The following is a 65,085-nucleotide window of genomic DNA, read 5'->3' on the forward strand; positions in this document are numbered from 1 at the left end:
TTGTTGGACGGTGATGGGTTGGATGAGATTCACCATGTAATCGAGTTAGTTTTGTTAGGGTTTGATCCCTAGTATCCACTATGTTCTGAGATTGATGTTGTTATGACTGTGCTATGCTTAATGCTTGTCACTAGGGCCCGAGTGCCATGATTTCAGATCTGAACCTATTATGTTTTCATCAATATATGAGAGTTCTAGATCCTGTCTTGCAAGTCTATAGTCACCTATTATGTGTTATGATCCGTTAACCCCGAAGTGACAATAATCGGGATACTTACCGGTGATGACCGTAGTTTGAGGAGTTCATGTATTCACTATGTGCTAATGCTTTGTTCCGGTTCTCTATTAAAAGGAGGCCTTAATATCCCTTAGTTTCCATTAGGACCCCGCTGCCACGGGAGGGTAGGACAAAAGATGTCATGCAAGTTCTTTTCCATAAGCACGTATGACTATATTCGGATTACATGCCTACATTACATTGACGAATTGGAGCTAGTTTTGTGTCACCCTATGTTATGACTGTTACATGATGAACCGCATCCGGCATAATTATCCATCATTGATCCAATGCCTACGAGCTTTCCATATACTGGTTTACGCTTATTTACTTTCCCGTTGCTATTGTTACAATCACTACAAAATACCAAAAACATTACTTTGCTTTCATTACTCTTTTGTTACCGTTACCATCACTATCATATTACTTTGCTACTAAACACTTTGTTGCAGATACTAAGTTTCCAAGTGTGGTTGAATTGACAACTCAGCTGCTAATACTTGAGAATATTCTTTGGCTCCCCTTGTGTCGAATCAATAAATTTGGGTTGAATACTCTACCCTCGAAAGCTGTTGCGATCCCCTATACTTGTGGGTTATCAAGACTAATTTCTGGCGCCGTTGCCGGGGAGCATAGCTCTATTCTTTGAGTCACTTGGGATTTATATCTGCTGGACACTATGAAGAACTTGAGAGATCCATAAACTAAGATCTATCCCTCAACTACGAGGGGAGGTAAGGAACTGCCATCTAGCTCTGCACTTGATTCACCTTCTGTTATGAGTAAGCTTGCGACACCTACACCTGCTTCTGCTATTCGTTCTGATATGTCGCATGTTATTGATGATACTACTTCTGATATGCATGACACTTATGATGAAACTACCTCTATGCCTGATACTACTATGCCACTTAGTGATTTTCTAGAGGAATGACTTGCTAGGGCTAGAGAGATTGAAAATATTGAATCTTATTATGAAGATGAAAGTGATGATGAAGAATCACTTGTTATTCCTGAGGGTTATTTATTTGATCAAGATGCTTCTTTAGCTATTTTAGCCTGCAAAGGTAGATATGAACTCAAAAGGTTATTAGCTAAATGGAATAAGCAATCTCCAAATGCTAGGATGAGACCTGACCCTGCTTTTGCTACTTCACCTATATGTGTTGCTGATAAGGATTATGAATTCTCTATTGATCCTCATATAATTACTTTGGTTGAATCTGATCCTTTTCATGGTTATGAATTTGAAACTGTTGTAGCACATCTTACTAAATTAAATGATATAGCCACCCTGTTCACTAATGAAGAGAGATCTCGCTACTTTTATATCCTTAAAATATTTCCGTTCTCATTAAAGGGTGATGCTAAGATATGGTTTAATTCTCTTGATCCTGGTTGTGTGCGTAGTCCCCATGATATGATTTATTACTTCTCTGCTAAATATTTCCCCGTGCATAAGAAACAAGCTGCTTTAAAGGAAATATGCAACTTTGTGCAAATTAAAGAAGAGAGTCTCCCACAAGCTTGGGGGAGGCTTCTCAAGTTACTTAATGCTTTGCCTGATCATCCTCTTAAGAAAAATGAAATACTTGATATCTTTTATAATGGACTAACCGATGCTTCCAGAGATTACCTGGATAGTTGTGCTGGTTCTCTTTTCAGGGAAAGAACACCGGATGAAGCTGAAATCTTATTGAATAATATGTTGACAAATGAAAATAATTGGGCACCTCTTGAGCCAGCTCCTGCTCCAATTAATGATCCTATTCCTAAACCAACTCCGAAGAAGAGAGGTGTTCTATTTCTCAGTCCTGAAGATATGCAAGAGGCAAAGAAATCTATGAAATAAAAAGGTATTAAAGCTGAAGATGTTAAGAATTTACCTCCTATTGAAGAAATACATAGTCTCAATTTACTACGTGATGAAGAAATATATGATCTTAATCCTTTATTTATTGAAGAACCTCCAGACCTCGATAACCCGACACAGGTAGTAAAGGTAAATTCTCTCTATAGATATGATAAAGTTGAAATCCCTCCTACTAAAATTGCTAGTCAATGCTTGGATGAGTTTGATAATTTTATGTTTAAGCAAGAAGACTTCAATGCTTATTTTGGTAGACAATTAAAACAAGATGTTGATATGATTAAATACTTGAGTGATTATATGGCTAATATTAGAGGTGAACTTAAACTTGTTAGCAAACATGCTTCTATGGTTACTACTCAAGTAGAACAAGTACTTAAAGCTCAAAAATAATTGGTTAATGAGATGAATAGTAAGAAAAATGATTATGCTGTTAAAGTGGCTACTAGAACTGGTAGAATGACTCAGGAACCTTTGTATCCTGAAGGCCACCCTAAGAGAATTGAGCAAGATTCTTAGAGAAATAAAATTGATGCACCTAGTTCTTCTAAAAAGAAGAAAAAGGAAAATGATAGAACTGTGCAAACTTCTAGTGAACCTATTGTTGAACCACCTAATAATCCAAATGATATCTCTATGTCTAATGCTGAAACACAATCTGGTAATGAACATGAACCTAATGAAAATGTTAATGATGATGTTCATATTAATGCTCAACCTAGTAATGATAATGATGTAGAAATTGAACCTGCTGTTGATCTTGATAACCCACAATCAAAGAATCAACATTATGATAAGAAAGACTTTGTTGCTAGGAAACATGGTAAAGAAAGAGAACCTTGGGTTCATAAACCCATGCCTTTTCCTCCCAAACCATCCAAGAAAAAGGATGATGAGGATTTTGAGCGCTTTGCTGAAATGATTAGACCTATATTTTTGCGTATGCGATTGACTGATATACTCAAAACAAATCCTTATGCTAAGTACATGAAAGATATTATTACAAATAAAAGAAAGATACCGGAAGCTGAAATTTCCACCATGCTTGCTAATTATACTTTTAAGGGTGGAATACCAAAGAAACTTGGAGATCCAGGAGTACCTACTATACCATGATCCATTAAAAGAAACTATGTTAAAACTGCTTTATGTGATCTTGGAGCCGGTGTTAGTGTTATGCCTCTCTTTATATCGTAGACTTGATTTGAATAAGTTGACACCTACTGAAATATCTTTGCAAATGGCTGATAAATCAACTGCTATACCTGTCGATATTTGTGAGGATGTGCCTGTTGTGGTTGCAAACGTTACTATTTTAACGGACTTTGTTATTCTTGATATTCCCGAGGACGATAGTATGTCTATTATTCTTGGAAGACCTTTTCTTAATACTGCAGGGGCTGTTATTGATTGCAACAAAGGCAATGTCACTTTTCATGTTAATGGTAATGAGCATACGGTACACTTTCCGAGGAAACAACCTCAAGTTCATAGTATCAATTCTATCGGAAAAATTCCATCGATTATATTTGGAGGTTTTGAATTTCCTCTTCATACTGTCAAGAAGAAATATGATATACTTATTATTGGGGATGTGCATATCCCTGTTGAGGTAACTTAGTGTTATTCGAAATTTCTCTGGTTTCATGTTAATCGGAATGGGTTTGTTAACAAGACTTGATCAGCCTTGTTAGTGGATTCCTTTTGATGAGCATGAGATGGATGAAACTAGAAGCACAACCTTCTGTACCCTCTCTATACTTTCTGTTATTTAGTTGAAATAAAGTAAAAATAAATAATTTTCTGTTTGTTATCTGATTATCCGTGCAATATAAAAATACCTCGAAAATAAAAGTTCTCCAAATGCCCTGAAAATTAAATATGATTTTTTATAGAATATTTGAGGATTTATGGAACAAAGAACACACCAGGGGGGCCAACCACCTTACCACGAGGGTGGAGGGCGCGCCCACCCCCCTAGGGCGTGCCCCCCTGCCTCGTGGGCCCACGGTGGCCCTCCTCCACTTATTCTTCCAGCCACACACTTCATCTTCCTCCCCCAAACACAAAAAACCAACTCAAACCCGAGTCCCAGCCCGTTTTGCTGCCATTTTCGATCTCCTTGCTCAAAGCACCTCTCACAAAACTGCTTGGGGAGATTGTTCCTTGGTATGTGACTCCTCCATTTGTCCAATTAGTTTTTGTTCTAGTGCTTTATTCATTGCAAATTTGTGTTGTTTAGGTGACCCTGTTCTTGAGCTTGCATGTCAAATTTATATGGTCAAAAGTAGTTTTGGTGCATGATATAGGCCCTAGGCACTTGTAGGAGTAGTTGCTATCAATATTATTGAGTTTGGTTTACTTTTATTTTGAAGTTACTAAAAATTTCAGAATTTTTCAGAAAATGATGAGGAGATTATTGAGGGGCTCATCGAGCCAAAGCTCGAAGGAAAAGGCACCGAAGCCTAAGTATAATTTGCCGTGCACCGCGGAGGTTCGGGCGTGTGAATGGCCTTCTGAGGATTTCTTGAGAGCAGCCGGGATTTATGAAGATTTTCATGAGTTGGCTCATAATGCAGGCCTCACCGCTTTCCTCCACGACCAATGCGATCAGTATCTCTTGCTCACAAATACCTTTTTGCAAAACTTTCATTTTCATTCTAGGAACTCACCACCTACGGTGGAGTTTCATTTATATGATGAGCATAAGGAGATGTCACTTTATGATTTTTGTCGGATCTGTTTAGACCCTTTCGGGGGCAATACATAAGAACCACATCATGATGATGTGGAGGGATTTATTAATACTATCACTGTAGAGGAAACTAGGAAGGTTTTCGATGCACGAATCACTAGCATACATTTTCCTGTCTTATGTTACTTTGCATTATTTGCTAGTCGTTGCTTAATTGGTCGCGGAAACTCTGGAAACCTTAGTATCCCTAATATTATTATTTTGCTCCAAGGTTTATACAGTGATAACACTTTTAGTATGGGCGGCATTATTGCTAGACGGTTAAGTATGAACCGTGCTAAGGGTCCCATCTTTGGAGGCGTCTATGCCACACGCCTAGCTGCACATTTTAACATACCTATTAGGCATGCCGAGAAGGAGGAAAAAGTGCTGCCTCATGTTTATTTAGATTATAGAAGTATGGTGGCACATGATTTTATTGTTAAGAATAGGGCAGGAGAGCTTAAATATCAATTGTTCTTTAATAAACATCATCCTGAGACTATTACCTTGCCTGCTCCTGCTTTGTTTGATTTGACTGTAGGCAAGTACCTTGTTCCGTTGACGGCTATCCATGCCTACTGGAACCCTGCACCAGCCGAGGAGCTAGAACCGGAACCACAATTTGATCCTTCACGACAGTCTAACTATCAGTGGGATCCGAAGATGATTGCCAACCAGTGGCAATCGGAGCCTTCTTCTTCCTCATCACAGTACGACCCCAACAATTATTATTATGGATATCATCTAGGCCAGCCGTGGCCATAGACCAACTTAGGCCAAAAGCCTAAGCTTGGGGGAGTACGTATTTCTCACCGACATTACATTTATGTTCACACACACTCATTGCCAGATGTCGGTGCTCATACTTTTTCATTGTATCATCCATGCTAGTTTATTTTCTGCTTTCTTCTTGTGTGTTTGATAAACCTTAAGAAAAAACCAAAAAAAATTAGTTGTAGCTTTTAATTAATTTACTTTCCATGCTGTAGTAGTAATTAAAAAGAAAACCCAAAAATATTTCATGTTCTTCTTTTGCTTGTTGGGAGCTTTCCCGTGTAAATAGTTTTATTTCTTTTCTTTTCTTTGGGGGTCAGTAAGAGAAGACCTTGATTAAATTGTTGAAGTGGCTCTTGTATGCATTATTGTTTATCTGACAAAAGAGCCCATATTGCCTAGTCTTCTCCTGTTTATTGAATGCTCGCAGATTCCAGCTTAGTCCAATGCACGTGCACTCTTATTATTATTCACATCGTTTGGTCATGCAAGTGAAAGGCAATTATGATGATATATGATGGACTGACTGAGATGAGAAAAGCTGGTATGAACTCGACCTCTTTTGTTTTTGTAAATATGATGAGTTCATTGTTCTTGATTCAGCTTGTTATGAATAAACATGTTTGCAATGACAATTAGAGATCATAGTTGCTGATGCCATGCTTGATTAGCTATGAGTTATGATGGTTTACCTTGCGTGCCAACATGCTATTAAAATGGTTATGATGTGGTATGATAGGGTGGTATCCTCCTCTGAATGATTTAAGTGACTTGACTTGGCACATGTTCACGCATGTAGTTGAAACAAATCAACATAGCCTTCACGATATTTATGTTCATGGTGGATTATATCCTACTCATGATTGCATCCAATGTTTATTAATTTTAATGCATGTACATGGCTGTTGTCGCTCTCTAGTTGGTCGCTTCCCAGTCTTTTGCTAGCCTTCACCTGTACTAAGTGGGAATACTGCTTGTGCATCCAAACTCCTTAAACCCCAAAGTTATTCCACATGAGTCCACTATACCTTCCTATATGCGGTATCTACCTACCGTTCCAAGTAAATTTGTATGTGCCAAACTCTAAACCTTCAAATAATCATCCTATTTTGTATGCTCGAATAGCTCATGTATCAACTAGGGCTGTCTATATCTTCCATGTTAGGCGGGTTATTCTCAAGAGGAGTGGACTCCGCTCCTCATTCACGAGATAAAGGGCTGGTCACGGGATGCCCAGTCCCATGCTTTATGCAAACTAAATCAAAATAATTGCAAACAAAACTCCCCCCTGGGACCTGATGTATGTTGGAGGCACTCGTTGTTTCGAGCAAGCCATGGATTGATGTTTGTTGGTGGAGGGGGAGTATAAACTTTACCATTCTGTTTGGGAACCGCCTATAATGTGTGTAGCATGGAAGATATCGCCATCTCTCGGTTGTTATGTTGACAATGAAAGTATACCGCTCAAAATGTTATTCACCTCTATTTCAAAACCGAGCTCTGGCACCTCTACAAATCCCTGCTTCCCTCTGTGAAGGGCCTATCTATTTACTTTTATGTTGAGTCATCACCCTCTTATTAAAAAGCACTAGCTGGAGAGCGCAGCAGTCATTTGCATTCATTACTGTTAATTTATATTGGGTGTGACTATGATTGGATCTCTTTTACCATGAATTACAATATCTAGTCAGTCCTTGATCTTTAAAGGTGCTCTGCATTTATGTTTTGCGGTCTCAGAAAGGGCTAGCGAGATATCATCTTGTTATATCATATTATGATTGTTTTGAGAAAGTGTTGTCATTCGAGATTTATTATTATGGCTTGCTAGTTGATTATGCTATTGATATGGGTAATCATGAGACCTGAGAATTATTGCAAATGTGGTTAGTTATAATCTTTGCTGAAAACTTGAATGCTAGCTTGACATATTTACAACAACAAGAGCAAACAGAGTTTGTAAAAGTTTTTCTTTATTTCTTTCAGTTTGTCAACTGAATTGCTTGAGGACAAGCAAGGGTTTAAGCTTGGGGGAGTTGATACGTCTCCAACGTATCTACTTTTCCAAACACTTTTGCCCTTGTTTTGGACTCTAACTTGTATGATTTGAATGGAACTAACCCGGACTGACGCTGTTTTCAGCAGAATTGCCATGATGTTGTTTTATGTGCAGAAAACAAAAGTTCTCGGAATGACCTGAAACTCCACGGGATATCTTACAATAAATAATAAAAAATCCTCGCCAAAGATGGAGACCAGGGGGCCCACACCCTTCTCACGAGGGTGGGGGCGCGGGCCCCTACCTCGTGGGCCCCCTGGAGACCCCCCGACTCCAATTCCAACTCTATATAACTGCTTTCAGGGAGAAAAAAAATAGGAGAGAAGAAATCATTGCGTTTTACGATACGGAGCCGCCGCCAAGCCCTAAAACCTCTCGGGAGGGCTAATCTGGAGTCCGTTCGGGGCTTCGGAGAGGGGGATTCATCGCCATCGTCATCATCAACCATCCTCCATCACCAATTTCATGATGCTCACCGCCGTGCGTGAGTAATTCCATCGTAGGCTTGCTGGACGGTGATGGGTTGGATGAGATTCACCATGTAATCGAGTTAGTTTTGTTAGGGTTTGATCCCTAGTGTCCACTATGTTATGAGATTGATGTTGCTATGACTTTGCTATGCTTAATGCTTGTCACTAGGGCCCGAGTGCCATGATTTCAGATCTGAACCTATTATGTTTTCATCAATATATGAGAGTTCTAGATCCTATCTTGCAAGTCTATAGTCACCTATTATGTGTTATGATCCGTTAACCCCGAAGTGACAATAATCGGGATACTTACCGGTGATGACCGTAGTTTGAGGAGTTCATGTATTCACTATGTGCTAATGCTTTGTTCCGGTTCTCTATTAAAAGGAGGCCTTAATATCCCTTAGTTTCCATTAGGACCCCGCTGCCACGGGAGGGTAGGACAAAAGATGTCATGCAAGTTCTTTTCCATAAGCACGTATGACTATATTCGGAATACATGCCTACATTACATTGACAAATTGGAGCTAGTTATGTGTCACCCTATGTTATGACTGTTACATGATGAACTGCATCCGGCATAATTATCCATCATTGATCCAATGCCTATGAGCTTTCCATATACTGGTTTACGCTTATTTACTTTCCCGTTGCTATTGTTACAATCACTACAAAATACCAAAAACATTACTTTGCTTTCATTACTCTTTTGTTACCGTTACCATCACTATCATATTACTTTGCTACTAAACACTTTGTTGTAGATACTAAGTGTCCAGGTGTGGTTGAATTGACAACTCAGCTGCTAATACTTGAGAATATTCTTTGGCTCCCCTTGTGTCGAATCAATAAATTTGGGTTGAATACTCTACCCTCGAAAGCTGTTGCGATCCCCTATACTTGTGGGTTATCACTAAACAGCTACACCTGGAAGCTATGACCGACATGCTAGGCCGGTCTCACAGCCTTGCTCAGCAGCTTGCGCAGCAGTTCCCCCGCAAGGCTAACCTTTCTTGAACTATCTTGGAAGTGGTCTCGGTTCAGTATTATTTTGTTACGCTGCAATGGTGCCCAGTTTTTGTAATCCGCTTCTTCGTTGCACTTTATGATCACTGGTGGCGAACTTCAATGCCCAGTGGATGTAATATACCTTAAATCCTTTATTGTATAGTGTAGTGTCGGTGTCAAAACCGGCGGATCTCGGGTAGGGGGTCCCGAACTATGCGTCTAAGGTGGATGGTAACAGGAGGCAGGGGACACGATGTTTTACCCAGGTTCGGGCCCTCTTGATGGAGGTAAAACCCTACGTCCTGCTTGATTAATATTGATGATATGGGTAGTACAAGAGTAGATCTACCACGAGATCGGAGAGGCTAAACCCTAGAAGCTAGCCTATGGTATGATTGTATGTATATGATCTATCGACTAGCCTGGCCTCGGTTTATATAATGCACCAGAGGCCTAGGATAACAAGAGTCCTAGCCGAATACGCTGCTGGGGAGGAGTCCTTGTCTTGATCCCCAAGTCTTGTGGAATCTTCCTTGTATGCGGCAGCTGTCCGAACTGGCCCATGAGTATACGGCCATGGGGGTCCTCGGCCCAATCTAATAGATCGGGAGATGATGTGGTGAGTACCCCCTAGTCCAGGACACTGTCAGTAGCCCCCTGAACCGGTCTTCAAGTTAGGGACACTCCTCGATTCTTTCAAACCGTTCTTCATCTTCGGTCGTCGGTCTTGAAAACTGGTTCAACAAATCTTCTCACCTTCGATCTTGAGGATCGCCGAAATGCATTCGACGAGTTTACACGTCGGGTATCCGAGGAGCCCCTTTAAGTTTCCGGCCTTTATCAATGCCTTGTTATTTTTATGCCACACCTCGGGTTTGAAGTTGTTCCCGGGCGGCAGCGTCCTCTTGCGTCCGAGCTCCAACGCCGGACTACATTCGAGGTATCTTTTGCAGCCGAGCACCGACGCCGGACCGCTTCCCAGCTCTAACGCCGGAATGTGTCCGAGCTCCAACGCCGGACTATGTATCCGAGCTCCAACGCCGGACTGTATCCGAGCTCCAACGTCGGACTATGTATCTGAGCTCCAACGCCGGACTGTATCCGAGCTCCAACGCCGGACTGTATCCGAGGTGTCGTAAATCACCTTGGTTCAAAGAAGTTTGAAGGAGTTTAGCCGAGCTTAATGCCAGAAATGCCCTCTATGGAGCCAGCCACTAGTGCCCGAGCTTTATGCCGGACTGCTTCCGAGGTGGTGCACCACCCCGAATGTGGGCCGATTTTTGTCAATATTTTTGATTGGTGCAATTTATTCTCTGCCGAGATATATAGCCAGTAGCCCTCAAGGTGGGTATCGGTCTAAAACCCGAGATGCACATGAAGGATGACATAAGACCGCTGATCCCAGTAGCCGCTGAGACTCAGGTTGATTTGCAAAATCGGTTTGAGGATCAAGTCCTAGCTCGGCAGAATACTTCGGGACACAAAAAGCGGCGTGCTCAATCCTCGAGACTCAGGTTGGGTGCGGCCGACCAACCTGAGGATCAAAATCTCCTCGGAAACTTTATTACACTTAAAATTTTCTGCATTGGACAGGCAATGCGGTAGCCCCCGAGACACTGGTCGGATGGCAACACTAGATCAGGGGATCAATGTGCCCCTTTAATATTTGTAAATAATAAGCCCGGTAGCCCCCGAGCCTTAATGCGGGCACGGGTGGCCGAATTAAGGATCGATATCCATAGTAAAATCACAAATTATGTGTAATGACTCTATGTATCCAAGTACTTTACGTCATTAATGCTCGGATCCGCATTGTACAAAACTTTGTTGACCGACCATCGGCTTCCACCTCCTCGGCCAGTAGCCAAGGAGTGTTTGTCCTACTTTATAAAGCCTTTATGAGGGCAAAGATTTACGACAAACAAGGCAAACTGGCGATACGGTTTTATAAACAAAGGTACGCAGAGAGATATGTTATATTACTATTTAATAGAAGAAGTGTCTTCCAAAGAAAATAATCCCGCTATGGGTTCCTTTCTTTGGGTTGTCATGATAAGCATGATCATGAAACCTCAGCTCGAATGTAAGAGCAAAATATCGAGGATTTAGTTTGGGAGGCCAGTTAATAGCCCCCGGTAGTGTTCGGCGACAGTCGAGGTCAAGCCGTAAACACTTCGGCCATTGTTATGAATGGCCCGTCATTTAACACCGTCATCGGATCGCTGACCAGTTTACGCTTATTGTGACAGTCAGTTTTCGGCTTTCTCCACTGAGGTGCTTAACCATGTGAGCTGGAAGCACAATCGCAGTGGTTCTCCCTTTGCACACCTAGCCGAACAAAGCGGAGCGTAGGAGGCAAGCGCAGGAGCCGGGCAACCCAACTATCGACCGAAGACACAATTCGAAACCGATGCATATATAGCAATATCCGAGAATGTTTTTGCCGAATCTCTAAAGGTGTCCGGCGTTGCACTGCGAGACTTGTGCTGAAAACACACAAATAGTTTTAAAGTGCCACAAGCTTGGAAAACCAAAAAACATCAGTAAAAGCTTGACGTCCGAACAAGATCAAGTGTTTGGTGCCAATCCGAAAATTGGCCTTAGAAAAAAAAAGTGCTTCTGTCATGCTTTAACATGACACATCCTATCTCAAGACTTCAAGCGGGTCAGCCTACGGCTTCAACCTCCTATCCCGAAGGCGGAGTACTTCTCGTTAGGCCAGCTTAGCAAACTAAACTCTAGCGGCTTTGAGAGAGAAATTAGGCTCCCCGACTAGTGACCACACACTCGTGTCGAAAAAAGGAGTGATAAATAATAATAATAAAACTTTGCAACGACTAAGAAGAAGAACACTTATTATAAAACGGCTCAAATAAACTTAAGAGCCCCCAAGTGACTTGAGTAAAAGAATGATTGCATATACTGAAGTACTTATATCATATCTATGTTCAACCGAACTTTAAACGCGTCTTAACCGACCGTCGGCTTCTCCCTCTTCGGTCAAGGACCGAAAAGTGTTATGTACTCCATCTATCGAGAATATCGACGGTGTTTCCAATAACCAGGCAATCAGGCCATAAGGCTGTAACAGACAAAGCACGCTCAGGGAACTTATGCTATATTACTGCAAAGTGTATGAAGCATCTTCGAAGAAAATAGTACCCCCACCGATACCTTTCTTCGGTGCTCATTGTTATTATGAGACTTGTGCAATAGATTTTTTGTACTCATGAGTTCCGTTGTGTGCCGACCATCATTGAAAACAATAAGAGCGCTAGCTTTCAGCTTCACCCAGTCTGAGGTCCGGCTCGGGTGACCCGATCGTGACAATCGCAGAGGTGCTCCCTTTACTCCCTAGCCGAACAATCGGGAACGTAGGGGTAAACACAGGAGCGAGGCAACCCAGCTTGCAAATCGCTTAAGTCAATATGGTGCATATTGTGGAGTAATACACGAACAAGGAACGAAGCCGTACAAGTATAATCATATGCAAGAGGAAAAGCTTCATAAAGGAAGCCCCCAAGTAAACAGGGTATTTGAATTTATGCGTCACAAACAAAGTTTGGACAAGGAAAATTTTTACAAGCAACTTTTTTCCAAAAAAGTATAATTCTTGGTCGAACCGAACACAAGTTAGAAATTAAAGCTTTGAGCATGAAAGCGACTTAGCTGGTTAATGTGTTCGGTATTGATGACGCGGTCCGAGCTTGATGCGGGGCAAGGTTCCATCCCCCAAGCCGGTCCCGAGGTGGCGGAGCGGAGAGCTCGACACGCCTAAGTGGTGACATAGCACGGTCAATGCAGACCGGCAGAGTGACGTCGAAGTCCCCGGATCATTTTCCTGTGCACAAAAAATAGTGCAAACCGGAGATAATAGTAATAATGATAATTAAAAAAATCGTTGCATAATAAATAATTTATGCAAATTGAGTAATAAAAGAAATATGGCCTGGCGCCGAAGTCAATGTCGATGCAGGGCGTCGGCATGATGCGGTAAAGGCGTGGCAAAGCCTGAATTCACAGGTCGGTCCAAGTTTCAGAAGCGGCATTCGCCGGACTATGTATGGAGACTGACTGAGCCACCATGCGACCGTCGTTAATGCGGCCACCATTTGATAGACCTGTGTACGTATGATGGACAAGCCAGAGTAATAACTCCTTGGGAAAAATGAACCCAAACAAGCAAAAAATACTGGGATTAATAGCACCTGGTTTATTTGTTGTAGCAATCCGAAGGAAGGTGATTCCCAAAATTGGGACTCTATCCGCACACCCATTGCCTGATGGGCGATAAAATGACGGCATGGCAATGCTGGCAAAGGTTGCCTCGCCGAGGCAAAGCCCTCGGTCCAGCTAACGTGACGGAGCTGGTCGGCTAGTGACGCCGAAGTGTCCGGAGTAGGTTGATGAAGAGATGGCAAAGTCCCCGGTCCAGCCGAGATGTCGAAGCCTCGATGTCAGCCGATGAGTCGAAGTAGGTCGGCGTGATGGACACCAGCTTGAAGAAACAATAGTGCGGCCCTGCCGATGTAGGTCGTGAAGTGGTCGATGCCGACTTGATGAAGCGACCGTGCGGCGATGCCGGTATTCCCGCTCCGTGTAATCCGTGGGGTGGCGATGTTGATGATGATTTATCCTTCGTGATGCCAGACTCTTGTTCGGCTTGCCGAGATGATGATCCGAAGAAGTTGAGCTCGGCTCAACAAAGTGACGACGTGTCTAGCGCAGGTCAGCAGCTGTGGAACAATATTGCCGGACTGGTTTGACACCAGCATGATGTAGAAGATCATGTTCAAAAGATCTTAAAGTTAGTGGGATGTGTTTGGGAACAAAAAACAATACCCCATACAAAACTTCCTTCAAAAGGGATATCCGAAATCCCGTTCATAAAAAAGACGAACTCGGGTCGGATTCATTTTCGCGCAGAAAATAGATCCGAAAAGTGATGCACTAGTTGGAAGGTTCCCAGAGTTTGGACGGTCGGATCGAGCTGAAATTTTGAGAGGTGGTAGATATAGGAATTCCACAACCGATCAATGGTTGGATCTTCCAAAGGACGTCCGAGCTAGAAGCTGGACACCACGCCCTAAACTCATCCAGATTCCCGTCCAGATTTAACAGGGCTCCGGTATATCGTGGATTGCCAGAGATTTCTCCATCGGAACTCGACAAAATTTTCCAGGGTTGTTTTAGACTCAATTCCGCACAATTCCACCAAAGCGATCGTTAAAAAAGACACTTGAGGAGGTGGTGGCGGCGGACACAAGTTTGCTGTCCAGAAAAACAGCACGGTCGCCTGAGGGTAATGTTGACGTTGAGCCCCCGGGCTCCCTGGATGATTCCTCCATAATTTTGATAGAGATCAGAGTTGATGTTTATAAAGGCCCTCATATGAACATGACGATCAGAGGTAGGGCGCAGTCCTTGGTCAAACCAAGGTGACCAGTCGAACTGGTGACGAAGATGCCGAAGTCGTAGTTGATCTGCAGGCGAGCCATCAACCTTTTGCCGAACACACAGTGGAACTCTCAATGAAAGCACCAATGTCGGTGTCAAAATCGGTGGATCTCGGGTAGGGGGTCCCGAACTGTGCGTCTAAGGTGGATGGTAACAGGAGGCAGGGGACACGATGTTTTACCCAGGTTCGGGCCCTCTTGATGGAGGTAAAACCCTACGTCCTGCTTGATTAATATTGATGATATGGGTAGTACAAGAGTAGATCTACCACGAGATCGGAGAGGCTAAACCCTAGAAGCTAGCCAATGGTATGATTGTATGTATATGATCTATCGACTAGCCTGGCCTCGGTTTATATAATGCACCAGAGGCCTAGGATAACAAGAGTCCTAGCCGAATACGCCGGTGGGGAGGAGTCCTTGTCTTGATCCCCAAGTCTTGTGGAATCTTCCTTGTATGCGGCAGCTGTCCGAACTGGCCCATGAGTATACGGCCATGGGGGTCCTCGGCCCAATCTAACAGATCGGGAGATGATGTGGTGAGTACCCCCTAGTCCAAGACGCCGTCATGTAGGTTTATTCTAAGTTACTATGTTGTAATTTCTTTATTGTATAGAGTAGGTTTGTTCTTAATTCCTACTAGTTACTGCCATCATTCGCTATCTGAAAAAAAAATCAGATGTAGTCGACCGGACCAAAACATTCGACTCTAACGGGCCAGGTTTTAGCGGACCACAGTTGGGCCGGCCTGTGTCTTTCTTGGGCCCGAATGATTGGGGCCTTCATACATTGCGCCAGACCCAAACGTACACCGGCCTATATTTTAGTTGGGTCTTTTGTCGACCCAACGCTTAGTTTGGCCCAGGTAGCGTTGGGCCATTAACAGGCTGAATATTGTACAGGCCTGTTACAGCCAAGATGAAACCACGTGCCTTTAGCAGGCCAAAATGCATGTTGGGCCTTAATTTTCACTAGTCGTCGACGGGCCTTCAGCAGGCCAAAATGTATACCGGGCCATTTTGGGCCCAGTTAGGTCACGGGCCGTTACCAGGCCGAAACATATCTCGGGCCTTAGTTGGCCCACTGATATCATGGGCCATTAAGAGGCCGAAAGCTTAGCACATGCATCAACGGGCCGAATTACGCGACGGGCCTTTAACAGGCCCAAAGTCACGTTGGGCTTAACTGTTGCCACCTTTAGCACGGGTCGTTAGTGGGCCCGATGTCCCGTCGGACCATATATGGCCCATGGGCAGCACGGGCCATTCCCAGGCCGAAAGTCACACCGGGCTGAAATGGGCCCATGTCTACATCAGGCCTCTAACAGGCCGAAAGTCACTGGGCTGTAGTTGGGCCCAAATATTCGGCGAACAATTAACGGGCCAGATCTGGCTTCGGGCCGCAAATGGGCCCAAATATTGGGCGAACAATTAACGGGCCAGATCTGGCTTCGGGCCGTAAATGGGCCCAAATATTGGGCGAACAATTAACGGGCCAGATCTGGCTTCGGGCCATAAATGGGCCTTTATTAAGCAGGCCGTTTTTGAGCTGGCCCACTAGTACCTGATTAAGTTCAACGGGCCTTTGACTGGGCCGGCCTTTTTAACCTATATGGGCCTCTGTTGGACCCAGCCACGTGTCGACGTATCATAGGCATGTCTCCTCCAATGGACGGGCGACATCTGGCCCACTGACGAGCTGACAGGTGTTCCCTTCGGCCAATCAGAATTTTACACGTGGAAATTTCCCATTGGTCAGGGTTGTTAACGGGTTATCGGATCCAAAATCCGACCTGATAGCTTAACGGTGTTCCGTTACGGTGGATGCCATGTGTCGGTCACCCTTGACGAAAGCACTTCTGTGACGCACGATTTATCGTCATGGAAGTGGACACTTCTGTGATGATAATTTTGTAATGTCATGGAACACTTCTACGACAGCACAGGTATGACTATCTTGATTCTGTCATAAAATCGTCATGGATGTACATGCATGACAAAAAACGCGACCTACTGTGACAAACACGTATCATCACGGAAGTGTATTTTTTTGTAGTGGAAGTTCAAAATGGATCAAGCAAAGAAAGGGTTCTTGCCTGTGTTACAAGGTGTGAAGTTGAGTAAGACTCAATGCCCGATCACTGCAGAAGATAGAGAGAAAATGAAAGATGTTCCCTATGCTTTAGCCACAGGCTCTATCATGTATGCAATGATGTGTACCAGACCTGATGTGTGCCTTGCTATAAGTCTAGCAGGGAGGCACCAAAGTAATCCAGGAGTGGATCACTGGACAGCGGTCAAGAACATCCTGAAATACCTAAAAAGGACTAAAGATACGTTTCTCGTTTATGGAGGTGACAAAGAGCTCATCGTAAATGGTTACGTTGATGCAAGCTTTGACACTGATCCGGACGATTCTAAATTGCAAACTGGATACGTGTTTACATTGAATGGTGGAGCTATCTGATGACCCACAAGTATAGGGGATCTATCATAGTCCTTTCGATAAGTAAGAGTGTCAAACCCAACGAGGAGTAGAAGGAAATGATAAGCGGTTTTCAGCAAGGTATTCTCTGTAAGTACTGAAATAAGTGGTAACAGATAGTTTTGTGACGGGATAAATTGTAACGAGCAACAAGTAACAAAAGTAAATAAAGTGCAGCAAGGTGGCCCAATCCTTTTGTAGCAAAGGACAAGCCGGAACAAACTCTTATAATAGGAAAAGCGCTCCCGAGGACACATGGGAATATCGTCAAGCTAGTTTTCATCATGTTCATATGATTCGCGTTCAATACTTTGATAATTTGATATGTGGGTGGACCGGTGCTTGGGCGCTGCTCTTACTTGAACAAGCATCCCACTTATGATTAACCTATATTGCAAGCATCCGCAACTACAACAAAAGTATTAAGGTAAACCTAACCATAGCATGAAACATATGGATCCAAATCAGCCCCTTACGAAGCAACGCATAAACTAGGGTTTAAGCTTCTGTCACTCTAGCAACCCATCATCTACTTATTACTTCCCAATGCTTTCCTCTAGGCCCAAATAATGGTGAAGTGTTATGTAGTCCACGTTCACATAACACCACCAGAGGCTAGACAACATACATCTTATCAAAATATCAAACGAATACCAAATTCACATGACTACTCATAGCAAGACTTCTCCCTTGTCCTCAGGAACGAACGTAATTACTCACAAAGCATATTCATGTTCATAATCAGAGGGGTAATAATATGCATATAGGATCTGAACATATGATCTTCCACCAAATAAACCAACTAGCATCAACTACAAGGAGTAATCAACACTACTAGCAACCTACTAGCACCAATCCCGGACTTGGAGACAAGAATTGGATACAAGAGATGAACTAGGGTTTGGAGATGAGATGGTTCTGGTGAAGATGTTGATGAAGATTGCCCTCTCCCGATGAGAGGAGCGTTGATGATGATGATGGTGATGATTTCCCCCTCCGGGAGGGAAGTTTCCCCGGCAGAACAGCTCTGCCGGAGCTCTAGATTGGATCCGCCAAGGTTCCGCCTCGTGGCGGTGGAGTTTCGTCCAGAAAAGTTCCTCCTCATTTTTTTTCTCATCGAAATACCTCATATAGGAGAAGATGGGCGTCGGAGAGCCACCAGGGGGCCCACGAGGTAGGGGGCGCGCCCTAGGGGGGGCTCCCCCCACCCTCGTGAGCAGGGTGTGGGCCCCCTGGCCTTCATCTTTGGCGTGGATTTTTCTTCATTTCTTTTAAGACGTTCCGTGGAGTTTCAGGACTTTGGGAGTTGCATAGAATAGGTCTCTAATATTTGCTCCTTTTCCAGACCAGAATTCCAGCTGCCGGCATTCTCCCCCCTTATGTAAACCTTGTAAAATAAGAGAGAATAGCCATAAGTATTGTGACATAAAGTGAAATAACAGTCCATAATGCGATAAATATCAATATAAAAGCATGATGCAAAATGGACGTATCACTGTCAGTTGGTGCAGTTCTAAACAAAGCGTCGTGGCGGGATCTATGTGTGAAGCGAAGTACATAGCTGCTTCGGAAGCAGCAAATGAAGGAGTCTGGATGAAGGAGTTCATATCCGATCTAGGTGTAATACCTAGTGCATCGGGTCCAATGAAAATCTTTTGTGACAATACCGGTGCGATTGCCTTGGCAAAGGAATCCAGATTTCACAAGAGAACCAAGCACATCAAGAGACGCTTCAATTCCATCCGGGATCTAGTCCAGGTGGGAAACATAGAAATTTGCAAGATACATACGGATCTGAATGTTGCAGATCAGTTGACTAAGCCTCTTCCATGAGCAAAACATGATCAACACCAAGGCTCCATGTGTGTTAGAATCATTACTGTGTAATCTAGATTATTGACTCTAGTGCAAGTGGGAGACTGAAGGAAATATGCCCTAGAGGCAATAATAAAGTTATTATTTATTTCCTTATATCATGATAAATGTTTATTATTCATGGTAGAATTGTATTAACCGGAAACATAATACATGTGTGAATACATAGACAAACAGAGTGTCACTAGTATGCCTCTACTTGACTAGCTCGTTAATCAAAGATGGTTAAGTTTCCTAGCCATTGACATGGGTTGTCATTTGATTAATGGGATCACATCATTAGGAGAATGATGTGATTGACATGACCCATTCCATTAGCTTAGCACATGATCGTTTAGTATGTTGCTATTGCTTTCTTCATGACTTATACATGTTCCTATGACTATGAGATTATGCAACTCCTGTTTACCGGAGGAACACTTTGTGTGCTACCAAACGTCACAATGTAACTGGGTGATTATAAAGGTGCTCTATAGGTGTCTACAAAGGTACTTGTTGGGTTGGCGTATTTCGAGATTAGGATTTGTCACTCCGATTGTCAGAGAGGTATCTCTGGGCCCTCTCGGTAATGCACATCACTTAAGCCTTGCAAGCATTGCAACTAATGAGTTAGTTGCGGGATGATGTATTACGGAATGAGTAAAGAGACTTGCTGGTAACGAGATTGAACTAGGTATTGAGATACCGACGATCGAATCTCGGGCAAGTAACATACCGATGACAAAGGGAACAACATATGTTGTTATGTGGACTGACCGATAAAGATCTTCGTAGAATATGTGGGAGCCAATATGAGCATCCAGGTTCCGCTATTGGTTATTGACTGGAGACGTGTCTCGGTCATGTCTACATAGTACTCGAACCCGTAGGGTCCGCACGCTTAACGTTTTGATGACAGTTATATTATGAGTTTATATGTTTTGATGTACCGAAGGTTGTTCGGAGTCCCGGATGTGATCACGGACATGATGAGGAGTCTCAAAATGGTCGAGACATGAAGATTGATATATTGGAAGCCTATGTTTGGATATCGAAAGTGTTCCAGGTGAAATCGGGATTTTACCGGAGTACCGGGAGGTTACCGGAACCCCCGGGGACTTAATGGGCCTTAGTGGGCCTTGGTGGAAGAGAGGAGAGGCTGCCAGGGCAAGGGTCGCGCCCCCTCCCCCCTAGTCCAAATAGGACAAGGAGAGGGGGCGGCGCCCCCCCTTCCTTCTTCTCCTCCACCTCTTTCCCCTCTCTCTCCTAGTCCAACAAGGAAAAAGGGGGGGAGTCCTACTCCCGGTAGGAGTAGGACTCATCCTGGCATGCCCCTCTCTAGACCGGCCGCACCCCCCTTGCTCCTTTATATACGGGGGCAGGGAGCACCCCAGAGACAACAATTGATCGTTTGATCTTTTAGCCGTGTGTGGTGCCCCCCTCCACCATAGTCCACCTCGATAATACTGTAGCGGTGCTTAGGCGAAGCCCTGCATCGGTAGAACATCATCATCATCACCACGCCGTCATGCTGACGAAACTCTCCCTCAACACTCGGCTAGATCGGAGTTCAAGGGATGTCATCGGGCTGAACGTGTGCTGAACTCGGAGGTGTCGTGCGTTTGGTACTTGATCGGTCGGATCGTGAAGACGTACGACTACATCAACTGCGTTGTGCCAACGCTTTCGCTTTCGGTCTACGAGGGTACATGGACAACACTCTCCCCTCTCGTTGTTGTGCATCACCATGATCTTGCGTGTGTGTAGGAATTTTTTTTGAAACTACTATGTTCCCCAACACAAGTCAGCAAAGTGTGCTATGTCACGGTGACTTATGGCGTTGAGGATTCCCTTGTCCGTGCAATTGTTGCAAAAGAACGAAATTGCGTCTTCCTCGCGACAGTCCTTGACCTTGTTCATTACATTGCGGCTGGTGCTCCACCACACCATGGCTGCCGGCGGGCGATGAGCTCGATGAAAGGAAGGGGAGAACTAGGTTTGTGTCGGGTTTCAAGGAGACAGTAGGACTGGAGTGGGAGCATGGACTGTGACCGGTTGACGGCTTCCCATTAAGAAGGACAACAACCGCTCGCCTGAACGGATGACAAGTAGGGCCGACCGCGCGTGCGTAATTAATTTTGGTGGTGGGAGGTAGGTGGCCGCCTACCACGCGGACAAGAGACGCGTCCGTTCACTGTCCGTCTAAATCCAAACCGGACACATATTTGCGCTGAAAATAGGTCGGTCCGGACACAAAATAGATAAGAGCAACTCCAATGGGGCGACCCATTTCGTCCGTGAAAGTGCGTTATATCGACTAGAGGGGGGTGAATAGGTGATTTTTACGAAATTCTTCACTGAGGAATTTGCCGGTGAGGAAATTCCTTAGCGAAGAACTACTAGCAGCGGAATAAGTACTCAAAAGTAAACACAACAGAATACAAGCATAGTCATCATGATGAAATGAAGACAGGCACAGAGTACAGGAAGCGTAATCACAGGATAACACAGGATGAAGACAAATAGACTGAAGAAATTGAACTGAGGAAATTGAGAAAGTCTTCAGTCAAAGTCTTCAAACACAGATATGAACAAACATACAGCACAGTTATGAGGAAATGAAAGAGTTGAGGAAATAGAACCAGTAAGCTCGGTGAAGACAATGATTTGGTAGACCAGTTCCAACTGCTGTCTCAGTTGTACGTCTGGTTGGAGCAGCTGAGTATTTAAACTCGAGGACACACAGTCCCGGACACCCAGTCAAGGACACTTAGTCCAAGACACCCAGTCCTCACCGTATTCTTCTTGCACTAAGGTCACACAGACCTCGTCCAATCACTCGTGGTAAGTCTTCAGGCGACTTCCAAACCTTCACAAACTTGGTCACTCGGCGATCCACAATTCCTCTTGGATGCTCTAGACCATGACGCCTAACCGTCTGGAAGAAGCACAGTCTTCAAAGATAACAAGCGTCGGATCCACCCAGGATCAATCTCTTCAGTGATGCTCAATCACTTGGGGTTTGTAGGTGTTTGGGTTTTGGATTTTTGGTTTTTCCTCACTTGATGATTTTCGCTCAAAGTCTTTGGAGGATGGGTTGCTTTCAAATGACAAGTGTCAGTTTCTCTCGGAGCAGCCAACCAGCTAGTGGTTGTAGGGGGCGGCTATTTATAGCCTAGGGAGCAGCCCGACATGATAAGACATAAATGCCCTTCAATGATATGACCGTTAGGTGGATAGATATTTTGGGACAGCTGGCGTATAGCACAGCAACGGTCGGAATTTTGAGTAGCAAAATCCTCGGGGCTATCATGTTCCTCACTGTGTAGGCAATCCGCACTGGCGAATTCCTAACTCCTCAGTCAGGACAAATTCCTCAGAGACCAGAAGAACTTCGTCTCTGTCACTGAAGAAATTGACTGAACTGTATGAGATTTCCAATGGCTTCACTCGAAGGGATTGGTAGGTGTAGGATTTTGAGTTGAGCATCACATGGAAATTTTTCCTTAGTATTTCCTCGACCCCCTTTAACAGTACGGTGTTTCCTATGACTCAAGAAAGAGAAAAACAAAACTATGAAAACAAAAGTCTTCAAGCTTCATATTCCTCGCATGAATATCAAGTCTTCACGGACACACCAATTTCTTCACTTTCAAAGTCTTCATGAAAGTCTTCAGAAATACCAAAATCTTCAGTCAAAGATGTTCATTTTTAGGGGTCGACTTTTCCTGTAAATATCAAACTCCTCATAGACTTATAGACTTGTGTACACTCACACACGCATTAGTCCCTTAACCTATAAGTCTTCAATACACCAAAATCACTCAGGGGCACTAGATGCACTTACAATCTCCCCCTTTTTGGTGATTGATGACAATATATGTGAAGTTTTCAACGGGGATAAACATATGAAGTGTAAATACTGATATTGAGGAATTTGATTGCAAGATATAGAAGAACTCCCCCTAAAGATGTGCATAGTGAGGAATTTGCTTTTGAAGCAATGCACACTTGAAGAGTTGAATCATGGAGATCTCCCCCTATATCTTGTAATTCATACATGCATTTAACATATAATATGAAGAATTTGAAATGCATGATGAAATATGGTGTCTGATGAAATTCAGCATGCGTGCAATAATATTAACGAGGAATAAGCATGCAGAATAGTGCATCAAGAGTATCAGAGCATAGTGCATCAAAAGTATCAGCGCACCATCAGGTTTAAGATTACAACTTGATCCAATAAAGTTTCAGAAGAACGAGAGTTGTAACTTAGCAAAAAACGCCCCATATAGTAGACCCGCTTGAAGACTAACTCATATTTCTCCCCCTTTGTCATCGAATGACCAAAATGATCAAAAATGAGGACTAACGCCCCTGAAGATAATCATGTTGATGAAGGAGCGCCAACGTTGTTGGGGTCATTGGTTGATGTAGGGCCTGCCGCAGTGTCGTCCAAATCTTCATGTTCATCAGTGTTGCGCGATGAAGAATATGAGCTGGCCACCAGAGAAGGAACCTTGACCTTCTTGAATTTCTTCGGTGGAGGTGCAGACCAGTCAAAATCTTCATTAAGACCCATGTGAACAGTTTGTGTGGGGGACTGAGGAATTTGCTGTAGAGGGGTGAACATTGGAGAGTTTGGATGCTGACTTTCCCAGAATTCATCACTGATTACGGGTGTGGAGCAGCCAATGTCCACATCTTCATCTTCCATTTCTTTAATGCCAGCCTCTTCAGTTGTGAACTGAGGCATAGGCGAGGAGATGATAGGTGTTGAAGGAATCGCATCCACTTCAATTTCTTCATCCAACGGTTCAGACGAAGCAGCAGAATGAGTTGCTTCATCAGATTCGCTGGGGATCACATATTCTTCATCAAAAGGAACAAGGTCCTTTGATGGCCTGGTTGAGATGGGAACAACATCAATCGGATTTGCAAATGAACTTGTCATAGGCTTCATTTTCTTCGGAGCTGAAGAATCTGAAGCAGCTGATGCTTTCCTTTTCTTCACTGCAGCACGCTCTACAGCCTTGGTCTTCTTCACATCTGATGCAGATGGAAGGATTGGAGTTGGTGTTGGTGCAGGAGCAGCTGAGGAATCTGGTTGATTTTCTTCAGGCACAACTGATGCAGTTGCCCTGATTTCTTCAGTTTCTTCAGGCGGACCACTAGTGGGTGCCCTGGCAATTTCTTCAGTGGCTGGAATGCAGTCATCAGCCCTGGAACTCACATTTTCTTCAGCAGCCTGATTGTCATCAACGGTGCTGGCATTTTCTTCAGTAGTCTGAGGAGATGCTTCGGCCTGAGGAATTTCCTGTTGCGTTAGGGCAGCAACATTTGAAGTGAACCGTTCAGTTATCTTTACAAATCTTACTTTAGCTCCTTGCCAATCAGCATAGTAGGCTTTGAAGTCATCGCTGAGGGTTTTGATTTCAGATTGGATTTTTACAAGTTCATCAGTTGTCATAGTGACAACGTTGTTCTTCAGAAATTTCTCCTTCTTGTACTGCGCTTTCTTGATCTGCCTGGCCTTCTCAAATTTCCACTTTTCTTCTTGAATGAAGTGGGTCAGCATGTGACTTTGGCCAGGAGTCAGCTTGAAGTCAGGCAAGGGAGTGTTGGGGTCCTTGTGCCAATCATCAATGTAGTCGAGGATCAGCTTGGGATCCAAAAGCAGTGGCACCTCTGATCCTTTGGCTCTAGCGGCCCTGACTTGCCTGTCTCTGATGATTTCTGCAAGTTCATCATCATCAGCTTCGTCTTCATCAGACGGCACTTGGAAAGCGACTTGCATCTTTTGAAGACTTGGGCGTGGACCTCGTCCAGCAGTGGCCTTTGTCTTCAGCAGTGAGGGGCCAGCTGAGGAACTTGGTGCAGCTAAGGAACTAGCTGAGACACCTGAGGCAATGGAGATGCCGGCAGTCCTTTGTCACGAAGCGAGATGCACAGGTGCTGAGGATTTGGTCGGAACAGCTGAAGGCTTTGGCGGAGGAGCTAAGGACTTTGGAGGAACAGGAGCAGCATGAGGAATTTGCCGTGAGGGCTTTGAGAATTCTGGCCGTGAGGGCATTGCTGAGGAACTTGGCCTTGAGGGCATTGTTGGTGAAGCACTTGGCTTGCGCACAGGCTTCTTTGACATAGCCTTCTTTGGCTTGACAGCAAAGGCCTCAGCAGAGGCAGCAGCAGCAGCAGAGTCTTCATTAAATTTCCTCACTGCTTCTCTGGCTTTCTTAGCCAACTTGCCTTGGTGCTTGGCCCATTCATCAGGATAGTCCTCACCGCGCTTGAGGCTGGTGGGATCTGCTATTTGGCCAGGTGCCAGTGGTGCTCTTGGGCATGGAGGATTGAGTGCGAATTTCTTCATGTACTTAGGAGTGACATATCTGTACTCCCTCCATTCTCTTTCCCATCTCTTCTCTATCTTCTGAATGCGCACTTTGCGCTCATTCTTGGTTTCCGTAGTAGGTGTGCAGTACCCAGCATATATGTCATCAGGGATTTCAAACGCTGTATTTACCTCAGGCCTCTTTCCTCCCTTCTGTGGCCTTTTACCATCAGCCATTTTCTTCAGTTGAGGAATTTGAACAATTGAATTCTCTAAACAAGTATGCAACTTTTCTTCGAGGAACGCTGCAAATGAGTTAAGTTGATGAGAACCTAGTGATTCAGCAGCTGACATGTGTACCTGTGAACAGAGTATAGTTGCGAGGAATTTGGAGAGGTCATATGCGTTCTCAGAAGGTTTTTTTTTAAAGAACAAGTTTGAGGAATTTGACCAGATGAGTCTTGAAGATTTTCACTAAGCGTTCTTTGTCTTAGGTTCTAGAGTTGTATAGATCAAAGATCCACACAATTGAGGAATCTTGAAAAAAAATGATGCTTAGAGAAACGAATCAAGAACAGATGACTTTGTGAGGTGTTCAGTGTGTGAAGATATGAAGAAAAACACTTTTGAAGATTTTGTAGATAATCATCCGAATCAATGAGGGCAGTAAAAGTAACTTTTATTTACCCTGGACAAAGAACACGATGAACTGGAGTGAGGAGATGTGAAGTTCATGTGTGCAGATCTTCCACGCCCTAACTTGGCGGAGGAAGACGGCGGCGGCGGAGTGAAGATGTCCGCGGTCGGCGCGAGTACGTCGGCGACGAGGTCGAGGCAGTGAAGCTCTTCCTCACCGGCGGCGATGAAGTAGCGACGGCGCTAGGGTTTGAGAAGCTCGAGCCGGAGAGAGAGGTCGAGCGGAGTAAAAGAAGTAAGGAAGGGAAGGAGGGGTATTTATAGCCACGGTGAAAAACTGCTCGCCCGAAGAAATTGGACGAACGTGCCCCTGACCCTTCTTATTCGCATGACATGTGTCACCCACGTAGTGAGAGGTGGAGATTGTGTTAGATCGTGGGTGAGTGGATAAGTGTATCGTGGGATGCAGAACGGTTTGAGCGGCAAAGCCGAAAATTTAGATAAGATAGATTTTAAAGTTCCGTTCGCAATTTCTTCAGCTGACAAGGACACAGTGAAGATTTTGAACGAGTTTCAGATAGAACGCACATGAAGAATTTGTGAACAGATTGGGTTGAGTATAGCATAGAGGGGAAGGGTCCGATCACATTCACTTAGCAGAAAACCAACTTGAAGAAATAGCAATAAGTGAATGTTGTAGAGGACATAAACTCATATATATATATATATAGCCAATGAAGAAAAACGAAGGAACCAGTGAAGACTATGCAAAGTTGAAGAATATGAATAATTTGAGGAATTTCAACTTTTGGTGGTGGCGTGACCCACTGTATAAGAATGATGATTTCAGACACCGTGTACAATTATCGTAGGGTTCTGAGAATCAAATTCTTCATTAATTTCTTCACACTAAGAGTGTTATTCTTCATTGATTGAAGTAAAACGTTTCTTCATGTGTTGCACATCTAAGTCATCAATTTTGTATAAGTGTTAGGATGAGTGTCCTTTTCAAAGAACATTCGAAGATTCTAGGATATTTAGCTCACAGCACAACTTGCTAAATCTCTTCTCATCCAAGGGCTTTGTGAAGATATCGGCTAGCTGTTCTTCAGTCTTCACATGCTCAATAGAAATGTCGCCCTTCAACACATGATCACGAAGAAAATGATGACGAATCTGAATGTGCTTTGTCTTTGAGTGCTGAACTGGGTTGTGAGCAATCTTGATGGCACTCTCATTGTCACAGAAGAGAGGTACATTCTTCATGTTGACGCCGTAGTCCTTGAGAGTTTGCTTCATCCATAGCAATTGGGCACAGCAAGAACCAGCGGCAATGTACTTAGCTTCAGCAGTAGATAGTGATACGCAGTTCTGTTTCTTCGAGGACTAACAGACCAAGGATCGTCCGAGGAAATGACATGTACCAGATGTTGACTTGCGATCCACACGATCACCAGCATAGTCAGAGTCAGAATATCCAACAAGATCAAAAGCCGAGCCCTTGGGGTACCATAATCCAAGTGTTGGTGTGTGAGCTAGATATCGAAGAATATGCTTCACAGCCTTATGGTGTGATTCCTTCGGTGCATCTTGAAATCGGGCACACGTGCAAACACTAAGCATTATATCTGGCCTAGATGCACATAAGTATAATAAGGAACCTATCATGGAGCGGTACACCTTATGATCGAAGTCAATACCATTTTCATCAGTGCACAGATGGCCATTTGTGGGCATAGGAATTTTGACGCCTTTGCAATCTTGCATGCCGAATTTCCTCAGTACGTCCTTGAGGTATTTCTCCTGAGATATGAATATGCCATTGTGTTGTTGACGAATTTGAAGACCTAAGAAGAATTTCAACTCTCCCATACTAGACATTTGATATTCTCCACTCATCATATAGGCAAATTCATCACTATAACGTTGGTCAGTACAGCCAAAGATAATATCATCAACATATACTTGGCACACAAACAATTCACCATCATAAGATTTAGTGAAAAGAGTAGGGTCGAGTGAACCGGGTTTGAAGCCTTTCTTCATGAAGAGTTCCTTCAAAGTATCATACCAAGCCCGTGAGGCCTGCTTGAGGCCATAGAGGGCCTTGTTGAGTCTGAAGACTTTGTCAGGATCCTTTGGATCTTCAAAACCTAGGGGTTGAGCAACATATAATTCTTCCTCAAGCTTAACATTGAGGAATGCACTTTTCACATCCATTTGATATAGAGTGATATCATGATGGTTAGCATAAGCAAGTAATATGCGAATAGCCTCAAGTCTAGCAACAGGTGCAAAAGTTTCATCGAAATCAATTCCTTCAACCTGTGTGTAGCCTTGAGCTACAAGCCGTGCCTTATTCCTCACCACAAGGCCATTTTCATCTTGCTTGTTGCGGTAGATCCACTTTGTGCTGATGATATTGTGCTTTCGAGGATCTGGACGTTTGACCAGTTCCCAGACATTGTTGAGCTCGAACTGATGTAATTCTTCTTGCATGGCCTGAATCCACTCAGGCTCCAGAAATGCTTCATCTACCTTAGTTGGCTCTGTAATAGAGAAAAAAGCATACTGCCCACAAAAGTTAGCCAAATGTGAAGCTTTTGAGCGTGTGAGAGGACCTGGCGCTTTGATGTCATTGATGATCTTTTCAACTTGCACTTCTTTTGCAATGCGAGGATGAGCTGGTTGTCGTTGAAGAGTTTGATCAGCATTTTCTTCAGCACCATTTTCTTCAGCATTTTCTTCAGGTGCATTAGCTCGACGTTCTTCATGTTCCAGAATGAATTCTTCAGCAGATTCTTCAGTAGGAATGACATCCTCAGTAGCCTTGAACTTGATAGTTTCCTCAGGTGCTGGTTCATCTATCACAGTAGGTAGGTGCTCTCTTTGCGAGCCATTAGTTTCATCGAACCGCACATCTACAGTTTCAACAACTTTGTGAAGAACGTTGTTGAAGACTCTGTAGGTGTGCGAGTCCTTTCCGTAACCAAACATAAAACCTTCATGTGCTTTCGGTGCAAATTTTGAGTTGTGATGAGGATCTCTAATCCAACATTTAGCACCGAAGACTTTGAAATAACTTACATTGGGTTTCTTATCAGTGAGGAGTTCATAGGCAGTCTTGTTGAAGAATTTGTGAAGATATACTCTGTTGATGATGTGGCACGCAGTATCAATTGCCTCAGTCCAGAAACGACGAGGCGTTTTGTATTCATCAAGCATAGTGTGAGCCATCTCAGCAAGAGTCCTGTTCTTGCGCTCCACGACGCCATTCTGCTGAGGAGTGTAAGGAGCAGATAACTCATGAGTGATACCAAGTTCATCAAGATAGTCATCGAGACCAGAATTCTTGAACTCAATGCCATTGTCACTTATGATGTGCTTGATCTTCACACCAAAGTTGGTTGAAGCCCTCGAGGAAAATCGTTTGAAGACTTCCTGCACTTCATGTTTGTAAGTAACAAGGTGTACCCATGTGTAACGAGAATAATCATCAACAATAACGAAGCCATATTGAGATGCTTCATTTGAGATAGCAGAATAATGATTAGGACCAAAGAGATCCATGTGAAGCAATTCAAATGGGCGAGTGGTGGTCATGATAGTCTTCGCTGGATGCTTGGCCTTGGTTATCTTCCCAGCTTCACAGGCTCCGCATAGGTGATCCTTGAGAAATTTGACATTCTCGATGCCAATGACATGCTTCTTCTTCGCAAGCGTGTGCAAATTTCTCATGCCTGCATGACCAAGTCGTCGATGCCAGAGCCAGCCTTCTGAAACTTTTGCAAGTAAGCACACGGCTGGTTGTGGTCCTGTAGAGAAATCAACAATATACAGGTCTCCTCTCCTAAAGCCTTCGAAGACTTTGGAATTGTCAGCTTCCATAACCACAACACAACGGTACTTGCCGAAGACAACAACCATATCAAGATCACAAAGCATTGAGACAGACATAAGGTTGTATCCTAGGGACTCAACAAGCATGACTTTGTCCATGTGTCGATCCTTTGTAATCGCAACCTTACCTAGACCCAATACCTGACTTTTTCCTTTGTCAGCAAAGATGATATGCTTCAGATGCGACGGAGATAATGGAGCATCCATCAATAGATTCTTGTCACCAGTCATGTGGTTTGTACATCCACTATCGAGGACCCACTCAGTGGCTTTGGATTGATCATCCTGCAGATGAATTAGTGCAACTTACAAACTCATATACTTCATCAGTGAAGAATATGACATCAATTCATCAGATCAATTTCATCAAGTAAAAGAGCTGATAAAGCAATATGAGGACGTGAGAAATGAAAGTTCATTTCTTCATGATTAGCCTGCGTCCTATCAGGCATGCTCAGGTCTCCAGCAAATTCTTCAGATGATTATGTGCGTCTGGAGACCTGACCCTACAGAAGAGATTAGTTCTTTTTCTTCACCACCCACATCTGAAGGGGTAGCAAAGAGTTCATCATTCTACGAGCTCCATACGAGAAGGGTGGCATAGAAGCCAATCCATTTCGTTTCACATAAGATGGGTTAGAGTAAGCATATGGGTAAGCAGACAAATTCTTCGAGGACTTATGGACATAATGATTTGAAGAATAATGCACATATCCATAATCCTTAGATCTTCCCTGCGAAACAGACGGGTTAGCATGATGATGTTCATATGAGGACTTTGATCCATATGAGGAATTTGGTCTGTATGAGGAATTTGATCTGGGGTTCCTGTTCTTCACAGGTGGCGTCATGATGACATTCACTTGAAGATTTTCAAGGCATCTTTTGGGAACCCAGATTTTCTTCATCGGGGAGCCGTTCCTGCAGTTAGTGCCAACATATCTAGCAAATACTTCACCGTTCTGATTTTTGAATAGCTTATAGTTGGAGTCAATTGACTCATCATCAGAATGAGGAGATTCACATGCAAATCCAGATAAGTTAGATGGATCAACTGGAGGTCCCTTTGCAGCAACCCATGTAGTTTTGGGGTACTGCTCAGGCTTCCAATATGTACCATCAGCATTGAGTTTCCTCTCAAAGGCGATACCCTCTTTCCTAGGGTTCCTGTTGAGGATCTTCTTTTTAAGCACATCACAAAGAGCCTGATGCCCTTTGAGGCTTTTGTACATGCCTGTCGTGTACAATTCCTTCAGCCCTGCATCATCAGTGATACTAGCAATGTCCTCAGATGAGGAATTAGTGATAGCAGAGGCATGTGAAGAATTTGAAACATTAGCAGCATTTGAACATTCAGGTGAAGAATTAGCATATTCACGTTCAATGCACTTCAAGCATGGAGGAACAAATTCTTCCTGAGAAGCGCTGATTTGTTGAGCAAGTAATGAATCGCACTCCTTCTGAAGATCTTCATAACTCACTCTTAGCTTCTCAAGGTCTTGATTTCTTTGAAGAAATTCATAAGAAAGCTTCTCATGATCCGATAAGAGAGTGTTATGATGACTTTGAAGTTTGTCAAGCTTGGACTGAAGTCTCTGAATATTTTCAGTCAAAGTTTCAGTGCGATCCATTTCTTCACCCAACATATCATCACTTTTATTTAGCATGTTTTGAACCTTTTCTAAAGCCCTTTGTTGTTTTATAGCAATCTTAGCAAGTTTAGAATAGCTGGACTTAAGGTTTTCATCAGATTCATTCTCACTTGATTCAGAGGAGGTATATTTGAGTACCTTGGCACCCTTTGCCATGAAGCAATAGGTGGGAGCGTAGTCATCATCCCCTTCATCAGCCTTGTTGGTGAGGTCATTTTCCTCAGTGTTGAAGATAGACCTGCTGACGAATGCAGTAGCGAGAGCAAGGCTCGCCACTCCGGATTCGGACTCCTCAGATGACTCCTCTTCCTCATTTTCTTCAGATTCAGCCTCAGAGTCCATTTCCTTGCCAATGAATGCCCTGGCCTTCTTGGAGCTGCTCTTCTTGTGATATGAAGGCTTTGAGGATTTAGATGATGAGGATTTTGTGGATTTCTTCTTTTTCTTTGCATCATCAGAACTGTAATCCTTGTATTTCTTCTTTTTTGATTCCTTTTCCCACTGAGGACAATCTTGAATGAAATGTCCAGGTTTCTTGCATTTGTGACAGAGCCTCTTCTTGTAGTCACTGGATGAGGAATCATTGCTCCTTGAGGATCTTCCAAGGCGACCACGTCTTGAGAACTTTTGGAACTTCTTCACGAGCAGAGCCAGATCATGGCTCAGTTCTTCAGGATCACCAAGGCTACTACCAGAGTCTTCATCTTCAGACTTAGATACTGCCTTGGCCTTCAGTGCACGTGTTTTGCCATAGCTTGAACCATAGAGATCTCTCTTTTCAGCAAGTTGGAACTCATGAGTATTTAGCCTCTCGAGAATATCAGCGGGATCAAGTGACTTGTAATCAGCACGTTCTTGTATCATCAATGCCAGAGTGTCAAATGAGGAATCAAGCGATCTCAGCAATTTCTTCACTACCTCATGGTCGGTGATGTCAGTGGCACCAAGTGCTTGAAGCTCATTTGAAATGTCAGTGAGGCGATCGAAGGTTTGTTGAACATTTTCATTGTTGAGTCTTTTGAAGCGGTTGAAGAGATTGCGAAGAACATCAACTCGAGAGTCACGCTGAGTTGAGACTCCTTCATTCACTTTGGACAACCTGTCCCAGATAAGCTTCGCTGTTTCCAAAGCACTCACTCTGCCATACTGTCCTTTGCTCAGATTGCCACATATGATATCCTTCGCTTGAGAGTCGAGTTGCTTGAATCTCTTCACATCGGCAGCATTCAGAGAAGGTGTGACTGAGGGAACACCATTTTCCACAACATACCAGAGATCATTATCAATTGCTTCAAGATGCATTCGCATCTTATTCTTCCAGTAGGGGTAGTCCGTCCCATCAAAGGTAGGACACCCAGCAGAGACCTTGATCATACCTGTGGTCGACATAACTAAAACTCCAGGCGGTTAAACCAAAATCACACAGAACAAGGGAGTACCTTGCTCTGATACCAATTGAAAGTGCGTTATATCGACTAGAGGGGGGGTGAATAGGCGATTTTTACGAAATTCTTCATTGAGGAATTTGCTGGTGAGGAAATTCCTTAGCGAAGAACTACTAGCAGCGGAATAAGTAATCAAAAGTAAACACAACAGAATACAAGCATAGTCATCATGATGAAATGAAGACAGGCACAGAGTACAGGAAGCGTAATCACAGGATAACACAGGATGAAGACAAATAGACTGAAGAAATTGAACTGAGGAAATTGAGAAAGTTTTCAGTCAAAGTCTTCAAACACAGATATGAACAAACATACATCACAGTTATGAGGAAATGAAAAAGTTGAGGAAATAGAACCAGTAAGCTCGGTGAAGACAATGATTTGGTAGACCAGTTCCAACTGCTGTCTCAGTTGTACGTCTGGTTGGAGCGGCTGAGTATTTAAACTCGAGGACACACAGTCCCGGACACCCAGTCAAGGACACTTAGTCTAAGACACCCAGTCCTCACCGTATTCTTCTTGAACTAAGGTCACACAGACCTCGTCCAATCACTCGTGGTAAGTCTTCTTGCGACTTCCAAACCTTCACAAACTTGGTCACTCGGCGATCCACAATTCCTCTTGGATGCTCTAGACCATGACGCCTAACCGTCTGGAAGAAGCACAGTCTTCAAAGATAACAAGCGTCGGATCCACTCAGGATCAATCTCTTCAGTGATGCTCAATCACTTGGGGTTTGTAGGTGTTTGGGTTTTGGATTTTTGGTTTTTCCTCACTTGATGATTTTCGCTCAAAGTCTTTGGAGGATGGATTGCTCTCAAATGACAAGTGTCAGTTTCTCTCGGAGCAGCCAACCAGCTAGTGGTTGTAGGGGGCGGCTATTTATAGCCTAGGGAGCAGCCCGACATGATAAGACATAAATGCCCTTCAATGATATGACCGTTAGGTGGATAGATGTTTTGGAACAGCTGGCGTATAGCACAGCAACGGTCGGAATTTTGAGTAGCAAAATCCTTAGGGCTATCATGTTCCTCACTGTGTAGGCAATCCGCACTAGAGAATTCCTAACTCCTCAGTCAGGACAAATTCCTCAGAGACCAGAAGAACTTCGTCTCTGTCACTGAAGAAATTGACTGAACTGTATGAGATTTCCAATGGCTTCACTCGAAGGGATTGGTAGGTGTAGGATTTTGAGTTGAGCATCACATGGAAATTTTTCCTTAGTATTTCCTCGACCCCCTTTAACAGTACGGTGTTTCCTATGACTCAAGAAAGAGAAAAACAAAACTATGAAAACGAAAGTCTTCAAGCTTCATATTCCTCGCATGAATATCAAGTCTTCACGGACACACCAATTTCTTCACTTTCAAAGTCTTCATGGAAGTCTTCAGAAATACCAAAATCTTCAGTCGAAGATATTCATTTTTAGGGGTCGACTTTTCCTGTAAATATCAAACTCCTCATAGACTTATAGACCTGTGTATACTCACACACGCATTAGTCCCTTAACCTATAAGTCTTCAATACACCAAAATCACTAAGGGGCACTAGATGTACTTACAGTTCGCCCGCGTCCGTTTGGGTCGGCGCGGACAAAAATGGCGGCCCAACGCGCCGACCCAAACGGACGCACGTCCGTTTTTCGTCTGCGAGTGACCCATTCCAGGCCCAATTTTGAGCCGGATTTGCGTCGGCGCGGACACAAAATGGACGCGCGCGCGCCTACTCCTCTCCCCGGGCTCGCCTGTCGGTGGCAGCCACCACCATTTCCCCCCATTTTCCCAAAAACGCTCTCGCCCGCGCGCGCCCCCGCCCCCCAACCGGCCATGGAGGACGCCATCGACCTCGACCTCGACGCCGCCGATGACCTCGCCTCCCTCGCCTCGTCCGGTGCCATCGCCCCCTCCGGGAAACGCAAGCCCTGTGCCCCGCGCAAGACCGCCGCGGTGACCAAGCCGAAGAAGGCGCTGATGCCCGAACAGCGGGCAAGGGAGTCGGCCAAGAGGAAGGGCTGGAGGCACGCCGCGGACGCGAGGGATGAGGCCGCTGCGCAGGCCGCCGCCGCGCAACAGGAGTTCACCAACGCCCGCGTTGCCGCGGCAACGAGGGAGGCGCTCTACATGCTTGGGGTAAACCCTAGCCAGCACAACCTCGTCCAAGCCGCCATCGCCGCAGCCAGCACCAGCTCGTCGGCGTTTCCTCGGATGGTGATGCCCGACTCACCCCGCACATCGGCTTGCAACCCAGTCCCCGGCTTCCACGTCTACCCGCAGGCCTCCCGCCTCTCCGGGGAGTGCTCACCCAACGTGAGCGTGGTCGCTCCTTCCACGCCCACGCCCGCGCCCATCGACCTCAGCGCCACCCTGGTGGTCGGTGGCTCGTCGTCCAGCGGCATGAGGAAACGCGCGCGACAGACGCCGTCCGGCGGTCTCCCGAATGCCCGTAACCTGTTCGAGGAAATGTCGCCCGCCGTCGACGAGGACTACATGCAACACCTCATCTTCGAGGGTGGTGCGCCGGGCGCTGGCTACGATCCCGAGGAGACGCAAAGCCAGGACGGCCGCGGGGCGTTCACGCCGGCCGCTGGCTATGATCCCGATTAGGCGGCCTTCATGCGTGATCAGGTCGGCATCGACCAGGACGGCTTCCCCCTCGACCACGAGTTCCCGGACGACTATGGGCTAGAGGAAGAGGACGAGTGCGACGTCGAAGTGGAGTCTGTTCGAGGACGAGCTCACCAACCAAATCGCCGGTCCTAAGCCGAAGCGCAAGAGCAAGCGCACGAAGGCATACATAGCTGCTGAGGACAAGCTTCTTTGCGAGTGTTGGCGAGACATTGGACAAGACCCAAAGACGAGCGCCGGGCAAAAGCATTCAACCTTTTGGACTCGTGTGCACCACGAGTTTCATGAGCGCAAGAAGTTTCCAACCTACCAATCTGTGAGCACGCGCGGGTGGGTCTCCATTTCCAAGCGGTGGAGGGTGATCCAACAAGAGTGCAACAAGTTTTGCGCCACCCTTAAGAGCGTCAAGGCCCGCCCCGTGAGCGGCATCGGCGTGCAAGACATGGTATGATAGCAAGCAAGCCGCCCTCTTTTGTGCCATCAAGATCATCCTTTTACGTCTTCATTTTGCTATCACTTGCCCATATGCTTGCATGGAAACATTTTATAGGCATTTCAAGCTTTGGAGGCATTCAAGGTTCAACACAATGGCAAGTGCTTCAACCTCTCCCATTGCTATCGGGTCATCAAGGACGAAGAGAAGTTCAAGGCACAATATGCCGCGCTCAAGGCACGTGGGGGGAAGGGCGCCGTGGAGGATGTTGGGGAGGGCGAGCCGGCACGGCCGCGGGGGAAGACCAACTCCAAGAAGGAGGACAAGCGAGATGCGGCCACCAACGCCTTGATCGCAAGCGTGGACGGCATGATGAATAAGAATGATTCAAGAGAGGAGGAGCGCCGGCGTTTCAAGGCGAAGCAAAATGGATGCTTTCATGGAGATCCAAAGGAGGAGGCTTGATCTTGACGCCGAGAAGCAAGCCAAGATGTTCGAGCTCGAGGCGGAGAAGCAAGCCAAGATGCTAGAGATCGAGGCCGCCAACGCCAAGACAAAGGCGAAAGAAGTGGCTCTTGCAAGCATGATGACCGGGGTGGAGATCATGAAGGTGGATCTCAACGCCTTGTCGCCAAGGAAGAGGCCGTGGTTCGAGAAGATGCAGGCCGACATGCTCAAGTTCGACGACGAGTGATCTATGACGTCGAGGGGCCATCTTTTTTGTATGCCGGCAGGTGTGCCGATATGACCACGGGAGCCGTGATGGCGTGGTCGAACTCAAGTCCCATCATTTTTTGTGTGCTGGTATGTGTGCCGGCCGGCTGGCAAGTGTGCCAGCATGAACTGTGGTGTTTTCGGAAGTCGGCATTCTATGCCGGCATGAGACATGGCCGCTGGCATGATCGGCCGCGGGCCTTTTTTATTTAAAAGTTGAATGCGGATATGAAATGGATCGGCGCGTTGGGCGCATTGCCGACCCAAATACAAAACTGGGCGGACGACGGGCGGGCGACCGACCTAAACGGATAAAAAACGGACAAATGCGCCGTCCGTTTGGCTCTCCTCATCAAAGTTGGTATAAGATTGGTCCAAACCGTCGCACGCTAGTCATGGAGTTTGTTCATTTTGCCTGGTCGTGCGCTGGAGTTGGCCTCACTCGTCCGTGACTTCTTCAGGCCCGGCCCGACCAATCAGACAAATCACAGCACCGACGCCACCGCACCGCAGCATATTCTTGGAGAAATCAGCCTCCACGCCGCCGCCGTCCACACCCGGAGACGTCGCGTCCCGTCGAACCCAGCACACTGACTCCGGAGTCCACGCCCGCTGACACCCCGGCCCGCCCCACCCCATCCACCCATCCCATCCAATCATCAAATCGGGGAGGAGGCCGCCTCCCTCCCTCTCTCTCTCTCCATCTCTATCTCTCTCTATCTCTTGAATAAAAGTCGCGATCTTTCCGACGGAACCGACGCCACCGCAGCGGAGCATCAAACGGTTTTGCTTCCCCGTGAGCCGTGACTCTCCTCTTCTCCTTCCAACGGGAACGCACCACCGCATCTCCATCTGCCTCCTCCTCCTCCCCGCGCGATGGCTTCCGGCGTCCACGCGGCGGCGGACGGCGTCGCCGCGCTCGGGATCTCCCCCGCCGGCGGCGAGTGGGCCGGGCCCTGCCCCGCGCTGCGCCGGAACCTGCACCTCCTCTCCCACGACCAGGTGACTAATCATCTCACCCCGCCGCATCTTGTAGCAGTCATTCGTACTAGTACTACTAGTAGCATATCTGCATATCCTGTAGCCGTTCGTTCCTAATAATTCAGTTTTTCTTCTGGACTGCTATCGCGCATACTTATAAAAGTTAAAACAAACATTGTGAGTTGCGTGATGCTTTGGGCGGCGGAGTTCGCGGAATTTCTTAGGATTCGGCGCAGCATTATCTTATAATTTAGCGCTGGCCGGTACGGCCAACTACCTCGGCCTAGTTCCCTCACGTGGTGATGGTGATGGCTTGCTGTTGCCCACTCCTTGCAAGTTAAAAGGTCTCTTAACAAAGTGCGGTTTTGTCCTTGCTGTACTTCATCCTGCACTACCGAATCTGAACATTGACTTGACGGGCAGTGCATTGCACACTTCGATTTTGTGCCTAAAAACTTGATCCCGAGCCGCCATGGATTATGCGCATTGTTTGGGTTTGTCTTCTTCTCTTTAATACCTTTTCTTTTTGCCTCCTGGGTGATTCTAGGTTGAGCTTGCAAAGATGCTGCTGAATGAAGGACAGGGGCACTTGTTTGAACACTGGCCAGAGCCCGGTGTCGACGACGACAAAAAGAAAAGCTTCTTTGACCAGGTGTGTGTCTTTGTTGTATGTCCATGAAGTATTCCGTCCCCTTCAGTTACATGGACGTGCATACTTATCATGGACCCATGGAATATCTACTCACTACCTACCAAAAGATATAGTTACTTTGTTGTGAGAAGCTTTAATATCAGAGGCACCTGTGAACTTTGTCTGTTACTAGCCTTCTGTTGGAAGTCAGCGAATTTCATAAGCAGAACTGGCACAAAAACAAAGATTGTTGTTCTTTTCCCGCTAAAAGTTTCCATTGCCTAGGTTTGCCGACTTAACTCAAGCTATCCTGGTGGGCTGGCAGCATACATCCAGAATGCCAAAAAGCTTTTAGCAGAGTCCAAGGCAGGACAAAATCCATATGATGGTTTCGCACCTTCTGTAAGTCTTGCCATGCACCATTTTCTCATGGATTTGTTGGGGTCTTCACACACACTTTCTTGTGTTGTATGCCATGTAATTTTTCAATTCCGAATACTCAGTTGCTCCTTTTCTTTCCGGCTCTGAACCATGGCGTACTGATTTGCCTCCTTATTATCTGAACGAAGTACATGGTGTTAACAGATGAACTGTATTTTTAGGTTCCCTCGGGGGAAGTATTGACGTTTGGTGATGACAATTTTGTTTCACTGGAAGCAGCTGGGGTAAAAGAAGCACACAATGCTGCATTTGTTCTTGTAGCTGGTGGTCTTGGTGAAAGACTTGGTTACAAAGGAATTAAGGTAATGTGGCTTGAGTTCCTGATAGTATACTTACAGCCAAGAATTGGAAAGACTGTCATGTTAATGTATCACAGTTGAAATTTTGTATTCATGATTTGCAAGGGTAGCAGGTATATACATCAATTAGCTCTTCAGAATCATGCTTTAGAGCATCCATTTCCCTAGGTGTTAAGCAGACGCTAAAGACAGAGAAACTGGCTAGCACCAATGCTAAGGGATGCAAGAATAGGTGCTAAGAGAAAAGAAAAAAAGCTTAGCATCAATGCTATGCCAAATAAATTACTTTTAATTAGCTTATCTATATGAAATTGTAATTTAAATGACAAAACTGAAAGAACTTGGCATTGGTGCTATGGGATGTGGTAGAAAAAACTTACATAAGTGTATGTAGAGAAATCTGATTTATCCATCTTGGCACTTAATTTAGAGAAAAAAGTGGGATGTGGGTGCTCTTAGCAGATATATTGTTTTGCCGTCATGCAGCTGTGGTACTGATTGTGTTATTTTATTACAATATTTCCACTTTCACACACTATGTACCACAGCACATTTTTATCATTTGTTGGATCGCAGTATTGCACATCGTGCCAAACACAGAACTTTTTGCTTTTGGACTGTACATCAGGTGATTTGTGTAGGTCTTGTTTCATCCTGTAATTACAATTTGAACATGTAACATATTCCCTATGGAAATCTGTTATTCTGTTGGTTGACATTGACATCAAGCAAACTTCTGAAAGTACCATTTTGTTAACCATTTCATTGCACAGGTAGCACTCCCCAGGGAAACAACCACTGGGAAATGTTTTCTTCAACATTACATAGAGTCTATTCTGGCTTTACAAGAGGCGAGCTGCAAAATGGAGGGTATGTAGACTATGATCCTTGCCATTGTTGATTAGTTTTCTCACCAATACTTCGTATACTTCCTATGATACTTGTCACTGTTGATCATTTCGCTTTAGTTTAACATTTTCCTGAAATGAACTACCATTCTGTAGAACGATGATCTTTGTATTGTTTTCATTACTATGGTTTCTGTTGGTTGGTGTGGCTGCTCGAATAGGCTGACTTGAGCCCGTAGAAGTAGCTTGAATGTAAAAAAAGGGATGTTGTTCAAATATACATCACTTATTATGTTAGGCTGAGGTACATCATTGGATTGGTACTGCTAATTTCATGCTGCCTCCGATCCATAATAAGTGTCGCAGTTTTGAGCTAACCCTTATTTTGGATCGGAGGAAGTATTATTTACTTATATAGACTAGACCAAGATGAACCTAGGCCAAATTAAAGACCTGAACCAGATAAGTTAAACCAGTTTTGTTTGGTCTCTGGTTTCTACATTCAGTCTGCACATTGATAGAATGCAATTCTACCTCTCCTTTTCACAACCTGATAGAGCTTTAGACAACATGTTGGATAAACGTATATTATGGTTTCTTGTGAATGGCTCATCCAGCATGATTTTAACTGTTTATTTTAATTATTTCAAAATTCTCGAATTTAGGGCCTGAAGAAAATCCAGACATTTCTTTAATTGATTAATTTTTCATTCTTTGAGTATGCAGGCGAATGCCATACGAAGATCCCATTTGCTATTATGACTTCCGATGATACGAATGCACTGACCATCAAGCTTTTGGAATCAAACTCGTATTTTGGAATGGAACCATCACAAGTGAAAATTCTAAAGCAGGTGGTCTTTTCTTCCATGAGCTTCTTAGGGGCCAAAAACATACACAGCTGTTACTGTTGGTGCTGACTAATGCTTATTTGTTTTAGGAAAAAGTGGCATGTCTAGCTGACAACGATGCAAGGCTTGCATTAGATCCAAATGACAAGTACAAGATTCAGGTTGCTAATTTCATATGATCGCTTATACTGGGGTTTAAAATGTATTATTGTTGTTTTCATCTTCTCGAGTTTGCACTTCTCTTACTTCTAGTTTTGTGATTCGGCAGACAAAGCCACATGGGCATGGAGATGTTCATTCTCTTCTTTATTCAAGTGGATTACTCGAGCAATGGTATGCCTGTTGGTTCAAGAACTGGATGCATTTTTTCGTTGAACAAACTTTCTGAATGAGACAAGTTGCCTTTTTGAAGGCAATTACTCGTAACTGTTATCATTGATTCATTTGAAATAGTTTAGTAAAGTAATCAATCAAACTTCAACCCTGCACAAGAAAACATTAGGATCTTTTTTTTATAATACTTCACATTCTATTGACAGGAAGAATACAGGACGGAGATGGGTTCTCTTTTTCCAGGACACAAATGGATTGCTCTTTAATGTTTGTACACTGCCTTTTTCTACTGTATTATAATTAGGAATACTGTAGAGAGCCAGGAACTTAGTTCTACCATCTTTTTGTAGGCAATACCATCAGCATTAGGTGTCAGTGCCACCAAGGGCTACAATGTTAATTCTCTTGCAGTTCCTCGAAAGGCAAAGGAAGCCATTGGTGGAATAACCAAACTTACTCATGTTGATGGTAAAGTTGCCACTTTCTCCATTTTTTTACTGGCTTTCACCATATTTAATGGGTAAACATATGTGGAAACTTTGATGCTTTTCTGACAACTGGGTCAATAATATTATGAATCAATAGTGATTACAGATTATATCAGTACTGCTGGAATCAACAAAAAGTATCGTTATATTTGTCCAAAATATCTATATGATCCCTATTCTTCAGCTTGTTCTGTGCTGCCATCTAACATATCAATTCTGATGGAAGAATGCATTTTCATGTGTATTTATGTTCTGTCAAATTTGACTTGGATCCGTTCTTATATGTAGGTAGAACAATGGTGATCAATGTGGAGTACAATCAGCTTGATCCACTCCTTCGTGCAACTGGGCATCCTGATGGAGACGCAAATTGTGAAACAGGCTATTCTCCATACCCTGGAAATATAAACCAGGTAATATTGCAAACAGATATATTAGAACAGTAGGGATGTGTCAACTTCCAAATGATCCTTTTCTTCAACAGGTCTTAAACACTCAAAATTTGGTGCTTAACATGGCCTGTTTATTTAATATCATCAGTGTGATCTTTTAGTCTAGTATCAATACTTTGTTGTCAGTTTTAGAATGCATATTGTCTTGGAGCTTCACCTTTTTGTAATGCTAACTTTATGCCGCCCTTTTGCAGCTGATACTCGAGCTTGGACCATACATTGAGGAGCTCAAGAAAACACATGGCGCCATTTCTGAATTTGTAAATCCAAAGTAAGTATGCTGCCATGTGCTGCCTCCAAGGATGTATTTTACAATGCTATTAGGGCGACAAGTACGTGTCCAATTTCCATTTAGTGGTATAAGTTGTTTCTGTCAGTGGTCATTTAAGTTGGGAGAATGAACTTGCTCTTGGTTTTGCTCTTTCTTTCTTTAACCCAATTTATTGGCGAATGTTCTTTCTTAATTTTACTTTATGCAGCTCTTTTTATAAAAATAGTTCTTTTTGTTGGTGTTGACTTCAATAGTGTACATAAAGATAACATGTGTTTTTGTAGTATCTTTGTAGATGCATCATTGATTAAAAGTTTATAACTAATCTCACAAGCACAGTATACTAGTCTTAATGCCGTTCATATGTCCCGATGTGATTGTGAGTTTTGTTGACACAACTTTGTGTATCTTATACTAACTTTATTATACTTTTGTCATTTTATTAATTTAGGTATACTGACTCTACCAAGACAGCATTTAAATCCTCCACTCGTCTTGAGTGCATGATGCAAGACTATCCGAAAACACTACCTCCAACGGCAAAAGTTGGGTTTACGGTAAGAAACAACATATCTTCTCATCATACTATGGTCCTTACATTGATCATGTTAGTAATCTGGTTATAATTCAGATGCAAAAGAAAAAAGGTTTTCTCTCTTGGTGCATGTTTCACATCCCTTACCTTCATTCTTTGCCATTTTTAATGTAGGTGATGGATTCTTGGCTTGCATATGCTCCTGTAAAGAACAATCCTGAAGATGCAGCTAAAGTATGATTTTTGGCCCTTCCTTACACTGAAATTTATATACTGCGTGTTGCATCTGTACTTTTGAACTTGCATATGAAGAATTTATGCTTGGTAAGAAGAGTGTTTCTGGGTTTGCTCTTAGTCTATGCCCAGTTGATGAATTATGATCGAGGTTGAAGTGTGTATGCCAACAGACATGTTAGTTGACAGTATTAAATTTGCTTTATTGTGACACTCTGAGAACCAAAGTTTCTCTGCACTTTTGAACTTGCACATGAAGCATTTATGACTGATAGGATGAAGACTTGCTCTGAGTTTATCTGCTTGCATTGATGAATTATGATCCTGGTTAAAGTATGCATCTCGATGGCCATGTTGGTTGTCAGTATCGATATTGTCTCGCTGCGACACATTGAGAACTAAAGTTGCTCTTCACCCTTTGATGGTGCCATCTGTATTTCATATGCACATTTATGTCACTATTCCCAGTTTAAAGTTTGCAAGAGGTTGCCATTTATTATACAGATATCGTGCAAGAGTTGTAGTTCGACTTCTAAGCAGTCTCTGATACACCTTTTTGTAGGTTCCAAAAGGTAATCCTTTTCATAGTGCAACCTCAGGAGAGATGGCAATTTACAGGGCAAACAGCCTTATTTTAAGAAAGGTGATGACACTACCAGGCACTTGCTCCTTGTCAGCTTGTTTGCGTTCCAGCTCAACAAGCTCCTTTCCACACCCTTTCTTTTTCCAGGCCGGTGCACACATATCTGACCCTGTAGTCAGCACTTTCAATGGTCAAGAGGTAGAGGTCTGGCCATGCGTGGCCTGGAGCCCGAGGTGGGGTCTTACGTTCAAGGACGTCAAGCAAAGGCTGCACGGCAACTCTTCAGTTTCTCAGAGATCGGTTCTGGTCATCAATGGCCGGAACGTCGTCATCGACGGTCTTTCCTTGGACGGCGCTCTTATTGTCAACTCCGTCGACGAAGCAGAGGTAAGGCGGACATACACCGTGAAGCTAGAAAACTCTACCGAATCTATCTCCGTGGTTACCGTCATCTAAATGATCGAGTCTTTGTTGCCATGCTTGTTCGCAGGTGAAAGTCACCGGTCATGTGGAAAACAAAGGCTGGACTATCCAGCACGTCGACCACAGGGACACCTCGGAGAAAGAAGAGACGAGGATCCGCGGGTTCAAGTTTGAGAAGGTTGAGCAGCTGGAGGTGAACTACACCGAGCCGGGAAAGCATTGCCTGAGCCCATGAAGAGGCATGGATGGCTGGTCGTTGACATGGTCCCTCTGCCAATTTGCAGCTGGGAATAGTAAGTACATTACATTGTCCTCCCAGAATTGGGTGGCCTTCATTATTAGTGTCATGTGATAATAGCAATAAGCTGGAGCCATTTCTTTGCCTCCCACTGTAATAATAAGGAGCAAAGCTGCTTCAGCAACCAGGCCGTTGCTCATGTAAATTTGTATAACTGATATTTATTTATAGTCGCCGTTCGTTTCTTCTTTATGTAAAGTAAAACAATGTTGATATTTCATATTGGGATTTGAGGCTGGTGTACTCAATGCTTTGCACCGAATAGAATAAAATTGTTGAGATTGTTGCTCTTGCGTCCAAGCATGGTGCCCCTCTCCGCAACGTGCATAATCGACATTTTCTTCTCTGTTTTTTTGTAAAGTTTGCGGGATATTTACGCGTTCCAAACTATGATTTTCTTGGCCATTTTGCTGCTTAATAAGAAGATGGCAAGGGTTTTGCAAAAAAAAAAAGGCAAGGGAGGGGTATGTGTGGCTGTGCCATGCCCATGGAAAAGAGCTGGACTTTTTTCTTGATAAAGAATAGGGAAAGCTGGACGAGGACCATGCCTGCTTGCCATTGCCGTTGCCCCCTTTGTAGATTAGATTCTTAAAGCATCAGCCTCTTAAGTCCACACGATCAGATCACCATTTTTGTCCCCTAAAGGAAAAAAGAGATCGCCGTTGTACCTTGTTTAATATCTGCGCACAGACTCAGCGGTGGTACACGTGTTAAAAATCAAGAGAAATAAAATGATGATTTATAATTTTATGCATAATATATTGCAAAAAAAACACCAAACGAAGGACGTAACAAAAGGAAAAAAATGCTTATTAAAAAAGGGAGGAGGATAATAATTAAAAAATGAAGAGAAAACAAAGAAGACAGACAGACGCGGCGACCTCCTACCTAGAGCGGCACGGGCCGTGGCAGGCCGCAGGGAGGAGCCCATGAGCGGCCCGGTGAGGGGGGGCAGAAACCCTACCCCCTCCCGTCCTGGCCTCGCTCCGGGGACCCCTTAAAAGGCGGCTCTCCCCGCCGCCGCCCAAACCCTCTGTTTTTCTCTCTCCTGCCAATCCCCTCATCGCCTCCGCTCCCACGCCGCCGAATCCGAGACCTGATCTCGGATTCACCGCGACCAGACCCTCAGGCGATCCCCGGCACCTCCTCCCCGACGCTTCAGGTCCAACCCCCTCTCCCTCCCTCTTCCCCCCGCCGGTGCCGTGTCTCGCTTCGCTTCGCCGCCGCCGCCGCCGCGCCGGGCCGATCTGTGCGTGCGGCTGCTTTTCGGCGGGTTTGGCGGATCTGGGTCGCTGTGCGGCTGGATCTGCGTCGGTTCGGCGGGTGAAGCTAGGTTTTCTACTGCGGGAGTCCGCGGTTTTAGGGTTAAGCTGTTTGTCGACGCCGATACGGGTTCCGTGCAGCCGTTAGGACCGGTAGCTTTCGCTGTTTCGGCTGATGATGTGTTCTTGTTATTCAGGGTTCTATTTATTTGGTCGCGATGCGCTTTAGCTGTTTTGTTGGGGATTTGTTATTCCGCTGTGAGAAAAGCTTGTGTAGGTAGCTGCTTTGGACTTGTATGTAGCTCTACTTGGCGGCGGCGCCCTGTGTTTTGATGCTCAGTTGGCTGGATGAGCTTGTGTGCTAGTGGTGGCTGTATGCTGAAATTTTGCGTGATTGCTGCGAGGACAGTTGTAGTGGGCAAGCTCTGTCTAGTTATATTGAGCACAAAGGAATCAGGTGCATATAGTTATTTTTTCCGTTTGCTCTCTTGACAATCTGAAAGCAAGTGTCAAGGGCAAGTTTTTGAGTTGTGTCTCGTGTGATGCATATGAAATCTTGTCTGGCTTGTATATGTTTGCAATGGATTCAATGGTATTAACTGGGTTCTGTTAGTCTTGTCCATACACAGAATGAGTTATGTGGAGGTAGTACCAGATGTTTTTGTTTGTCTTGACCATCTTGTTGATGCTATCTTCATACACTACAATGTATTTTCTGGTTACCAGTTAATTAAGCTTCTAAATGTTTTGTTGCACCTCTTTTCACATTGCTTGATTGATCTTAACATATGTTATTTCTGCTACAGCCATGGCAGGAATGGCACCGGAAGGTTCCCAGTTTGACGCTAAGAACTATGATTCTAAGATGCAGGAGCTGCTGTAAGTAATCTGAACATTCTTTTGTTTTATGGCTGCTCATTGTTATGAGCTGCTTGGCATTTAACCAAGTTGCAACCCTGTTTTTGCTGTTTGATTTGTGTATTACCTTCTTACCTATACTCCTTAAATCTTATACAGGAGCCAAGGTGAGACTGAGGAGTTCTTCACCTCTTATGATGAAGTTCACGAGAGCTTTGATGACATGGGTCTCCAAGAGAACCTCCTGAGGGGAATTTATGCTTATGGTACTGTGCCTGTTGTGTTTTATTGTATTGTCCTACTTCATTGGTATTCTTCATCTCTCATGAACATTGTTTGTTCTGCCTACAGGTTTTGAGAAGCCTTCTGCCATCCAGCAAAGGGGAATCGTTCCTTTCTGCAAGGGCCTTGATGTTATCCAGCAAGCACAATCTGGAACAGGAAAGACTGCTACTTTCTGTTCTGGAATCCTCCAACAGCTTGACTATGGTTTGGTTGAGTGCCAGGCCTTGGTCCTTGCTCCCACCCGTGAGCTTGCACAGCAAATTGAGAAGGTCATGCGTGCACTTGGTGACTACTTGGGTGTGAAGGTTCATGCCTGTGTTGGAGGAACTTCAGTTCGTGAGGACCAAAGGATTCTTGCAAGTGGAGTGCATGTTGTTGTTGGTACGCCTGGGCGTGTGTTTGACATGCTCCGTAGGCAGTCTCTGCGCCCTGACAACATCAAGATGTTTGTCCTCGATGAAGCTGATGAGATGCTTTCCCGTGGTTTCAAGGATCAGGTTAACAATTACGTTCTTCATCTGTAATATTTTGCATCTGGTATACTTCACAGTTTATTGATCTGACACCATCATTGCAACTAACTTAAGTGAATGTTCTCTTAGTAGACTATCTAAGGCATCATCACTAATCACTAATCAGAACTAAGTCTGGCAAGTTCTAAGTTATAAATCATGTTAAGTTTAAAGAGCTGCATATGATCTGTTTGTGTAATTTCATTGTCTAAGCTCATCCATTCTTACATTTACTTAGTATGGCACTTGATGTTGTTGTTACTTTTGTTCAAATTTCTGTTTCATATTTTATAAGCTGTGGGTATTGATCCACATTTTGTTATATTTGCAGATTTATGACATCTTCCAGCTGCTCCCAGGGAAGATTCAAGTTGGTGTCTTCTCTGCTACCATGCCCCCTGAAGCCCTTGAGATTACCCGCAAGTTCATGAACAAGCCAGTGAGGATCCTTGTCAAGAGGGATGAGCTCACCCTTGAGGGTATCAAGCAGTTCTATGTCAATGTGGAGAAGGAAGAGTGGAAGCTTGACACACTGTGTGACCTGTACGAGACTCTTGCCATCACCCAGAGTGTCATCTTTGTGAACACCCGCCGCAAGGTGGACTGGCTCACCGACAAGATGAGGGGCAGGGACCACACCGTCTCCGCCACTCACGGAGACATGGACCAGAACACTAGGGACATCATCATGAGGGAGTTCAGATCAGGTTCTTCACGTGTTCTCATCACCACTGACCTGCTTGCGCGTGGTATTGATGTCCAGCAAGTGTCCCTGGTCATCAACTATGACCTCCCGACCCAGCCAGAGAACTACCTGCATCGCATCGGTCGTAGTGGTCGGTTCGGGAGGAAGGGTGTGGCCATCAACTTTGTGACCCGTGAAGATGAGAGGATGCTGTTTGACATCCAGAAGTTCTACAACGTGGTGATTGAAGAGCTCCCAGCCAACGTTGCCGACCTTCTGTGAGCGGGGCGGGCTGTGGAGAACATATGGTAAGGGGGTCCTGACAGGGCTTTGTTTTTGTTGAAGTATCACCAAAACTTTCTTGTCTGTGGGTGGGGGGGTTCAAGTGATAAATGGTCTGCTGGGGTTCTACTTTAAAGTCGTGGTCGTGGACAATTTGGGATTTATTAAGCCATGTTTTGGGAATTTTTGTAGTTGCTAGGCTGTGGTTCTATGTGCTGAGGAGGGAGGCGCTGCTGCTCATGCTGCTGTTGCTGGAGTCCTCACTTTATTTGTTAAGACTATGTAATGACCGAATGATGTTATTTGTTTGTGTCATCCTTGACTCTTTACCTACCGCATGTAATCCTGCAATCGGTACTTTTAATGCTATCGTTATTAAAAACTGTTTACTCATGTTTTAGCAATAACCTATCCTTATTAGTCAAAGGGAGTATTTATCTACTTATGACCACTCGCATGTTGCTATTTGGGTTTCAGGATTATACTTTCTGAAATTCCTATTCTCTGTACTGAGTGAAACTAATATACTGGGTTACCTGTAAATTCTGTCAGTGTAACTTGAAAAGGATTCTCATCCTCCCAGAGAGAGTAAATAGAGATGGTGAAATGTCATCCTAGTTGTTAGCACGGAGCTCATCAGATCTTTTCCCCCTTTCACACCATTTTGTTAGCGTTGTGCTTGAGTGAGAGGCTACTGATAGCGCTGCTGACCCTTCCCAAACCTTGGACGCCTGCTGAACCTCGTCTGGTTGCAGCTGGGTGTTGTGCCGATTCCAGCTTGGCCTGTGCTGGTTGCAGCATCTCGGCCTGTCCCTGCAACCGTCTGCTTGCTGCCCCTTGCAGAACCTCGTCGTGTGCATTTGGGCGTTGTGCTGATGCTTGACCTGTGCAGCTTGCAGCTGTGCTGGTTGCAGCATCTCAGCTTGTCGCTTGCAGCTGGTTACAACATCCCCCATGACAACTTCTCGCAGAGAAAAACCGCCACCGTTGCGGATTCCTCCAGCAAAAATTGTCGCCTGTCAAAGAAAAAAGCAGCAATGTTGCGGATCACTAGCAAAATCAGTCACCCGTTCGAGCAAAAAATGTCACCGGTCGCAGCAAAATCGTCTGTCACAACAAAAAGCACCAGCATGAGATCGACCTGGCGGTGTTAACCAAGCACATGTTTGATCCCTTTAACACAAGGGGTAAGAGTTCGACGGTGTGCCAATCATCACAATTAGCCACCTGGAATGCGAGGAGGTAATTTGTTGCCCAAAATCTCAGGGTCCGCTTCCGTTGTACTTGTCCATCGTGTTTATCTTAAAGCTGGATGCGAACTTGTAGCAGACGATCTCGTACATCAAGATCCCTTCTTAGTTTGGCATGATGATGTGCTATTCGTGTCACCGGTTGTCCTGATGTGACTCTTACATGGCCATCCTGCTGGATCATCGCCGTCTTCAGATATTCCATCCCTTGCTTGAACCTCCGCTTGTCCGGATGCCCTTTTTGGGAACTGTGTCATGACCAGGGCTCCCGCCGCTACCTGTATATCCTTAGCTGGAGTGTGATAGGACTCTGGGCCCGCCTGGATCAATGGCGTTCACGAGCGCCTCTTTCACTCGTCTACTTTCCATGGCTAGGGAGGCCTTGTTCCTGCCGGCATGGTCTTTCCGATGGGATGGCAAAACCGGAACAACCCCTGGCTGCGTCCAGGGCCGCCGCCCTCCTCTCCAAGCGTCTCTTCTCCTTGGAAACCTTGACGAGAGCCGACAAGGCTTTCACCCGGACTTCGTCTTGCTCCTCATCTTCTAGGATCGCTCCATCAAGCGCTTCAATATCCCTATCGCTAAATTCTGACACCTCGTCGCTTTCCTCCTGGCTTGGATCTAGCGTGTCTACTACATAGCAGGACTGGACCGAGGTCGCCTGCCACGTGCAAAGAGGCACCACGGCTCATGGTGGGCTAACTCCTCATTCCCCTCGAGGATGTTGGTGAGATCTTCAACGTTGGCGATTAAGTGGGTTGTGAGTAGATCAATTTTTTTGGCATGCTGCTCTTGGGCCTGGAATGACGTCAGACCTTGGAGAAGGAGCTTGCCGCGTGAATCCGCGACGTACTCTAGATTGCTTAATTGAACAATCCAGCCTAGGGTGCAGCTCTCAACTTGGCCCAAGTGACCGGTCGAGTCGGCGACAAAGGTCATGGCGCCGAAAAAGAAGATTTGACCTGACGTGTAGATCGTGTCGTCGTCAACTAGCGATCCCATCTGATCACTAAGTTCACAGATCCCTCAATAGGGTATCCTAGTGAGGTGAGTAAATCAGGGAGGAAACATGAGACAGATTTACCCAGGTTCAGGCCCTTCTTATAAGGTAAAACCCTATTGTGTTACGGTGTAGAAAGTACATGTATTACTCAAGGGATTGTATGTTTTCTATCGACTAGCTCGACCCCGGCTTATATGAGATATCGGGGCCCCTAGAGTTACATGGACCTAGTCGACTATGCTGGTGGAGGGGAGTCCTTCATGTCTCTGGCTTCCTTATCTTATGGGCTAAGGGAGAAGGAGGTCAAGATGCACTGATCATCAAGGAAAATAGAGCTATGAAAGATGGTGCAGGGGTAACCCTCTTCCGCCATGAACGTCGTGGGTCAAATGTAGATGCTCACAATATAGAAAAAGCTCTAGTCTTATCACCAGGTAGGCATGTCTAGTTGCTTGAGCCCCCGGGCTACGTAAACTCTATGATTGATTATTAAAGCTCGGGTTTGTTATTCTTAAAAAATGTTTTGGAGCATTGTTTTTCCCCAGGTCTCCACGAATGTCATTCCATCGCGAAAATTTGCACGCATGTGAAATATACATCAATGTTTGTTGCTAAAAAAATTCAGATTTTTTTTATTTTTTTCAAATTTTTCTTACTGTTCCAAATGGTATATGTGAGCTCGTGCTCACAAACTTCATGTCCCATTCTAACAAATCAACTCTCAGGTTGCAAAAAAAACCCCATTTACGTTGATTTCTTCCTCTGTGAATTGAGTGTTCCAAATAATAGACAACTCTACATTTGGTCTTATAGGAATGATAATAGATGGGAGTACATCTCTTCAGAATACTACTAGGAAAGGAGCACATGTGTTGCAACGGGGTAATTAAATTATGGTCTTCAAATTGAGTGACCCATAACATAATACCTATAATGATTACAAATAATATACAACTCACGCTGTTAATTCAAATCAATAACAAGGTATGAGGTCAATGAACCAAAATGAATCAAACAGATTAAGTGGTCGATATGTATAAGGTCAATGAAACCATCGAGAGTGACAACTACAAGCTCAACGCACCGTGAGGCTTGAGTTCTCTTATTTATTGCAGACATGTGTAGCTACTAACATAATTAGGCCATCGTTATTAGGGGTAGTAGTGCATAGTCTTCTTCATAGATTGTGATTTGTGAAATACTCTCGCAGTACATTGTCTTGTTACACCATCCTGTGCCGTCGTCAAGTCCTAATCGGAAGCAATGTTCAGCTGATAAGAGCTCTACGAGAAAGTAATGACAATCAAGCTGGCATTGTATTGGTGCTCATAAATCACACATACAGTTGGCCTCTCCACACAAATATGCAGGACACAAAAAACAAGTGCTATCATTAATTGACTACTGGATACTAGTTTGTATACAATAAATCAGTATAAAAAAACACAGGCAAGTGGAGAAAATATGAAGCTATGTTGTTGCTCCTCCTCACTAACATTGGTGACTTGGCTGTCTTCATTTAGATTTCCCAAGATAATTTCTGATGGCCCTTCTGATGCACCAACTCAAAATTACAAGAAATACCACATCCTTCTGCTTGTCGGTCTCGGAATTGGTGCAACTCCTTTCGTCAGCATACTGAAGGATGTCCTTAACAACATAAAGTCCAATAAAGTAACATAGTCACTGAATGTTCTTCCTCATACATGAGTAGAGATGCACAATGGCTAAAATGAATTGGATTCTACAAGAGCAGCAAAGCATGCATGACGACGAGTTAGGCAGCACCTTCAACTTCAAGGGCAACGTGCCAAGCCGAGCATACATGTATTGGGTTACCACTTACCAGAGACCAAGCGGCTCGTTTGAACGGTTCAGAGGTGTCATAGGTGAAGTTGCTGAAAGTGATAACGGTGTACTAGTCAGCCGTAACAGTTTCAGATACACCATGGTTGCCTGCAAAAAGTTTCAGATACATCATGGTTAATTGCTTGCTTCCTTTCCTAACTGCTACTTCAAGATCTGCACACACTTTGCAAGGCCAAACTGAAGAAAGGTTAGTCACATTTGATTATTACTACAGTATTATTTTTGGCTGCGCGCCTGATTAAAATCTAAGTGACGAATCCCACTTTATACATTACAAAAAAAGACACTGTATACTAAGATGACGCCGCATAAGTCTGCAGGTGTTTTCACCCTCTGCCTCCTCCTCTTACCGGCTCTCATCAGCGGCATGCAAAAGGGGAGAGGCGGCTGTAGCGACGTATCCCGGCCGGACCCGTGCGTGTTGGAGGCCTGGAAGGTGATCGGATCGGATCTAGAGTCCGTGGAGGAGACTTGCTCGGATACACAAACTTTGCACAGAGTTCCATTACGATTAATGGGTGGCCTTGCCGGACCCGGACACGGGCTCCCCATGAACCGCCCTCCTTTTGCCACATAAATAGGCTTCGAGCCCTCTACGGAAGCATCCAATCTCCCGGTCCTTCAATCTCGCCGCTCCACCACTCCGCCGGCCGCCCGTGCTCCATACGCCGTCGTACAATCTCGCCGTTCTACCAACATCGCCGGACCGCCGTGCTCCACCTGAGGTACGCCCGATCTCGTGCCAAGCTGAATTCTGTCCTGTCGATGCTGAGAAGTCATGATCTTTCATGTGTGTCTGCGCTCTGCAACCATAGCTGCCATCGTCATTACCTTGCACCTATACGGACAGTCTGCACTCTTTAGGCCTCATAGATTAGCCACAAAGTAGGCTATACACACACTGGAGAGTAGGAGTACTTCATAGTGGCGCCTGGTAGTTCCAATATCTGGAGAAAATACATGTCCAATCTTCTGCTTTGGACTCTGCTTGAGTTCACTTTTCCAAAGCTCGCTACGGTACTGGATACTGGAAGGCCAATTTGGCTAAAGGCAGAGAATAGTTCAAAAGAGAGGATATATGCCATGCTCTCTATTACCTGATCAGGTTTCGTCTTAAATTGTGGTGATTCTGTTCTATGCAATATTATTTGCTATGTTCTGGCATTGATTCTCTGTTATGGCTGACGCGTGTGTCAAGGCTAATAAGAACTATTTTTAGCCAATGGTAAATCTACTGAACAAGCTCCTGTCTTATCCCCATCGTCTGTCTTAAGGCTAATCTATTCATGGTTAGTTTTCCTTGCTGTACAAAGGTCATCGCTCATTCGCTCTTTTGTACTATATTCTTCTTCTCTTTCCTTTACAGTAAAACATAGACCATGCTTCCATTGTTGCAACTTGCAACTAGTTCCAGATTTGCTCGCGGGTGTCATTTGAGGTCAGAGTAAATATTTTGGTAGTGTGCCAACTATAGGCACACTCGGTCGAAATCCAAAAAATCCAGTAGCTTATGCAGCATATAATTAGCTTTTACATATTAATTAGTAGCTGATTTCTGTCAAAATGAATAGATGGACACCCTCTATTTACAATATTATTATAATTTTCTCCCTGTTTGATTGAACTCCATGCTGATTACACCTTCACACAATATAAGATATTGTTTGAGCAATCTGACTGTGGGATGTTCAGGTTGTTATTGCAGAAAATGAATGTCAGCGCTGACTTGACCATTGTTGTGGATTTTGATAACCGACCTTCAAAAAAAGCCAATTTTTCTGAATCGGATCTTTTGGAGCCATCACCTACGTCACCAACCATCTGACATTATCTCTGGTTTTTGAATGTTTTGAATTGATTGTTCTGGAACCAGATAGATGTTGATCCATTGCCATGACCTCCGTCACCAACCAGCTCGACATTACCTCCGGTTTCTGAATGTATGAATGAAAGAAAAGTTTAATCGATGATGATAAGTAACCAGATGAATATGAACAAATAAAAGTTGATGAAACATACGACTAGCTCCCACTAGATAATTGTTTGATTTATGATGTGTACTTTTGTATCTAGCATCCTCCTTTTTATTATTTAATATTATTATTTGTGTATGTGCACGGTTAATCCATATTTACACATGGATTTGTTCGATATTTTTTTAAATTATTTTACTTTTTGCAGATTATGCACTGACCAACTGTGATGTATGTGCTCATATATCAATAGAAACATCTTTTGAAAAAACAATTACATGTGAAGATAGATGAAATATCTGTCAAACAACATCAACTGGTGTGCGTGCTAGATGAAAAAGGGTGGCTAAACGATGATGTAAGTACCCTTTCTTACAAGAATGTCCAATTATTGATATCCATTAGTAATGTCTTTTTCAAAATCTTTTTATGTAATCAGTGCATATGTATGTTGTATAGACGACCAAGTACATGTTCAAAATGATAGTAAAGTATATTTTCAGAATCCTTTTGTTACCGCATCGTTAATACGTTATGTCAACCTTGGTATATATATGAAGATGGTACCTTTATGAAAAAGATTGTAAAAAACTATGGAAGCATGAAATCGTAACATCCATATCCTTTATTTTTCATGTTCTGGGTTTAATACATATTTATTAGTAATTTTACTAATTATTTTGATTATAGAATGAACTTCCAATAAATATGAACAACACACATTGCTATTTAACTGTTGGGAACGCAAAAAATTGTGAGATTACAGTACTTGACTCATTGTGTTGGGAGTTTGACCGAGATGATCTCACTATTACGGTTGGTTACTACATCACTATTACGGTTAGTTACTAATAGTGAGATCATCTCAGTCAAACTCGCAACACAATGAGTCGAGTACTTGAATCTCACACTTTTGCATTCACAACAGCTAAATACCAATGTGTGTTGTTCATATTTATTGGAAGTTCAATCTATAAATCAAGATCATCAGTAAATTATTATGAATAAAAGTGTATGAAACACAAAACATGAAAATTATGTATATGGATGTTACCATGTCATGCTTCACGTAGTTTTTGACAATCTCTGTCATAAATGTACCATGTTCATGTATTCCAAGGTTGCCATCATGCTTTAACGGTGCAGTAACAAAATGATTCTCAAAATATACTTTACTATCATTCTGGACATGTACTTGGTCTTGTATACAAAGTTTGACTAAATTTATATTAAAAAATATCAACATCGTCTACAATACTAAAGCTATATAGTACGAAAATTAATTTTCATCTAATGCATTTCGTATTGTAAATGTTGATGTCTTTTCATATAAAATTGGTCAAAATTTACTAAGTTTGACTTCAAACAAATTTCATATGCAAACTAAAAAGAAACAGAAGGAGTACCGATAATGAGAATAAATGATGATTTTAAAAGAAAAGAAAAGAATATAACCTAGCAGAGAACCTGTCTGGCCCCAGATCATCCAGAGTGTCGTCTTCGTGAACACCCACTGCTAGGTACTTCACAGATCCGCACACACCTTGCAAGGCCAAACTGAAGAAAGGTTAGTCACATTTGATTATTATTGTATTATTTTTGGCTGCGCACCTCATCAAAATCTAAGTGACGAATCCCACTTTACATTACAGAAAAGACACTGTGTGTACTAAGATGGCGCTGCATAAGTCTGCAGGTGTTCTCTGCTGTGGATCTACCACTCTTACAAAAATACTGACGGATCTTGCAGTAGAATTCAGCCACACGACAACAACACGGTTCAGCCACAAGCCCACAAGGAGAACTTCTGACTTCTGTGAGCATGAGGAGCAGGGGAGAGGCGGCTGTAGCGACATATCCCGGCCGGATCCATGCATGTTGGAGGCCGGGAAGGTGATCGGATCTAGAGTCCATGGAGGAGACTTGCTCGGACACACGACCTTGCCGTACACGGACTCCCCATGAACCGCCCTCCTCTGCCACATAAAAAGGCCTCGAGCCCTCCAGGAAGCATCCAGTCTCCCGGTCGTTCAATCTCGCCGCTCCACCAACTCTGCCGGCCGCCGTGCTCCATAAGCCGTCGTACAATCTTGCTGTTGCATTAACATCGCCGGACCACCAGTGCTCCACCTGAGGTACGCCTGATCTCACGCCAGGCTAAATTCGGTTCTGTCCTTTAGAAAAGGATATGTGATCTTTCCTGTGTGTCTGCACTCTGCAACCATATATATATATGTCATCATCATTACCGACTGGAGCTTCTGCAAGATCTTCTGCCTTGTATACTCTGAAAGTTTGCTTGAGTTAACTTTTCAAAGCTAGCTACGGTACTGGATGCTGGAAGGCCAATCTGGCATAAAGAGAGTGAATAATATATGCCATGTTCTCTATTACCTGATCAGGTTTCGGCTCAAATTGTGGTGCTTTTATTCTATGTAATTTTATTTTCTTGATGATGCTATGTTCTGGCATTCATTCTTAAGGCTAGTAATAACTATTTTAACCAATGGTAAATCTACTGAACAAACTCCTGTCTTGTACCCTTCCTTCTGTCTTAAGGCTAATCTATTCATGGTTAGTTTTCCTTCATGTACGAAGGTCATCTCTTTTTTGTGTATTTTTTTCTTCTCTTTCCTTTACAGTAAAACATAGACCATGCTCGCATTCTTGCAACTTGCAAGTAGTTCCAGATTTGTTCGTGGGTATCATTCGAGGTCAGAGTAAATATTTTGGCAGTGTGCCAACTTTAGGCACACTCGGTCGAAATCCAAAAATCCAGTAGCTTATGCAGCCTATAATTAGCTTTTACAGATTAGTAGCTGATTTCTGTCACAATGAATAGATGGACACCCACTATTTACAATATTATTACTATTTCTCCCTGTTTGATTGAACTCCATGCTGATTACACCTTTGCACAATATAAAATATTGTTTGAGTTTTGCAGAAAATGAATGACGGTGCTGACTTGACCATTGTTGTGGATTTTGATAACCGACCTTCAAAAAAAGCCAAATTTTTTGAATCGAATTTTTTGGAGCCATCACTTGCGTTATCTTTGGTTTCTGAATGTTTTGAATCGATTGTTCTGGAAACAGATTGATGTTGATCCATTGACATGACCTCCGCCATCAACCAACTCGACATTACCTCTGGTTTCTGAATGTATGAATGAAAGAAAATTTTATTCGATGATGATAAGCAATCAAAGGAATATGAACAAACAAAAGTTGATGAAACACACGACTACCTCCCACTAGGTAATTATTTGATTTATTACTTTTGTATCTTGCATCTTAAATGCCTTTTTGTTATTTCATATTATTTGTGTGTGTGCATGGTTAATCCATATTTACACATGGATTTATTCAATATATTTTTTCAAATTATTTTAATTTTTGCAGATTATGAAAAAAACAATTACTGGCGAAGATAGATGAAATGTCTGTCAAACAACATCAACTGGTGTGCCTGCTAGATGAAAAGGGGCAGCTAAACGAGTACCCTTACTTACAAGGAAAAGTTCAATTATTGATATCCATTAGTAATTTCAGCATGACATGGTAACATCCATATCCATAATTTTCATGTTCTGGGTCCAATATATATTTATTAGTAATTTTACCAATTATCTTGATTATAGAATGACCTTCCAATAAATATGAACAACACACATTGCTATTTAACTGTTGTGAACACAAAAAAATGTGAGATTACAATACTTGACTTATTGTGTTTGGAGTTTGACCGAGATGATCTCACTATTACGGCTGGTTACTACATCACTTCTGATCCTCTATATGAAATGTCATAAACTGATCCTTCGCTTATGTGTATTATTTCTGATCACATATTTCAGCTACATGGACTACATTATCAATTGGACATTTTTAAAAGTCATAACTTGATAAGCCACAACCGGAAAGACTTAGACGTTACTAAATGGAAGATCACAAAACAATTATGAAAGTCAATTCAAAAAGACAAGTATAAAGCATCACATATGTTCTATACTAATACAAGTAATATTGTGATATATCTAGGGTACTCAATTTTGTTTTAATTATACAGTTCACCTTGTGCACTACTAATTCAAAATGATTGCTCTAAAATATCGGTAGAATTGATTGATTTGATGTAGCTGCAAAGTTCACCTACTAACTCATCTAAGCTCATGTTAGAAAGAACATATATTAGTAATTGGTATTTATTTTCGACAAGTAATGTGTTTATTGCTTTTGATTTTTTGTATCATATGTACTTTCCAACATTTTAATTAACATCATTAGGATCTCCATCAATGTCATCGTCACTTTGTTCAATCATTGTAGTCGTGGCCGCGGTGTTTGTTTTCCAACATAATAGTATGCTCACTAACTTTATACCTAAAAAAGAAGTGATAATTTCCCGTGCAACACAAACAACTATTAGTATTTTTTTAAAACAACTCAAACAACTATTAGTATATTATTGAACATACAAGATTATTACACATGAATTATTACTTATATTGGCATAGAACATATGTGACACTTTATAACCTGTCTTTTTGAATTGGCTTTTGTAATTGTTCTGTAATCTTCCATTTAGTAACATTGAAGTCTTTCCAATTCTGGCTAATCAAGTTTTGACTTTTAAGAATGTCCAAATGATATTTTAGTCCTCGTAGCTGAAAAATAATTAATGATCAGAAACAATACACATAAGCGAAATTTCACATAATAAGGGATAATAAATGATGTAGTAACTATGAGATCATCTCAGTCAAACTCCTAACACAATGAGTCGAGTACTTGAATCTCACTCTTTTGCATTCACAACAGCTAAATACCAATGTGTGTTGTTCATGTTTATTGGAAGTTCAATTTATAATCAAGATAATCAGTTAAATTATGAATAAAAATGTATGAAAGACAAAACATGAAAATTATGTGTATGAATGTTAGAGCCTGTTCGGCAACAGTTCACTCCTCAAATTTCTCAACTCCTGTCCTTACTTCTCAGCTTCCAACCCTACTTGCATATTTTAGAATTTTGCAAAACGGCCCCCAACTCCAGCTCTTCTACGCGTGCGCATGAAGAAAGGGAATGAGGGCAAGTGGAGGCTATTGTTGGAAATATGAGCAAATTACTACGAGATTTAATCTGAATAAATAGGAAATAGCTCATGACAGCAATAGCAGAGATTAAACTAATCATGCGAACTAGTATAGTAGATGAACAGATCACATCTAGGGCACATACTAGAAACATGAATTCTACTACGATCTCGAACAGGAAGGATAGAATCACATACGGTGCAGCGGGAGCAGCACCGCCGGCGTTGACGTTGTCGCCCATGTCATCGAGGATGAGGTTGTCGAGATCGGGGAAGAAGTCGTCGTTCGCGAAGTCGTCGCTGCCAGCAGTCACGCGAGTGCGCTCCCCAAAAACCTGATCGCCCCTCTCCCGTACAGGATCACGAGAGGCGGGGTTCCGGAGGCCTGCTGTCCCTTCTCCCGGTGCACGCCGAAAGGAGGGATGGAGAAGACTTGCTTGGCGGCGCAATGATCTGGAACAGTGGTGAGAAACCATACGAAGCAGCGGCGGCTAGGGTAGATATCTGCCTGACTATATAGTGTGGGCCGGGTAGGTCGTGGGAGTAAACCCCACGTCTGAGTCATCACGATCCAAAAGAATCGGAAACGGTTCAGTAATTAACGCGTCCGTTAATTATTAATTAATGACTCATTAATTTTTCCCGAGCAGCAAAAATATAGACAACGTGCATAGCTCTGTCCTCGGCTCGGCTCAATCCCGCAACCCGCGGTGCGTCGTGACGAGGCGTGGCGTGGCGAGGCGAGCGAGGAGGAGGAGCGCGCGTGTAGGTCTCCTCTTCTCATGCTCATACAAGTGGTAGAAGAGCTCACCTTATAAAGAGGTGCAACTCTCTCTCAACTTTCGGGGTGGGACTAAACTTTAGCCTCACTCACTCCACTCACATGTGTGCATGAATGGACCAAGAGAATTTCAGAATTTTAGTTGGGCTTTGGGCCAAAGGCCTACTAGCAAAATTCCAACAATCCCCCACAAAGTCTCATTGGCACATCTCATCATTTAGTTCCAAAACATTGTTTATATACCGGTGCTTAGTGGAGACTGTGAAGTTGAACTCCCACTTAGATATTTATGCTACACTAGATCACAACTTGAATAGTGGACTATGCCTTGAACTACAAGTTTTCTGCGAGACTAGTTTCACACAAATTCTTGACCGATACTGGGCTGCCGCAAGGCTTCCCCGCGGGTGGAGCGTATACGTCATACTCTAGGGCCTTTTCATGAATTTATTAGAGAACACCCAATTCTCATAGACTGCAACGTTAACAGTCAAATTCATATAGGTGTGTTCCTCAGAAGATGTTCTGCAGGACAACATCTCTGCTTACCCGAATAAGCCACTTGGAACACATTAAAATAAGTATCAACCTGCCATGCAGATCAGGAGAGTATTGCATCTTCATGGAGTGGGATAGGTAATATAGGGATACTCTCCTCCCAGCTGACCAACAACTTGTCTCCCACTTCTACTTCATGGGATCTCCGATCACATAGTGTGGGTTACCGCTATGGACAACTCATGCGGTGGGTCTGAGACCCATCTCCATCGATGCATTATCCATCACATTACGTGATAGACCCTTTGTGAAGGGATCTGCCAAATTTTTCGACGTTTGGATATAATCCAACGTAATAACTCCGGAGTTCCTCAATTTTTTGACAGATTTTAGTCTCCTCTTCACATGCCTTGAGGACTTCATATTGTCCTTTGAACTTTTTATTTTGACGATCACAGTTTGATTATCACAGTTCATCAGGATAGGGGGTATTGGTTTTTCCACCATAGGTAAGTCCATCAAGAGTTCAAAAGCCACTCTACTTCAACAGTGGCAGTGTCTAATGCTGTGAGTTCTGCTTCCATTGTTGACCTCGCTAAGATGGTCTGCTTGCAAGACTTCCAGGAAACAGTGCCACCATCAAGTGTGAAAACATAACCACTTGTGGCCTTAATCTCATCAGCATCAGATATCCAGTTTGAGTCACTATAACCCTCCAGTACCCTTGGATACCCGGTGTAGTGAATCCCATAGCTCGCGGTGCCTTTCAAATAGCGCATAACTCTCTCAAGCGCATGCCAATGATCATCTCCCGGTTTTGACACAAACCGAGTCAGCTTGCTCACAACAAAAGAGATGTCAGGCCTCGTGGCACTCGCCAAATACATAAGCGAGCCAATAATCTGAGAATACCTCAGTTGATCTCTAGCAATCCGTCGGTTCTTTCGAAGCAACACACTAGCATCATATGGAGTTGGAGAAGGCGTGCAGTCGCTATACCCAAAACGACTCAAGACCTTTTCCACATAGTGAGACTGAAGCAGTGTGATCCCACCATTCTCATCTCTCAACAGCTTGATGTTTAAGATAACATCAGCTACTCCTAGATCCTTCATCTCAAAACAGCAAGATAAGAAATCCTTTACCTCCTTGATTAAATCAAGTTTGGTTCCAAAGATCAGTATGTCGTCGACATACAGACAAAGAATAACTCCTTTGCCCCCACCATAGCGATAGTACACGCACTTGTCACCATCGTTTACTACAAAGCCGGCAGTAGTTAATGTTCTTTCGAACTTCTCATGCCACTCCTTAGGAGCTTGTTTAAGGCCATATAAAGACTTTAATAACTTGCACACCTTTCCTTCCTGACCAGGTACTACAAAACCATCTGGCTGATCCATGTAAATTTCCTTCAACTCTCCGTTGAGGAAAGCTGTCTTAACGTCCATTTGATGAACGAGAAGACCATGTGAGGCAGCCAGTGATAGTAGCACCCGAATTGTGGTCAGTCTAGCCACAGGTGAGTAAGTATCAAAACATTCTTCACCTTCTTTCTGGGTATAACCCTTGGCCACAAGCCATGCCTTGTACTTTTCAATCGTACCATCAAGTCTAAGCTTCTTCTTGAACACCCACTTACATCCTACAGGTTTGCACCCATAAGGACGGTCAGTGATCTCCCAGGTACCGTTAGCTAAGATGGAATCCATCTCGCTACGTACAGCTTCCTTCCAGTAGTCAGCATCAGGAGATGCATAGGCTTCTAAAATAGTCCTGGGTGTGTCATCCACGAGGTACACAATGAAATCATCACCAAAGGACTTTGCAGTCCTCTGTCTGTTACTCCTCACAGGAGTTCCATTGTCACCCTCAACAGGATTCTCAACATGTTCCGTCGCAATGGTGGGTTCAGGAATTACAGTGAATTCCTCACTAGATGGAGTAGGTATCTCCTGATTTGATGAACTCGACATATCCTTCATAGGAAATATGTCCTTAAAGAAAGTTGCATCATTCGAGTCCATAATCGTACCAACATGCATGTCGGATACCTCAGATTTTATTATCAAAAATCTATGGCCGATGCTATGAAAAGCATAGCCCAGAAGAACACAATCCACGGTTTTTGGTCCAAGCTTGCGCTTCTTGGGAATTGGTATATTGACTTTCACCAAACAACCCCAAGTATGTAGGTAAGAGAGTTTCAACCTTTTCCTTTCCCATTCCTCAAATGGAGTCATGGTCTTATGCTTTGTGGGAACTCGGTTTAGGACATGACATGCAGTCATTAGCGCCTCCCCCCACCATTCCTTGGATAGACCCGAAGTGTCTAACATGGTGTTACCCATATCAGTTAGAGTTCGGTTCTTTCTTTCGGCTACCCCATTTGACTAGGGTGAGTAGGGAGGCGTCCTCTCATGGATTATACCATGTTCCGCACAAAACAGATCAAATTAATTGGAAAAATACTCTCCAGCACGATCGAACCTAAGACGTTTAATTTTTCGATCAACTTGGTTCTCTGCCTCAGCTTTATAGTTTTTGAAGAAAGTCAAAGCCTCATCTTTTGATTTCAGAAGATACACATAAAAATATCTAGTGGAGTCATCAATCAACGTCATGAAGTATCTCTTTCCACCTTTTGTCAACACGCCATTCATCTCACAAAGATCAGAATGTATAAGCTCTAGTGGCGCCAAGTCTCTTGCCTCTGCAGTCTTATGGGACTTGCGAGGTTGCTTAGCTTGCACACATACTTGGCACTTAGAGCCTTTGACAGTAGAGATTTTCGGAATTAAATTCATATTGGCTAGCCGCTTCATGCAACCAAAGTTAATGTGACAAAGTCGTGAATGCCAAATATCAGACTCATTATTGAGGCAAACATTATTAATAACTTTAGTGCAAATATCTGACAAAGACAGGCGGAACAAGCCTCCGCTCTCATAGCCTTTTCCAACAAATTGTCCATACTTAATAATTACAACTTTATTGGATTCGAAAACCAACTTAAAACCATCTCGACATAAACGGGAACCACTAATGAGTTTTTTATTTATGGACGACACATGATGAACGTTCTTCAGACGCACAGTCTTCCCCAAAGTAAACTTCAGATCGACCATACCAACACCTCGAACGATGGCATGTGACCCGGTCCCCATCAGCACGGGTGAAGTCCCTGTTGCCTGGTAAGAAGAAAACATGGAGGCATCAGCACAAACATGTACATTGGCATCGGTGTCAATTAACCAATCAGGGGATTGGAATACTGAAAGGATGGTAGGAAAAATACCGTACCCTGATACCTTCATATCAATATCACCGATGACAACATTAGCGGACTTGCCGCTCTTCTCATGTTCGCGCTCCTCAAAGCGGTTAGGACACTTCGGAGCCCAGTGATTAGGATCACCACAGACATGGCAAAGTCCCTTCCCCTTCTTATGAGAATTCTTCTTGAAGTTGGTAGAATGTGATGGCTTGTTCTTTGTATCAAACTTGCCTTTGCCCTAAGTTTTATTCTTATTGTTTTTGAACTTGTTGGGCTGGGAGTTCTTCTTCTGTACCATGTGGGCACTAGAACCTCCCTCAACAACTCGATCACGTGTGTCCTTTGCTCTCGCCTTCTCTTCAACATCAAGAGTACCAATGAGATCCGCAACGGAAACTCCTGTCTCTTGTGTTTCAGGGAAGTAGCAAAATTGTTCCACGAAGGTGGAAGCTTGGCAATGATGCCTCCGACAACACACACTTGAAGTACTCAAGTTCTTTTGCGAGCGACTGTATCTCATGAGCCTGCTGTACAACAGGGCGCTCATCAGTCATCTTGTAGTCATAGAATTGCTCCATGACGTACAACTCGCTGTCGGTGTCCGAAGCACCAAACTTGGCCTCGAGCGCAGCCCACATGTCCTTGCCATTGTCAAACGACATATACGAATCCACAATGGAGTCATCAAGAACACTCAGAAGAGCGCCTTTAAAGAAGGTATCGATCTTCTCGAAAGCTTCCAGCTGTGCTTGATTAAGATCGCCCTCAGGCTTGCCCTTGGTGGCGTCATAGCAGCCCATGGTCTGAAACCAGTAGACTGCTCTCGTGCGCCACCTCTTATATTGCGCCCCCTTAAAGGCGGGCGGCTTCAGATGCGCAACCAAACCACTCAGAGTAAATTGCCTATAATTAGGTTTTTGGATTGTTGGAAATATGAGCAAATTACTATGAGATTTAATCCGAAAAATGGATATAGATCATGACAGCAATAGCAGAGATTAAACTAATCATGCGAACTAGCATAGTAGATGATCAGATCTCATCTAGGGCACATACTAGAAAC

General features: G+C 43.8%; 2 protein-coding genes and 1 long non-coding RNA gene across 5 annotated transcripts; all 3 read left to right on the forward strand.

Annotated features, from left to right (window-relative positions):
• Positions 1-37,423: 37,423 nt before the first annotated feature.
• LOC125519710 (UDP-sugar pyrophosphorylase) lies at positions 37,424-44,689 on the forward strand. The gene is made up of 17 exons (XM_048684450.1): positions 37,424-37,723; positions 38,250-38,354; positions 38,619-38,735; positions 38,936-39,076; positions 39,847-39,943; positions 40,648-40,775; positions 40,862-40,933; positions 41,041-41,105; positions 41,312-41,372; positions 41,456-41,573; positions 41,882-42,006; positions 42,240-42,316; positions 42,768-42,873; positions 43,026-43,085; positions 43,648-43,728; positions 43,816-44,055; positions 44,159-44,689. Exons 1-17 carry the CDS (start codon positions 37,598-37,600, stop codon positions 44,324-44,326), a joined length of 1,887 nt encoding a protein of 628 aa, XP_048540407.1. The 5' UTR covers positions 37,424-37,597; the 3' UTR covers positions 44,327-44,689.
• A 685-nt stretch (positions 44,690-45,374) lies between these two features.
• Positions 45,375-48,666, forward strand: LOC125525570 (eukaryotic initiation factor 4A). Of its 2 annotated transcripts, XM_048690575.1 has the most exons (6): positions 45,375-45,551; positions 46,458-46,530; positions 46,669-46,775; positions 46,861-47,291; positions 47,638-48,299; positions 48,466-48,666. In XM_048690575.1, the coding sequence occupies exons 2-5, from the start codon at positions 46,460-46,462 to the stop codon at positions 48,271-48,273; spliced, it is 1,245 nt and encodes a 414-aa protein (XP_048546532.1). In that variant the 5' UTR covers positions 45,375-45,551; positions 46,458-46,459; the 3' UTR covers positions 48,274-48,299; positions 48,466-48,666. The 2 variants fall into 2 exon arrangements, with proteins under 2 accessions (XP_048546532.1, XP_048546530.1); XM_048690573.1 differs by having other exon boundaries at positions 47,638-48,666.
• A 4,280-nt stretch (positions 48,667-52,946) lies between these two features.
• LOC125525556 lies at positions 52,947-59,633 on the forward strand. 2 transcript variants are annotated; one of them, XR_007291355.1, is made up of 6 exons: positions 52,966-53,120; positions 54,577-54,726; positions 55,850-55,935; positions 56,021-56,503; positions 57,467-57,628; positions 57,773-59,626. It is a non-coding gene; the product is annotated as an uncharacterized LOC125525556 (long non-coding RNA). The 2 variants fall into 2 exon arrangements; XR_007291354.1 differs by having other exon boundaries at positions 52,947-53,120; positions 54,577-55,935; positions 57,773-59,633.
• The last annotated feature ends 5,452 nt before the right edge of the window (positions 59,634-65,085 follow it).

Source organism: Triticum urartu, chromosome 7 (assembly GCF_003073215.2).
Source record: "Triticum urartu cultivar G1812 chromosome 7, Tu2.1, whole genome shotgun sequence".
NCBI lineage: Eukaryota > Viridiplantae > Streptophyta > Magnoliopsida > Poales > Poaceae > Triticum > Triticum urartu.

What these genes read in the sequence shown, in the direction of transcription:
- LOC125519710 (XM_048684450.1), top strand. Translation starts at nt 37,598, where the DNA reads ATGGCTTCCGGCGTCCACGCGGCGGCGGACGGCGTCGCCGCGCTCGGG. An exon ending in ATGATGGTTTCGCACCTTCT is followed by an intron (nt 38,736 to 38,935) that starts GTAAGTCTTGCC and finishes CTGTATTTTTAG; the next exon opens with GTTCCCTCGGGGGAAGTATT. An exon ending in TCTGAATTTGTAAATCCAAA is followed by an intron (nt 42,317 to 42,767) that starts GTAAGTATGCTG and finishes TTATTAATTTAG; the next exon opens with GTATACTGACTCTACCAAGA.
- LOC125525570 (XM_048690573.1), top strand. Translation starts at nt 46,460, where the DNA reads ATGGCAGGAATGGCACCGGAAGGTTCCCAGTTTGACGCTAAGAACTAT. An exon ending in GAGGGGAATTTATGCTTATG is followed by an intron (nt 46,776 to 46,860) that starts GTACTGTGCCTG and finishes TTCTGCCTACAG; the next exon opens with GTTTTGAGAAGCCTTCTGCC. An exon ending in CCCGTGGTTTCAAGGATCAG is followed by an intron (nt 47,292 to 47,637) that starts GTTAACAATTAC and finishes TTATATTTGCAG; the next exon opens with ATTTATGACATCTTCCAGCT.